The 61,958-nt window shown below is 42.2% G+C and overlaps 4 protein-coding genes and 1 pseudogene across 4 annotated transcripts; 1 reads left to right on the plus strand and 4 right to left on the minus strand.

Moving 5' to 3' along the window:
- Positions 1 to 12,329: 12,329 nt before the first annotated feature.
- LOC139385710 (high affinity immunoglobulin gamma Fc receptor I-like) lies at positions 12,330 to 15,270 on the minus strand. The gene is made up of 5 exons (XM_071130989.1): positions 15,213 to 15,270; positions 15,029 to 15,064; positions 14,058 to 14,348; positions 13,539 to 13,805; positions 12,330 to 13,370 (listed from the first exon to the last, which is right to left on the minus strand). Exons 1-5 carry the CDS (start codon positions 15,235 to 15,237, stop codon positions 13,042 to 13,044), a joined length of 948 nt encoding a protein of 315 aa, XP_070987090.1. The 5' UTR covers positions 15,238 to 15,270; the 3' UTR covers positions 12,330 to 13,041.
- Positions 15,271 to 17,392: 2,122 nt separating this feature from the next.
- On the minus strand, positions 17,393 to 23,669 carry LOC139385685 (rab5 GDP/GTP exchange factor-like). The gene is made up of 9 exons (XM_071130954.1): positions 23,379 to 23,669; positions 22,425 to 22,627; positions 21,925 to 22,100; positions 20,702 to 20,871; positions 20,346 to 20,427; positions 20,032 to 20,164; positions 19,851 to 19,942; positions 19,455 to 19,711; positions 17,393 to 19,308 (listed from the first exon to the last, which is right to left on the minus strand). Exons 2-9 carry the CDS (start codon positions 22,601 to 22,603, stop codon positions 18,919 to 18,921), a joined length of 1,479 nt encoding a protein of 492 aa, XP_070987055.1. The 5' UTR covers positions 22,604 to 22,627; positions 23,379 to 23,669; the 3' UTR covers positions 17,393 to 18,918.
- Positions 23,670 to 29,259: 5,590 nt separating this feature from the next.
- Positions 29,260 to 32,450, plus strand: LOC139385987 (caspase a-like; annotated as a pseudogene).
- A 5,199-nt stretch (positions 32,451 to 37,649) lies between these two features.
- LOC139385977 (olfactory receptor 11A1-like) lies at positions 37,650 to 38,600 on the minus strand. The gene has a single exon (XM_071131295.1). It carries the CDS (start codon positions 38,598 to 38,600, stop codon positions 37,650 to 37,652), a length of 951 nt encoding a protein of 316 aa, XP_070987396.1.
- An 18,561-nt stretch (positions 38,601 to 57,161) lies between these two features.
- On the minus strand, positions 57,162 to 58,109 carry LOC139386100 (olfactory receptor 11A1-like). The gene has a single exon (XM_071131525.1). It carries the CDS (start codon positions 58,107 to 58,109, stop codon positions 57,162 to 57,164), a length of 948 nt encoding a protein of 315 aa, XP_070987626.1.
- Positions 58,110 to 61,958: the final 3,849 nt, after the last annotated feature.

Here is a 61,958-nt window from a genome sequence, read left to right on the forward strand (position 1 = left end):
AGTGCAGCTGTTTTGAGTCAAGTGTATTGATTTGATCTTGCACAGTATGTTTAGTGTGAATATATTTGTGTTCAGTATATTATGTAACAGGAACATATTATTGCCTGCTGACCTACTGTATAATGTAAATGGGGTTGCAGAGTGGTCATGACTGAAAACAAGTCAAAATGACAACAAAAGCCTGGGTGGTACATTCCACTTCCAAGGGACAGCTGTGAGTCCAGGGCATCGAGAGGGCTGTGCCACCCAACCAGTTCCCCCTCAGAGTACAGGAATGAGTGACCAGGGGTTTGATTTACCAAGGAGGACTGTTACTTCTTACCACAGTAGGCTACTAGGCTGGTGTAAAGCCTGGAAGTAGATACCACTGTACGTTTATTTCCCCCTCTCTCTCTCTCTGCCTATGCATCTGTTAATCTTGCTCTTAAATAATGTCACATGTATACTCTGAACCATAGACAATGGGAAGTATTGTGTTCAGCAAAAAAAAACTTGAAAGCCCTGTAAATATGTAGAGAAGTGTTATGACCATTCCTAATACTCCAGAAGGACATATGACAAAGGTAAACAAGAATAAACGACCCAATACAACACACCAACCTGACAATGAAGTTATATAATTCATGTCACTTAAAGGAGATTGTGACATTTAACCCTCATACTACCAACATATTTTATATACATGGACTACCGATCATACAATCATGAAGCAAATATCATAGCAATATCAATTTAAGTCTTATCAAAATATTATAAAACAACCCAAAAAATACAGTTTTCTTTCCCTTAAATAATGTACAGCTTTTTTTCCAAAGTACAGTCCACGTTAGTACTAAAAAGTTGATTTACGATCAGTTGGTAGAATCGTTTTTTTAATTTACTTACCCCACAGGCAGCATTAGCATCGCTGCTAGTGAAACAATGGGAGTGGTATGGCCAATGGTGGGGAGGATGCTTCAAAAAGCATGCCCAAATCCTCAGACACTTCAAACCAAATGTTAAAGCAACCCAAATACCATTACAAGTTGCACATATATTGGAGGATATCTTAGGAGTTCAGGTATTTATATAACATTTTCCGTAAGAATATACACCAATGCAGCACCATGTGTACATTCAGAGGGTGGCTGGTTTCTGCATTACAGTTCAAGTATTCATACCACTGACAAACTTGTATGAGCTGTTTTGACTGCATCTAAGCATACATCTAAGGTCATTTAGATTTTGTACACATTTATACCTAGTTCTAACCAGTTATAAATATAGGCAAGTACATAAGGTGCTCCATCTCAGCTGGTGATCTGTCTATCAGGACAAGATCACTACAACAGGTCCACATTCACCCTCTAAGGAATTCCGTTGTTCTATCGATCGCTACATGCATTGTCTAAATCTGCCATCCTAGAAGTCGTTTGTGTGACTTTCAAAATGAGGGGAGTTGTACAAAACAAATGTATCAGCAATTTGATCGTCTGTAACAAATCTAACCAGTCAGAGTATAAAAGTTGATAACATCAGCATGTAGGCCGGTTCTGGCCCAACCCATCGGTTTCTGGGACCAATCCAACAGTCAGAATGTGTTCCCATTCTAGAAATTGTAGGGGGGAGGCAAATCCAGACTCATTGCGGAGAAAAAATGTCAGTTTGGCCGGAGCAATGTGGATTTGTAGCCAGACAACACCAGTACGTACAGCTCCCGGTGTAGATTCTGAGTGTATCTAAGTTCTGTATCGCAGTTCTATTAAGTATTTATACTATTGGCAGACGTTGTATACCATTGGCAGATTTTTATATGTAAAAAAATAAGGTAATTTTGGTTTTGTACATAGTCACACGATAGATATGTGGTGTAGAAAAGTACAATCTTAGGTGAGTACATTGGGAGCTGTATCTCTACAAATGATCTGTCTATCTGGTCAAAATCACTGATACAGGTCACCCTCCACCCTCTGGTGAATCTGTCTATCTGGTCACTGATACAGATCACCCTCCACCCTCTGGTGAATCTGTCTATCTGGTCACTGATACAGGTCACCCTCCACCCTCTGGTGAATCTGTCTATCTGGTCACTGATACAGGTCACCCTCCACCCTCTGGTGAATCTGTCTATCTGGTCACTGATACAGGTCACCCTCCACCCTCTGGTGAATCTGTCTATCTGGTCACTGATACAGGTCAACCTCTGGTGAATCTGTCTATCTGGTCACTGATACAGGTCACCCTCCACCCTCTGGTGAATCTGTCTATCTGGTCACTGATACAGGTCACCCTCCACCCTCTGGTGAATCTGTCTATCTGGTCACTGATACAGGTCACCCTCCACCCTCTGGTGAATCTGTCTATCTGGTCACTGATACAGGTCACCCTCCACCCTCTGGTGAATCTGTCTATCTGGTCACTGATACAGGTCACCCTCCACCCTCTGGTGAATCTGTCTATCTGGTCACTGATACAGGTCACCCTCCACCCTCTGGTGAATCTGTCTATCTGGTCACTGATATAGGTCACCCTCCACCCTCTGGTGAATCTCTGTCTCCAGAGAAACATAGATTCAAGTAAAGTTCTTATCTATCAAATTACTACAGGCGGAATGATGTGTTTTTGTCTGGGGTTAAAAGTCCCCCCCCCAAAAAAAGTTCCCAAAGGACTTCGATATTGATACAGAAACACTAAACAATGAGTTTGACTCGTTAAGAATTTGTTGACTGACAAAGTCCCAAAAAATTGAAGAATTGAATAAACCAAAATGACCTCAGTCGGTTGTACAAGGGTTAAAAAGGATGAAGGGTGAAGGAAACTGAAAACTCACATTTACGTTTCTGTTTTTAAAGAGGCTGGCTCCGTTGCTTTTCATAGCCTGGAACTGGACACCACCACCTTATTCTTTCCAGGAATAATACATATCTGTTCTCTATGGGGAAAATGAAGACCTGAGTTATGCGAGCGTAAATTGAACATTATTCTATTTTGATGCACTTTTCTCTCTACTCGTAAGCATGTGGGAAATGCCAGTGTCAGAAAGACGTTTGGGGTGGAGATCAAAGAAATGGAGGTGTGGCAGAGGTCAAGTCAAATCAAATCAAATTGTATTTGTCACATGTGCCGAATACAACTAGGGGTCCCGTGTGTCTCCGTTGGTAAAAGCATGGTGCTTACAACGCCAGAGTTGTGGGTTCGACTCCCACGGAGGACCAGTAGGGGGAAAAGCACAAAAATGTTTACACTCACTACTGTAAGTCACTCTGGATCAAAGCATCTGCCAAATGACTCAAATGTAAAAGATGTAGTAGTCACTGTGAAATGCTTGCTTATGAGCCCTTCCTAACAATGCAGAGTAAAAACATGTAATAATAACATGAGAGGGATAAAATAAATATCCAGGAATGGAGCTATATATAGGGAGCACCAGTACCAGATCAATGTGCAGAGGTATTTGAGTTAGATATGTACCCGAAGGCAGGGTAAAGTGACTAAGCATCACAATTAGTAAGAGTAAAATAAAGAATAGTGCAGCAGCAAGTGATGTGTAAAAGTGTGTAATGTGAGTGTGTGTATATAGTCTAGTGAGCGTGTATAGGGTCAGTACAGATAGTTGGGGTAACATGAATTTACTATTTAACAGTCTTATGGCTTGGGCTGTCTCGGAGCCTGTTGGTCCAAGAACCAACGCTCTGGTACAGTTTGCCGGAGGCTAGCAGAGTGAACAGTCTATGGCTTGGGTGGCTGGATTCTTTGGAAATTTTTCGGGGTTTTACTCTAACCCCGGGAGGGAGAGGTTGTTGTTCTGGCACCACACAGTCTCTGACCTCCTCCCTGTAAGGCTGACTCATTGCCATCGGTGATTGGGCCTACCAATGTTGTGTCGTCAGCAAACTTGATGATGGTGTTGGAGTCATGCGTGGCCACACAGTCGTGGGTGAACAGGGAGTACAGGAGGGTTGACTAAGCATACACCCCTGTGGGGCCCCCATCTTGAGGGTCAGTGTGGCGTAGGTGTTGTTGTTAACCCTCACCACCTGGGTCCGGCCCGTTAGGAAGTCCATGATCCAGTTGCAGGGGGAGGGGTTCAGTTCCAGGGTCCCTAGATTGGGGATGGACTATGGTGTTGAACGCTGAGCTGTAGTCTATAAATAGCATTCTCACATATTTATTTCCCCTCTTGTGCAGGTGGGAGAGGGCAGCGTAAAGTACAATTGAGATTGCGTCATCTGTGGCTCTGTTAGGGTGGTATGTCTAGTGTTTCTAGAGTGTCTGGGATGATGGTGTTGATGTGTGTCATGACCAGCCTTTTAAAACATCTACTTCATTTAAAAAAAATAGAATTAACAGCATTCTCCATGCACTGTAATTTATAAATTGATATGATAAGAGCTATTGATAAGAGCTAGGTAAAATAGTAAGTGAACAGAAAAACGAATTGAAAAAAAAACTACCTGATCAAAATTGTATTCCACTTCCCCAGGCAGAGGCCAGTCTTTTCTCTGTCCTGCTCTGAAAGAGCATCATTATTGCAGATGAATTTCAATTAATCATATTGAGTGAAACAATGCACAGGAACCCTATCCTCTCCGCCCCTCCCTTACCTCCAGATTGGGATATGCTTCATTAGTGACAGTAGATTAAATCAGAACTCCCTTATCTAATGATCAAATGTAAATAAAGAGAGCTATCAGTCTTGACGCTGAATCTGTAAACACATCCACAATGGGCCCAATGCTAAGTAACACTGTTTACGTTTGAATCTCTCACCTTTCTTGGCTTGCTTTGTTGTTGCTTCTCACACACACACGCACACGCACGCACGCACGCACGCACGCACGCACGCAACACAACACAACACAACACAACACAACACAACACAACACACGTTTGTTTACTATCCTTGTGGGGACCAAAGAATTAATTCCCATTATAAATCTTATTTCCCCTAAACCTAACCCTTAACCTAACCCTAACCCTAACCTTAACCCCTAACCCCAACCCTAACCTTAAACCTAGCCCTTAAGCCTAAAATGTACTTTTTCCTTGTGGGGACTGGCAAAATGTCCCCACTTGTCTGAATTATCCTTGTTTTGCTATAGTAAAAGCAGAAAAACACACACACCTTGACGGTGTGTGATCCGTCAGTAGGATATTGATCAGGTTTTGAAGGCCTACATTCCTTATGTAACACACAACAACACAGTTGTTAGGGCACCCCGAGAGTCTGTATTTCAGTGTTTCCCAAACACCGTCAAGGTCAAAACCAAAACGTGCATCTCTTGGGGTCCTGAGTTTGGGAAAACCCGCTGTAACTCCACCTATCCATTCACTCATACAGTTTTAGTCAAGTGCAGGGTTGTGGCATTACTAACTTTGCCCCCATGGTAATGAGCAAAGCTTTTGTTTAGTGAGATCTGTGATTGACAAGGAGCAGAGGGAGCCAATTTCATTCACTCACAGAGAGAAAGAAAGACCCATCTAAACATGATACAGATTTACTATCAAAGCCATGGAAATCTTTAATGAGAGTTTGTTCATGGATAAATATTTTACTAGTGAATCTATCTGTTCTCTTGGTTCGGTTTCATCAGATTGGATTTGTTCTGATCCTCTCAGATAGATACACAAAATCACAGACAGCAAAGAAAGCCTAGCACTAAGCACGTGCCATTTGTACTGTTTGTTTTGAGGGTAGTCTGTTTGCTTTACTACCGGGTTGGGTGGAGGAATCATTGAGGTCAGTCATTAGACTGTTGTGCGTGCCGGTGTGTTTGTGTTTGAGAGGAAGAAAGGGTCCTTTTTGGTAGAACAGGTGTACGTCTCCCTTCCACAATGCAAAGATGGAGGTGATCAAGGTGAGCACCTGTTTTTGTGGACAGTTGGACACCCCTCCCTGCTGTCTCCTCATCTCCAGAGACGAGGTGAGCTAGGTAATAGATTGGCCATGGAGTTATAGAATTCCTTCACGCCCTGAGCAAACTCAACCTCACATGATCGCTACTGGATTCAAACTAAAGAGAAAATAAGGAGGCATGGGAGAGTATGACCAATAGTCACCCCCAGAAGGGTTGGTTAGTAAGCTCATAGCCTATAGCCTTACATGACGACACCACACACAGATTAGGCATGTCACCATGTATATGGTTATGCATGTGGAGAGATGGTTAGGGTTTAAACTGCCTCCCCAGTTCCACTTGTCTTTCTGTCATGAACCAACCACATTGTCCTCTACCTATAGATAAAAGACAGCAGAGAAATGAATATGAATCATGGTGTTTCACATTGCAGACCTATCTATGTTATGTGAATATGTGTGCAAGAGTAGCTCAGGACAGATACGCTTTTGGTTCTGTTGTGTGTATCCATGGAACAGGACTTGTGGGGAGGCCTCAGTGATTTATTTGATTAAACAACACTGCCACCTAGTGGTTATGGGATGTTAGGAACAGGGGGAGGGCAGGAGAGAGAGCAGGATTTGAACACACAGGAGCCCAGGGGAGTGGGGTCAGGTCAGGTTTCTAGGTCAGGGTTACCATCAGTAAGTGTGTGGCTTGACATCACTGTGCTCCATTATGGATGATGGTAGAACTGATCGCTCAACCATAACATATGGTTCCCCCTGTCAACCTATGGTTCCACCTGTCAACCTATTCTCAAAGACATACTGCTAATGTGACATAAAAAAGCATAATTTTACAATATATCACTACTGTTTAGAAAAATCTCTGTCCCTCTCTCTCTTTCCCACTCTTTTCAGCCCTCTTCTCATCTGCTCCATTTCTCGTTCTCTCCTTTTCTCAATCAACAGTGACTACTGACCTTCAGACTGACCGGCCTGTCTTTCCCACTCTTTTCAGCCCTCTTCTCATCTGCTCCATTTCTCGTTCTCTCAATCAACAGTGACTACTGACCTTCAGACTGACCGGCCTGTTTTGATGAAAAAGACATCAAACTTTTTTTTGAGAGAGAGAGAGAGAGAGAGAGAGAGAGAGAGGTGGTTTTTAAAAGATTTTCAAATGGTTCTTCGATGGCTTAAAGCCTGTCTTTTCTCCACGGGGTCATAGAGAAGTCCATTTTGGAGCTCTACACCTGATCATAGTCTGGGTTACTCTACCTCTGTGGGACGGGGTCCGACCCGGGGCTAGGGGACAGGTAGAGAACGTAGGTGGGGGGAAACAAGTGGGTGGTACCAGAGCACTTTTACCTTGCACTCACCTTACCATGACCCTCTTTCTCTCTCTTTCTCTTTCTCCCCTGTAACCCCCAGACCCTGTTTTCCCCAACTACCCCCACCTCTTTTGGCCCTTGGCACCTTACTCCCCACAACCCCCTACTCAGGGATCACTCTCCTGGGGTCTCTCTCCACACAGACACCCCTCTGTGTCTCTGGGGAGTCCACCTGGGTCTCTGATACCCTTGCAATGCTTCAGCTTCCATCTCACAAGACAATTAGGCTCTGTGCTTGAGTGAAAAAAGCAAATACTTTTTTATGTTGCCTTCTTCAGTAACGCTCAATGGCAAACCAACAACCAAGATATTTTAAGAAAATAGCGTGTACCTGTTCTAGATTGAAATTTCCATTTCAAGAAAGGTGTGTCAGATAATATGAAGGTATTGCTTGGTCTCACTACATAAGAGGCGTATAATTTATTTGCCAAAACAAGCATCAAAGTCATTAGTTGCTAATTTCAAGGTCTCTAGATTTCACTTGATAAGGCAGGCTGGGCTGTTGAACAATAATATGTCTATGGCCAGGTTAGTGTACCAGGGGATAATCTGAGAGGAAAAGGAACTGGCGTTTTGGTAGAGGGCATCAATCAGATACTAAGACTGACATTTTGCTAATGGTTTACTTCAACTGTCATCTTACTCACTAGGGCTAAAAGCAAATGTTCACCCAGGAGGCAAACAACTATCTAATCTTTTACACATGCACACACACTCACACACCTTCCCGCCTGCACCCCTACATCCTCTATACTGACACTTAGAGATCTTCTTTCCATGAAGAGGGTTAGTTTGTGTAAAGTACCCATGCAAGTCACCCTGCCTCTGTCCCTGCTCCACTGCTTCTGCTTAATTCTTGACTGTATATGTTTTTCTCCATGGTGCTATACTGTGGGAGCGCCTGGGGTCACGGGCAGTGCCAGTGTTAGGTGAGCGGTGCTTGTGTTCCTGTGGTGGCGAGGCTGGTAAACTGACCCGTTCTGTTGTGTGGACTGAATGGAGGAGTGAGACTGAGGGGTGGAACCTCAACGGGCTTGGAAGGAGAGCTAGAGAGGTGGAGGGAGAGCAGGAGGCAGAGCTAATAAGATGATGCTAATAGGAGGATGCTAATAAGAGGATGCTAATAAGATAATGCAAAGAGGAGAGGAGAAAAAATAAGAAACAGGTGATAATTGAATATATGCAAATGGAAGGCACAGTCTTATATATTCAAAGTATAAATTAAGCTCTCCCTCACTACCCCTGGAACCCCCCCCCCTCTCTATTCCTCTCCTTCCATCTCACCTTCACCTCCCCTCTCTATTTCTCACTTTCATTCCCCCTCTTCCTGCAATTTCTTTTGGTGGTCATAGATCCCTCAGGGAGGTTGAGGTCTTTAACTACTGAACCCTGTCCTCTGGTGGTAGTAGTTTCATTTGTATCAGTCACGAGCTGTCCTGTTACCACTGTGACGTTCAGTTTGCTATAACTGATGGAAATAACCATTCTTCTAACAAGAGATAGTTGGTTCCAGTGACTGTGCAGTATGGCTGTGTGTTCACCTGTAGAGAGGGTTAGAGAGATAAGCTGTTTCCTTTGACGGCAGCTCAGGTTTAGTAACTGTTGAGTGAGACAGTGAGATTAGTAGCGCTCTTTAGGCTTAAGCTTTTCGTGGACAATCACCAAGTAGATAGTGATGATACAGATCTTTGTTCTGTGGTAGTTATAGAGGATTTGGGTTAAGCAGAGTGGGGAACCCTAAACAGTATACCTGTAGCTACTGATTTACAACTGTAATCCCTATTACTTCTATACTATTTTACACAAGCTCACAATGATTTGACCAATATGGCCAGGAGAAATGTACCTTCTTGTATTGGAGTTGCGCTGCACTCCCTCCACCTGTAGTAAGACGTGTATGAACCCCACTATGGGGCCACTGGAAGCCTCCCAGCTTGGCTCTAGTCCCCCAGTAAGAGGGGGACTAGAGGGGGTGGCTGCGGGGCAGCAGGGTGGCTGCTGGAGGAATTTCTCCTATATCAGGTGACCCGTTGCCTCTCTCCTCTCGCCCGGGCCCACACCGGGGTAGTGCTTCTCACGGACACTGTATCCAGTGTCACAAAAGCACATTTTACACAACAGGGATACAGAGAGTGTGCCGAGGTGCAGTGGTTCTGCTTGGTCCAGCTCCAGGCTCTGCTAGATTAGCTAGTCGTTGGGTTTCAAACCTCCCCCTGGGCTCACAGCTCTACTCCTCATTGGTGGGGGATGTCCATCATCAAAGCCTTATAGAGATATCACAGAGTTACAGTGTTGCTGCTGCTGCAGCCTCCATGGTACTGTTAGACAGGGGATCAATGATTAGATGGGCCCGTCATAATTAGGCAAGTGTCAAATTTGGATTTATTGCTTTATACTGAGCTCTGTTCAATAAGCGGTTTCTGTTTTGTTTGACCTTTTTGTTTGACCACCCATTTGTGAGGTGATGAGTTGAGTGCCTGTAAGTTCTCAATCAACATCTTTGTGATGAGGTCATGTCTGGCAGTGCTGTGACAGTGGAATATTGAGTGGTTCATATACAATAGACTGGTCTGCAACAGAGAGAGAAACAGAGGGAGGGAGGGAGAGAGAGATGGATGGAAAAGAGAAGGTGTCAAACCCAGTCTTGATAGATGATAAGATGCTTTATATGTTTTTTTTTTAGGATTGTTGTTGTTATGGGGTCTCATAAATGTTCTCCTGCCCTGAGTCGAAAGTACGTTGCTTTGAGCTACTGTCAATATTAATGTGGGATATACACCTAATATAATCAGTTCTGAAATAATGCTTTTTTTACATACCAAAAACCATGCAGTGACAGGGCAAGCTCACTATGTCCTGTGCTATAAAGCTCCAGACCTCTTGGCAGAGGCTGTAGTAAGTAGTATGCTTACATACAGGGATGATACATCAGTGTATGAGAAGTGACAGTTTCTCTATTTCTCCCTCCTTAGATTCTTGTCAAACATCAGGATGCTCTCCTATCACTCTGCCCTCTTGGCAGTGGCAGTGATGCCATTCACAGTGACCAGTGTATCGACGAAGACCACTCAGCGACCAAAGTACCAATACACCAAGAAGCCCATGCCTTACCGCGAGCAGCCCCGGATTACCATGCAGCCCCTAACCACCATCATCCCTAACACACTGAAATCAGTGGATAAATCAGATCCCATGGATCCCTACCCCCTGGTTACCACAGAGACCACAACCTACCCCAGTGATGCCAACCAGGATTACTATACTGAAACCACAGGGCCCCCTGGTGTTGGGCATGATAATTACACCTTGGATTATAACGAGTGCTACTTCAATTTTTGTGAGTGCTGTCTACCAGAGAAGGGCCCTCGAGGGCCAAAAGGGGGCAGAGGACTACCAGGTATTGAAATCACTATAACAACATAGGGACCTTTAACAATACCAGTATACTGTAGTGGTGACCCATGGCTTTTGATATCTTGTTGAAACTACACTGCTCAGAAAAATAAAGGGAACACTTGAACAACACAATGTAACTCCAAGTCAATCACACTTCTGTGAAATCAAACTGTCCACTTAGGAAGCAACACTGATTGACAATCCATTTCACATGCTGCTGTGCAAATGGAATAGACAACAGGTGGAAATTATAGGCAATTAGCAAGACACCCCCAATAAAGGAGTGGTTCTGCAGGTGGGGACCACAGACCACTTCTCAATTCCTATGCTTCCTGGCTGATGTTTTGGTCACTTTTGAATGCTGGCGGTGCTTTTACTCTAGTGGTAGCATGAGACGGAGTCTACAACTCATACAAGTGGCTCAGGTAGTGCAGCTCATCCAGGATGGCACAGTCCAGAGGCTTTCCTGGACTGGCTGGTTCAAATGGAACTACAGGGCCAAAAGGAGACAGAGGAGAACACAAAAGAGAAACAATACATTATTTATTCGAGATATGTACACTTTCCTGGCTGTGTGAGCAAACAGTAGATTTATTGATTATTCAGAGTTGTCTGTTATCTATCTCTCTTTCCCAGGAGTTAAAGGTGACCGTGGATACCGTGTACCGTCTGTTATCTATCTCTCTTTCCCAGGAGTTAAAGGTGACCGTGGATACCGTGTACCGTCTGTTATCTATCTCTCTTTCCCAGGAGTTAAAGGTGACCGTGGATACCGTGTACCGTCTGTTATCTATCTCTCTTTCCCAGGAGTTAAAGGTGACCGTGGATACCGTGTACCGTCTGTTATCTATCTCTCTTTCCCAGGAGTTAAAGGTGACCAAGGATACCGTGGAATGGAAGGAACTCTGGGTATCCCAGGGAAACAAGGAGAGAGCGGTAACCAGCCAAACCCTTTAACACATATAGGCACATACAGGCAAAGAAATCATGAAACTAGGCTACCTGTACCTGTTCCAGCCTCCATAAAGAATGATTAAATCAAACATGTAAAATCAATTAATATCTTCCTCATAAATTCTGTCTGGGCCTAGTTGCTGAGACGGCCCACTTACACTGTGCTCTTGAAGGGGGACAAGGGTAACAAAGGGGAGTGTGGGACATTTGGGGAGAGAGGACTGAAGGGCGATAGAGGGGACCCTAGGCCTTCCTGGGGTGGATGGCATGCAGGGCTCCCCTGGTGTGGCGGGTGACCAGGGGGATCCAGGACCCCCAGGGGCTCAAGGTGAGCCAGGGGTGCGAGGGCTGCCTGGACACCAGGGAGGGAGGGGGATGTTTGGGCCAAAGCGTGACAGAGGCTCCCCCTGAATGAGAGGGGATATCTAATACAATCAACTCTACTGTACATCCACAATACCTAAACAATCTCTACTGGAACTCCTCCATACTCCACCTCATACTACCCATACTTTACCCCACTGACCAGCCCCTCTGGGCTGCTGCTCTACACAGACAACGCATGACAATGGAGCCCACTATGCCACCACAGTACCAGGGACTGTAAAACACCTCTATATGATCTGAATTGCAGCATTCACCCCATCTCTCTTCATACTCCCTCTATAGACCCAACAACATAAGGACATCTTTACAAGACTGTCAATCTGGTAGATTGAAATATCACTGTATTATGAGCTTTTGGACACTTGAAGTAAAATCAATAAGTAAATGTTTGACTTTGACTGGATTTATTTGGATTGAGCTTACAATCAACAGTGCAAATACAATTCATTGTTTCATTCACAACTTAAAAGACATAACATTTTATTAATGAGTAATTAATGAATTCATTTAGATAAGGAATGTTATAAAACACAAGTACATTCTGGAGGCGTATGAATGGGTAAACTAATGCAACTAAATTGGTTCAAAAGGGTCTAATTATGAAACTGATAGTGATAATGTACATTGATCTGGTATTGTTCAAAAGAAGTCCTTCCACACCATTGTCCCATCATCTGAAACAACAACATCACAGGACAGTGTGTTTGGAGAATCACTGGCTGCATCGGGGAAGGTAGGGGGCTTAGAAGGCTAGATAGAGGTGGTGGTCTGGGGAGTTGGAGCTCTGGGCTGCAGAGAGACAACTGGTCCCTGATGTTTCCCTATTAACACAGAGTCAGCATCAGGGCGTCAGTTGGGAATGTCAGGGTATGGCAGTCGCCGTACCCTAGCTCAAGACCAAAAATATAAAAGTAGGCTGCAAAAAAGTAGACCAAAATCCTTCCAATCCCAATTAAAATGCAACGGCTGTTTAGCATGTTGGTTAGCTGGCTTTAGGACCATGCGGAGCATTGTTCAGAGAGAAGCTGTCCCCCCCACCCTGCCATACCCTAGGTTTAACTGAACTGACGCCACTGGTCAGCATTATGACCGATCCTAAAGGGGGACTACTATTCTTTTCTGGTTTCTCATGTGTTCTGAGTGTTCACCTGTCACTCGCCCATAACCTAAGGGCTCGCTGAGCCTCTTCAGGCCCAGAGTAGGAACGCTGGCTTTGCACCAGTACTGGCCTGAGTCCCTCAGTACTGTGATTTTGTCCTGGGAAGAGGCAGGCCCGAGACTCAGCCCGTCCTGGTAGAAGTAGTAGTGGATGTGTGGAACCGGCTGACGAGCGTTCAGTTGAACGTGACACACCAGGAGCATACGGTCTTTATGAATCAGAGGGTCATTGGGCACAATCTCCAACATGGGCTCTGTCAGAACCTCTGCAGGGGAGAATATAGAACATTAATACTGAAAAATATACCTACTGGTATTCAATGACCATATGATAGTGATGATAATGGAATGATGAGGGCAAATCAACTTTGAAATATGATTCCACACCCTCCACAAACTCAAAATTACAAACCACACCAGTCACTCAACCTCACCTATGATGGACACTGGAGCAGCCACTGAGATTACAGAGTTGGTTTCCCTCCGTCCATCCCAGGATGCTCTGCACCAATAGGATCCGTGGTGTTGCAGGGTAAGGTTGGTGACACGCAGCTCTGGGCCACGCTGTATCTGAAGCTCCACCCCGTCTTTGTAGAGTATGACCTCTGTCAGTTTGGGGTTGTTACGGACACGACACGTCAGGGTCATTGTCTCTCCAACCAGCATGGGCAGGGGTGGGGCCTGCAGGATGGCCCACCCACCTGACAAAGAGCAATAAGTGATTTTAGTTAACAGGGTGGCGTAGTCCCTGTCTTGCCTGTTGACAGTTACCCTCTATGGTCAGGTGTTCTACAGGTGTAACTTAGCCTGGTTGTCAGTCTGTTTCTGCTTATTTTGCTATTGTTACACGTTTGGCGTGACAACAAGAAAGGAGTTGGCTAATACAGACTGCTAACAGAAGGACAACCAAACTAGATGTCGTCATGGCTCAATATTGATAGGGGTTCTCTTACCGTCCACCTCTATTTCTATAGGCAGGCTGTGGAGGGTGTGTTGTGTGTTTATCCATGTGGTTCTTAGGCCCTGGCAGTAGTACTTCCCACTCTGCTGTGGCCTGGCCTTCCAGAGGACAAAATATTCAGACTCTTGGAGCTGCTCGCCCCCCCTGAACCACCGGTACCTCCACTCGGCCGACACATTCCCAGGAACACTGCACTTCAGATGCACGCTCTCCCCTGAGAAGATCCAGGGTAACCCCTTGACTAGCTCAGCCACGGCTGTCTGCGGAGCGCTGGTGGGAAGGACTGTGAAGAAATGTTGACAGGTAAGTCTTTCTACCATTTTGAGTAGACTACTACGGCTGCGTTTACACAGGCAGCCCAATTCTAATATCTTTTTCCAATAATTGGTCTTTTGATCAATCACATAAGATCTTTTGATCAATCACATAAGATCTTTTGACCAATCACATAAGATCTTTTGACCAATCACATAAGATCTTTTGACCAATCACATAAGATCTTTTCACATCAGATCTGTTTCAGAACCTGATCTGATTGCTCAAAAGACCAATTAGTGAAACAAATATCAGAATTGGGCTGTCTGTGTAAACGCAGCCTACTAGAGTCAGACTTGAGAACAAAATAAGCATAACTTCTGAGCATAAACAGCAACTTGGTCTTATTTACACGATCACCTAACATTACAAAGGCAACTAATGTTCAGCAGTGTATAACTATTACTCATGAAAATAAACAATTTACATACTGTATTTCATATGATGACATTACACAACACTGGTTTGAAGAGAAGGACTTGAAATCTCAGAGGCCTATGACGGCTGACTACGCAGTTAGCCCAAATATTTTGCCACGAATTGGTATTGCTGACCAATCAGATCAGATCTTTGCCAATAATTGGTAAAAAGATCAGAATTGGTCTGCCTGTGTAAACGCAGCCAGAGAGAAATGTATTTACTAAATACCTTGTAGCTCAGCCAATTGAGGTAGTGTTGAAACAACTGAAACAATAAATAACCATTATTCATTAAAATAACCAACAATAAAATTGGTGATAATTCTGTCAATCAATCAATCAATCAATCAGTGATCATCTATACACATAAATAATGATCTGTAATCTATTTAAGTGGACTGAAAGGAACTCACCAAGGAGGCTGAGTAAGAGCTTCATGTTGAGTGTTCTGTTTGTGCTTCTGATGGGGATAACTACAGTACAATCTTTATATATTGTTAGGGGAAATGAGACTAGTTTTCTGTTTCGATTGCAAAAAATACGATGTGAAAGAAACATTGTCTTCCCTTTATTGCATAAGGCTCTTCCTGGCATCTTCAATAACTTTAGGGAAGTTCCTTTTTAGGAATGAGGGAATTACCAAAGCCCTGGGAGGCAACCTCATGCGTGCTGTTTTTTTTAAACATCTAGCTACGGTAAGCACTTGTGAAATGTTCAAATAATGCTACAGCTTCAAAATACAAGAAAACAACGATTTAAAAAGGGCTCTGGCAGAAGGTGACCCTTGCACCAAAACAAGTTTGATTTCATAATTCATGAGCAATAAGTTTGCCAGCCCAGCAAGTATATAAATGTGAAGCTGTGTCACAGTACTCAGATCAATATAAAGTATACACAAAACATTAGGAACACTTTCCTAATATTGAGTTGCATCCCCTTTTGTCCTCAGAACAGCCTAAATTTGTCAGGGCATGTATTCTATAAGGTGTTTGAAGCGTTCCACAGGGATTCTGGCCCATATTGACTCCAATGCTTCCCACAGTTGTGTCAAGTCTGGATGTCCTATGGATGTCGGACCATTCTTAATACATACGGGAAACTGTTGAGCGTGAAAAACCCAGTTCAAAAGCACTTAAATATTTTGTTTTGCCCATTCATGGCACTCATACACAATCCATGTCTCAAGGCTTCAAAATACTTATTTGACCTGTCTCCTCCCCTTCATCTACACTGATTGAAGTGGATTCAACATCAATAAGGGATCATAGCTTTCACCTGGTCCTTCTATGTCATGGAAAGAGCAGGTGTTCTTAATGTTTTGTACACTCAGTGTACATTGCAAACACACCTTTGCTTGCTCAACTTTTTGTTCTACTTACCCTAGATAGTCATGTTACAGTGGTGACAAAGCCCTGTAGACACAGAACAGCTTTTGAGTTGTTTCATTCATCAACACAACAAACCCATGGACACTATAAAACAACACTGTCTCAATAAGTTACATTTAAATACAAGACAATGTTTAGCTACTCCATACAAAAACAAAACTATGGTTGTACAGATATTTTTTTACATTGCTTTTTCAAAAATACCTGATCATTGATTGTGTGCTATCCAATGCCTAGTTATTTCAGTTAGTGCTTAAATTGGATTGAATGGGATTTTAGCTTCCAGGTTTTGGCGAGCATTTGTATCTGATAGTTACAAATGTGATCAAATTAAACATGATAAAATGTTTTAAAAAAAGATAAAATGTATGTAAATGTCTGTTGCATCAAAGACACTACTCTTCCAACGCAATGCCTACTGTTCCTTCATATATCCATCTAACCCTGAATGAATGGTTACTACATGGAGCTGAGATCAACATTGTTATGGCTATTCTGTTTGGCAACATTTACCCACAAAACATTTGTACAAATAAAATACACCACTGTAAATTAAAGCACTTACCAAAAGTACTTCACTTAGATAAAACCATACTAAATATGACGACTGAGAAACGGAAGACTTTCTTCTGACGAAGCAGCTGTTCAGCAGTCAAACAAGAGTGTAGGGACTTTTAGTATCTTCTAAACTCTGAACTGAAAATCATTTATTTCTTATATATATATATATAATAATACATTTAAAAAATGAACTATAATATCAATTTAGCCATTTGAATAGTCTAAACATCCTTATCCCCTCTCAGAAGACTGTAGTCTGAATGCCTCAAACAAACCTGGAAAATGTTGAAACAAATAATACAATTACTCATGTAACTATTCTCTACGCAAGACTATTGTATAGGATTTAGAATGACTGCTAATGTAAACTTTACAAGAATTGTGTCTTTATTGCATCCAATAATTAATATCCACACAATAAAAAAATAAAAATCACTTCTCTAAACTGAGTGCATGACTGAACAGGTTTGGCATTTATTATATACAGTGGGGCAAAAAGTATTTAGTCAGCCACCAATTGAGCAATTTTGTGATTTTCATCATAGGTACACTTCAACTATGACAGACAAAATTAGAAAAAACTAAAGCCAGAAAATCACATTGTAGGATTTTTAATGAATTTATTTGCAAATTATGGTGGAAAATAAGTATTTGGTCAATAACAAAAGTGTCTCAATACTTTGTTATATACCCTTTTTTGGCAATGACAGAGGTCAAACGTTTTCTGTAAGTCTTCACAAGGTTTTCACACACTGTTGCTGGTATTTTGGCCCATTCCTCCATGCAGATCTCCTCTAGAGCTGTGATGTTTTGGGGCTGTTGCTGGGCAACACGGACTTTCAACTCCCTACAAAGATTTTCTATGGGGTTGAGATCTGGAGACTGGCTAGGCCACTCCAGGACCTTGAAATGCTTCTTACGAAGCCACTCCTTCGTTGCCCGGGCGGTGTGTTTGGGATCATTGTCATGCTGAAAGACCCAGCCACGTTTCATCTTCAATGCCCTTGCTGATGGAAGGAGGTTTTCACTCAAAATCTCACGATACATGGCCCCATTCATTATTTCCTTTACACGGATCAGTCGTCCTGGTCCCTTTGCAAAAAACCATCCCCAAAGCATGATGTTTCCACCCCCATGCTTCACAGTAGGTATTGTGTTCTTTGGATGCAACTCAGCATTCTTTGTCCTCCAAACATGAAGTTGAGTTTTACCAAAAAGTGATATTTTGGTTTCATCTGACCATATGACATTCTCCCAATCTTCTTCTGGATCATCCAAATGCTCTCTAGCAAGTCTCAGTCTTCCCAGCCTGGTGCAGGTCTACAATTTTGTTTCTGGTGTCCTTTGACAGCTCTTTGGTCTTGGCCATAGTGGAGTTTGGAGTGTGACTGTTTGAGGTTGTAAACAGGTGTCTTTTATACTGATAACAAGTTCAAACAGGTGCCATTAATACAGGTAATGAGTGGAGGACAGAGGAGCCTCTTAAAGAAGAAGTTACAGGTCTGTGAGAGCCAGAAATCTTGCTTGTTTGTAGGTGACCAAATACTTATTTTCCACCATAATTTGCAAATAAATTCATAAAAAATCCTACAATGTGATTTTCTGGATGTTTTTTCTTCTCATTTTGTCTGTCATAGTTGAAGTGTACCTATGATGACAATTACAGGCCTCTCTCATCTTTTTAAGTAGGAGAACTTGCACAATTGGTGGCTGACTAAATACTTTTTTGCTCCACTGTATATATACACACATATTTATAGACATATTCAGGGGAAATTTGGTTGTGGTTACATACACATGATCCTAACAGATGCCACTCACCAGGGCTTCTGTACTCAGACTTGGAACCCAACAGTCTTAAAAGGCTTCCGTTCCTTATCTCCTTTCCTTCATGACCATCGATGAAGGCAATATGCCTGCAACCTATCTGGTACTCTTACTAATCAGTGCTGAAGACCGACCAAGAAAGTGGTCTATTTAAGAGTACTGGGGTACAGGCGACTGCAAGCATCTATTTTAAGGATGCATACAATGGGGAGGGTTGGAGTTATACTTCTTGGATCCATTACAGGGAACCTATATGTGCATTAGAACAGGAGCCACTTTCCAGGGTGGAGAGAGAGAGAGAGAGTAACAAGTCCAGAGGGTCAGGGTACTGGGGTGTTGGGGGTCAGCCGGCAAACAACTGCGGCTGGAGAGGAGGAGGCAGGAGGTCGTTCTCCACGTTGTCAGCGTCTATGGCAGAAGAGGCGGGGGGGTGCATTTCCAGGGGGAACCTCTCCAACACATCCTGCACTTTGTGCTCCACCCCATCCCTCCAGTCGATGAGGTCACTCTCCAGGCGGCGAGCTCCCTCCATGACGCGTTCCTGCCTCACGCCCAGCCCCGTCAGCAGGTCCAGACGCTCGTTCATCTCGCTGAAAGCAGCACTGCCTGGGGGGGAGGGGGCAGCCTGGGGCCGCTGGGGGGACGCCTGGCCTGACATGTGGAGCTCAAACACCTCAGCGCTCAGGTTCAGAGACTGGCCATCCAGCTTCTCTATGAAGGCCACCGCACAGCACTGCAGAGGGACAGAGAGAGAGGAGAGAAAGAGGGGGGTTAGGGGAATCACAAATTATATTCTTAATATGTGTACAGTGTATGTGTATTTGACTTTGTTTGGTACAGCTTGTCTGTCTGTTTGCTTTGCGTACACAGCCCTCTCACCAGGTTGGTAAAGTAGTATCCGTCCTCTCCGCTCATGAGGCGGCTAGGGTTACAGAAGCGGGTGATGTACTGAATGTTGGACTGCAGTCGTGGAGGGTTGGCCTTCAGGATGATGTAGATGAGGGTGGGCAGGAAGTCATCAGCAGATGCTGCCTCCTTCTTGGTGGTCTTGATGGCATTGAATATGTGCTTACTGCAGCGCGTGATGCAGGTCAGCTTGTCCCTGGGCACACGCTTCGAGTCCATCTCTATCACGTCTACAGGAAGTCAGGGTGGAACAGAGTGGTAGTTAATGTGCTATGATGACATTATATATTACATGCATGTTCAGTCAGTGTTTGGGTCTCGTTGTAAAAAAAAAAACTAAAAACAAATGAATACAGGCTAAAGTCTGACCTGTGATGGCTTTGACCACATTATCAGACACCTCAGGAATCTCCTCATCCACAGGGACACACAGCATCTCAATGGTGACCCAATGCAAGGCCCTGCAACCCACACACACACTTTAGTGAACAGATGCATACAGCAGCTTCAATGCTCATACTCAGTATCATATCAGTTTCATTGTCTTTACCTGATTCTCTTCTGAACAGCCAGGTCTTTCTTCTCATCGTCTGTGGTCTCAGGACAAAAGACCTCATCGTAGAGACGTGTCATCATGTACCTCTCTACCTCGTCCATCACAATCTCCACGCGTTCTGACGACCCTGGGGTCAACACGGACACAGGCGGGAAAACAGCAAATGTGAGTCATTCAAGGCCTACCTATAGATAGCTCTCAGAAAGGATCAGAGTGTGTTCATTCTCACCTGCAACTTTATCATCAAGCCCCTGTTTCAAGATATCCTTAATGATCTGGTATTAGAGGTAAGAAAAGGAGAGGTGTACCTTTGTAGTGTGTTTGCAGGCGGTCTGACAGGTTCTGGTAGAAGTCCTGAACACACTCAGACAGCTCATCAGCACCCAGGTCCTGTGGAACAAGAGCACTATTAGCTTGAAGGGATTGTCGTATATTGTCCTTCATTTCAAGTTTAAGGGCGAGTTCACGCTGAGTTCACGCTGATGTTACTCCAGAGCATTGAGTGAATAAATGTTTTATTTTTGGCATCCTTCTGTTCTACGATGAGGAAGTGAAATGGTCAAAACCCAAGCCGCAGGGGTGAATGAATAGAGGTAACACCCATGGGACTCATCAGGCTCTCCACATTCAGAAGCCACTGGTGCTATTGTAGTGTACTACTCACCCTCTTGCAGGCCATGCTCTCTGTGAAGGCCCGGCACTGTTTGAAGATCTCCCTGCCAGGTTTCAGTGTCTTGAGGAAGTCGATGAACTCTCGTGTGGTGCGGTCCGTCTCTAAGGGCTTGCGGCTCACTGAGGGGCTGGGGGTCGACTGGGCCTCGCCAGGGACAGAGTCTAGTAGGGTGGAGGACACAGATAATGAAGGGAATGATATGTCTGTGTGTATGTACAATATTCCTTAGGTGGTAGATATAAAAGACTGACTTTCAGCCAGCCTTTTGATAGGAAGCGGAGAAAATAAGGGTGGGTCTTTATTCATCTCATACTTTACCAGCACAGCTTGCGGAGTTGTGATTTCACAAAACATCCTTCTGCAATCTGATTTTAGCTAGTTCCTTTTTTCTACGCTTCAAATGCATGGTTCCACATGAAAGCAGTTGCCATACCAAGCAGTGATGCAGCCAGTCAAGATGCTCTCGATGCTGCAGCTATAGAACTTTTTGAGGATCCGAGGGCCCATGACAAATCTTTTCAATCCCCTAAGGGGCACCCGTGTTGTGGGTCAGTGTGGCGGATGTGTTGTTGCCTACCCTCAACATCTGGGGGCGGCCCGTCAGGATGTCCAGGATCCAGTTGCAGAGGGAGGTGTTTAGCTTAGTAATGAGCTTCAAGGGCACTACGGTGTTGAATGCTGAGCTGTAGTCAATGAACAGCATTCTCACCTAAGTGTTCCTTTTGTCACAGTGGGAAAGGGCAGTGTGGAGTGCAATAGAGATTGTGTCATCTGTGGATCTGTTGGGGCGGTATACAAATTGGAGTGTGTCCAGGGTGTCTGGAATGATGGTGTTGATGTGAGCCATAACCAGCCTTTCAAAGCATTTCATGGCTACAGATGTGAGTGCTACGGGGCGATAGTCATTTAGACAGGTAAACTTCGTGTTCGTGGGTACAGAGACTATGGTGGTCTGCATGAAATATATAGGTATTACAGACTGGGTCAGGGAAAGGTCGAACATCTAGGGAACTGTAGCTGGATGCCCCATGTGACCTTCTTCACAGTGACGGGGGTTGGGGAGCAGAGTTCTGAAAGAAGGGGGGAAAGAGGAACTGTGCTCCAACATTATGCAGAGAAGGGATGCAGTGGTGGTTTGGATCTGCTCATCCCTCCAGTAATGGTAGAGAAAACACTATAAACTGTAAACCCTATCTCATAGACATGGATCCTACCTTTCTTGGGTGGTGTCTTTGCTGAGGGAGTGAAAAACTTAGTCACTGTGTTGACTTTCCGTGACTTCTCCTTAGTTTTCCTCTCTTCAAATTTGCTGAAGGGTGCGATGGCAGGCTGGGACTGGGCTACCCCCTGGTGGTTGTTAGCGTATGCTGCCTCCTCCTCCATCTGTAACCTGGGACACAGAACAGACATTGTTGTTACTACCACATGATCAATACTGAAGACAGACAGACAGTGGTCCCTAAATAAAACGACAGATAAGGAAAGAATGTCAGAGATTAAAAAGGCAAGAATCATTTAAACTAATGACAGACAGCAACATGACACTGTTCCATTTGCCTCAATGTTTTGTCTTCGACTCCACCCCTCAATTTTAGCGGGGCATTCAGTGTTTGCCGCCGGGCTCCTCGATTTCAAATCGAGTGCTACCTCGGCCAACCCGGGCAGCAGCTGGGGGACGATGCATAACAAGCTTGATCAAACAGACAACACACACCTCTCTGCCAGAGCATGGTCCTCCTGGATCTGTTTGTGTCTGGTTTGTTGGTACTCCTCCCGCCAGCACTTGGAGCAGAGGCCCTGCCAGGCCACATTGCCATAGAAACCACATCCCTTCGTACACAACAGCTCTGACTGGTCCACATGGATCCCACGACGTTCCGGCCCATGGCTCATCCCTCACGGCTAGCAAGGATACTGCTGGGAATGACAATAAAAATACAAGACTGTGAATGATGGCATGGTAGAATGATCAAGCAGTCAGAAGTAGCCTAAAGCAAACTTGATGGCTATTACTTATTTATCAGGACTTGACACAGTTGAATGCCTACACACTATGGTCCACATTCAGGTTGAGGTATTTGATAAAAAATTATGTTTAGAAGTAGCTAGCATAATGACACATTTCAATTCAAACACTGAAGGAAATCTCAGTGAAATCCAGTGTATATCAAAATATGATTTCATACCACGGCAGTGCTTACAACTTTACCACCCAAAGTGGAAATCTGACACATCAATCTGCCCATTTCTGGTGAATATGACTACTGACTCATATTGGTAATGCATGATAAGAAAAACAACACAGGAGGAATTTAATGGATGACCACAAACAATGGTAAAAATGTTTATGGCCTTCTGACTGTAACAAGTCCCAATAGTGAAGCTACACTTGAATTTGTTTGAAGCCACATCACAATGTTAGCTAGCTAGCCATCCGGATTTATTAACACGCTAGCTAGCTAATACCAAATATTTTGTATAACTAACCTACTACTGTGTACTGTATAGCTGCAAGCAATACACTGAGCTCAGTTCAGCTCTAACTAGCTGATGACATTAGCTAACGTTAGCTAGGCTTCTTCTGGTAGCTAAATGTAAACAGTAAACCTTTAAACTTAGCTAAAAAAATAAAAATAAAACATAATTTTGTATTCTACAATGTACCCACCTGACCACTGGGTCCTGACCAGAGATAAATTGAACTAAGTAGGGTTTGGCTCACACTACTAGAAGCTAACGTTTGCAGTTGAAGCGCTGGCTAGCGTGACAGTAATTCCTCGAGGACTCAACAAAGTTGACAAGCAATGCAACAATATCGTTAGCTGGCTAACAACATTCTGCGACTCCTTAGCTTTTAAGAAAGATTATTGAGTGTGGATAGTTCGTTTTTTATGTAGCCATTGGCAATATCTGCTACCCACTCCTCTGAACCGAGGTAAAATCAGATTCAGGTTGGATATTCGACAGATATTCGCCTGTAGTTTTCCTTACTTCCAAAAACAGGGGTTAGGGACCGTCAACATAGTGACAAATCAACATTTTCAAATGTCAATAGCTCCTAAAACTTTCAAAACTGGTTGTAGCTAACCCGATGGCATAGACACACATTGCGCACACTTGTTTTTGTCGATTTACATCTCGCACTATTTTCAGTTCTTTATTTACATTTTTGAATTTCAATAGCTCTTTGGTTATATGACCTACTGACTTCAAAGAAGGTTCAGAATGTCCACTGACTACCCTTCTATATTGCACATCCTTTAGTTTGTACATTTTCATTAATTTGGTCAACTTTAGAATTTTAATAGGTCCTTGGTCATGTGACCTACTGACAAAGAAGGTTCAGAATGTCCACTCAATGGGCCTACACATTGCACACCCTTTAGTTTGTCCATTTTCATCTCACACATTTTCCCATTACTTTTTCAAACTTTCAAATGTCAATAGCTCCTTGGTCATGGGACCTACTGACTTCAAACAAGGTTCAGAATGTCCACTCTGTGGGCCTACACATTGCACACCCTTCAGTTTGTCCATTTTCATTGCACTCAATTTTACATACATTTTCCCAATGTTTCTCATTTCAATAGGTCTTTAGTCATGTCACCCACTGGACTAAAACAAGGTTCAGAATGTCCACAGACTACCCTTGTATATTGCACACCCTTTAGTTTGTAAATTTTTATCTCCACGATTATTTTTTATTTTTTTTTACTTTATAATTTCAATAGTTCCTTGGTAATGTGACCTACTGACCTCAAACTACATTCATAGTTGAAGTCCGTCGGACTGGCGGAGACGGGCACTGCGAGGCATCCAGTGTGGTAACCCGACGAAGCTGGCCGGAGCCCCGGGGAGAGTTCTCTTGTCTTTGTGAAGGGCAGGGCGCCCTGGAATGGTTTTGCCCTGAGAGAGGGGCCCAAGCCCTGGAAAGCGTTGCGATTTTGGCGGTGTCCGGTGAGCTCTCCCTGGCCCTTGAAAATCTGGGGGAGAGGGTGTGAATCTCACGCCGGGCTGTACCCATATCCGCAGCAGGTCTCCAAGGTGAACAGCCTCTGGCATGTTATAACAATGTAGGTAAGGGTTGGCAGAAATATCCGTAACTTCGGGATAAGGATTGGCTCAAAGGACTGGGTCTGTCGGGCTGGGGTGCGAAGCGGGGCTCGAGGCCGGCTGGGGGAGCAGTCGCTCCGCAGCCCTCCTCTCGCCACCATTGGAAGTTTGTTGTGCGGCCCATCTCGTGGTCTCTCGTGCGTGGTCTCGCAAGGGTCTGCGTGCGGGGGTTTGTCGGGGTGGTGTCCGTTGGCGGGCCGAAGGCGGACCGGTTGGGGGTTGGGTCTGGCGGTTGGTGGTGGCAACTCTGGATGTGTGCCAGGTCCTTCTCGTGGATCTCCCCAGCTACAGCGCTCGCCAGCCCTACACATTGTAAGTTGGGTGGTCTCCTCTACGCCCACTAGACTTGAGGTGGAGACTAAACCCATTGGTCCTGCAGTGATAGGGCATTGCATGGATCTGGCTCATGCCCTACGAAGTATCTCCAGCTTGTCTGGAGGGTAAATTGATTTGATTTGCTGCAGAACCATAAAACGGACGGAAGAAGCCTAGGTTCCCTCTGGGCACGGATCACTGAATGTCAACTTGATGAAATTCAAAGGAGCGTACCCACCTGTCGCGGTCACACTCAAATCACCCGTGGGGTGACTGTGACCCCTCATGTCAAAGTGAGGAATATCGATGAAGCGCTGGTAAAGGTGGCTTCCTATGGCTCTGTCCCGGAGGGCTGACTGGGAAAGCAAATGATTGAAAGGGGATGATCATTTTCTGTTGCTTCTTCCGAAACCCGGTCGATGGTGCCGCTAGATACTGCGATGGATAGTGAAACCACAGCCAAGGGAACGGGCTTGACGGAATCAGCGGGTAAAGAAGACCCTGTTGAGTTTGACTGTAGTTCAAATCAAATCAAATCAAATTTTATTTGTCACATACACATGGTTAGCAGAGACACAAGTGTAAGGGGATAAAGAATATGTACATAAAGATATATGAATGAGTGATGGTACAGAGCGGCATAGGCAAGATACAGTAGATGGTATTGAGTGCAGTATATACATATGAGATGAGTATGTAAACAAAGTGTCATAGTTAAAGTGGCTAGTGATACATGTATTACATAAAGATGCAGTAGATGATATAAGGTACAGTATATACATATACATATGAGATGAATAATGTAGGGTATGTAAACATTATATTAGGTAGCATTGTTTAAAGTGGCTAGTGATATATTTTACATCATTTCCCATCAATTCCCATTATTAAAGTGGCTGGAGTTGAGTCAGTGTGTTGGCAGCAGCCACTCAATGTTAGTGGTGGCTGTTTAACAGTCTGATGGCCTTGAGATAGAAGCTGTTTTCCAATCTCTCGGTCCCAGCTTTGATGCACCTGTACTGACCTCGCCTTCTGGATGATAGCGTGGTGAACAGGCAGTGGCTCGGGTGGTTGTTGTCCTTGATGATCTTTATGGCCTTCCTGTGACATCGGGTGGTGTAGGTGTCCTGGAGGGCAGGTAGTTTGCCCCCGGTGATGCGTTGTGCAGACCTCACTACCCTCTGGAGAGCCTTACGGTTGTGGGCGGAGCAGTTGCCGTACAGCCCGACAGGATGCTCTCGATTGTGCATCTGTAGAAGTTTGTGAGTGCTTTTGGTGACAAGCCGAATTTCTTCAGCCTCCTGAGGTTGAAGAGGCGCTGCTGCGCCTTCTTCACGATGCTGTCTGTGTGGGTGGACCAATTCAGTTTGTCTGTGATGTGTACGCCGAGGAACTTAAAACTTACTACCCTCTCCACTACTGTTCCATCGATGTGGATAGGGGGGTGTTCCCTCTGCTGTTTCCTGAAGTCCACAATCAGTTTGGCACTGTGAAGAGACATGAGAGGTGTAGAATAAGAGGGAGACCTTGGCCGGCAGTGAAATAACACTACTTTTTCACAGTGCCACTACTTTTTCACTTTCCCGGTGAGGCGGGGAGGCCAGCCCCGGGTGCTCGCGCTGGGTGCCACCCGCTCCGGGGAAATTTGGCAGGTGGGGAGTTAGACTGTGGCGGTACACCTGTCAAACGGTAATGCAGGTGTCCTAAGGCGAGCTAAGGGAGGACAGAAACTTCCGTGGAGCAGAATGGCAGGTGGGGAGTTAGACTGTGGCGGTACACCTGTCAAACGGTAATGCATGTGTCCTAAGGCGAGCTAAGGGAGGACAGAAACTTCCGTGGAGCAGAATGGCAAAAGCTGCTTTATCTTGATCTTGATCTTTCAGTATGAATACAGACCGTGAAAGTGGGGCCTCACGATCCCTCTGAATTTTTTGCTTTTAAGCAGGAGGTGTCAGAAAAGTTACCACAGGTATAACTGGCTTGTGGTGGCCAAGCACTCATAACGACGTTGCCTTTTGATCCTTCGATGTCGGCTCTTCCTATCATTGTGAGGCAGAATTTACCAAGCGTTGGATTGTTCACCCACTAATAGGGAACTGGGTTTAGACCATCGTGAGACCGGTTAGTTTTACCCTACTGATGATGTGTTGTTGCAATAGTAATCCTGCTCAGTAAGAGAGGAACTGCAGGTTCAGATATTTTATGTATTTGATAGGATGAGGAGCCAATGATACGAAGCTACCATCTGTGGGATTATGACTGAACCCCTCTAAGTCAGAATCCCCCCTAAACTTAAGGATACCGTAGCACCGCGGATCTTCGGTTGGCTCGGGAAAGCCTGCCTCTTTTGGCAGGTGAGTAGAGCCGTTTGTGACAGGGTTGGGGTGCGGCTGGATGAGCTTCCTCCCCTCTCCTAATGCACAGCCACATGTTTACGGGGAAGCTGGTGCTAAATCACTCGTAGAAAACCTGATTCTGGGTCAGGGTTTCGTACGTAGCAGAGCAGCTCACTCACTGCAATCTATTGAAAGTCAGCCCTCGATCCAAGCTTTTATCGGGGACGGAAGGCGTCTTCCTCCACCATCCTCCTTCTTTTCTTATGGGTTACCAGGTGCATGCAGAAGGGCCAGGGGCCAAACACAGAGTGTGAGAGAGCCATGGCAGGCGGGTAGAAGGCATACGACATTGACATTGGGCTCTGGATAGGTGGGGGGCTAGGTGGTGATCGCCCATCCGTCCGGGCCCGTCCTCTGCTGGGACTGTGAGTCAGGTTGGGACTCACTGTGGAAGTAAAAAGGTCACCAGATGCACGAGGAGGCCTCCCTTAATTAAGGAGGGGGGCACTCAGAGTCCGAGCAGGGACGGCCAGACTCATTGGCTGGGGGCAGCACTCAGGCTGTGGAGGTTGGGGACTTAGTCTCTGAACGGATAAAAGTGGGCGGGTCACCAGGTGCACAGAGCTTGTTTCAGGTTACTAGGTGCACAAGGACGCCTCCATCAAAGTGTGGGGCACTCCGAGTCCAAGCAGGGGCTTGGGGTAGCACTCAGGCCATAGAGTTTGGAGTGGGGACTTAGTCTGTGAGCAGAAAAAAGCGGGTGGGTCACCAGGAGCACAGAGCCTGTTTCGGGTTACCAGGTGCACGTGGTCCCTGACAGCAGGACTTTAGAAATTTTTAGTAATTCCAGTGAGTAAGCTATACTCTAAGGCCAAGGGAGGGGGGTGTTGATCAGGTAGGGAGAGTAGGTGTGGAGGCCTGGAGGTCTGTAGTTCCAGGGAGAGGCAGGCAGGCGGGCAGGGAGTGTAGGCCTAGAGGCCAGGAGTCAGAGGTCACATGACATGGGAGCAATTGAAATTTGATCATGTCAAAAATGTATGTAAAATTAAGTGAGATGAAAATTGACAAACTAAAGGGTGTGCAATGTGTAGGCCCACTGAGTGTACATTCTGAACCTTCTTTGTCAGTAGGTCACATGACCAAGGAGCTATTGACATTTTAAATGTAGAAAAATTTGAATGTAAAAGTTTGTACTTTGTTCACGCTCCCTAACTAATTCAACTAGGAATACAAAAATGCTGCTCACATTTCATCATGTTTATTAGCTTTTCAAAGTGAATTAATGACCAAATCGTGAAAAACAATCGTGCAATGTTGCGCGCAATTTTTCCAACATCATGACACTAATTTGGAGTCTGTAGCTCAAGTGGTTTGAAAGCTATTGAGGTTTGAAAGCGCGAACTTCAGTCGAATATCCACTTGAAACTAGTTAGACCTCGACTTCTCTGACAGACAAGTTTGTTTACCTAGCGTCACCCTTCTTCCTCGTTATCCAACAGCGCTCTCTTGAGACCATTTTGAGACCTGACGTTAGGGGTGGGTGGGCCAAGAGCCCGGAGTGGCAGAATTAACGGGTTCAGTTGTAGTGTAATCCCAATTGGATGCCATTTAGCATTTACCGTTTGAGCATAGCTTTAAAGTAGGGAGGGCAGCTCCCCTTATCGCTCCATAGTTATGCATTTAACTAGCTGCAATGTATCATTTTCGTTTGCACAGACATTTACAAGTGAATGAAATGTAAACGAAAGCCCATTCAATATATGATGTGACAGTTATAAGTTAGCTATGTACATTGTAAGTACAAATATACTTTTCCTAATTGTATATCTTGTGAATCAGAAAAATACAACATATTTTTCAATGCATATCACGTAAATGTAAATCATGTAAATCTATGCACCAAACCTGCCAATCAGGTTACTGTATAAAAGATATGGGAAGTTGCTAAGACTTTTTATGACGTTAAAACTCCAGTAGCCCAGGCCGAAAAGTATTTGGTAGACAACAGGTAGTGCAAGAAAACGCATAGGCATATCTTTATCCTATCCGAAATAGCTGGCAGAAAGAAAAGCATTGCTTCATCCACTTCATCTAAGGAATGGCAGGGAAATCATTGTAATGTAAACATTATCGGCTGTTTGGCTTATGTAAAAAAGTTTAAACAAACATGGTATTTATTTGAACTACTCTGACAAATATAAATATAAAGAATATTGCAATGTTTTTGTTGTAATTTTGGGAAATTGTTTTGCATTTCTACGGCATGCATACTTTCACTTTCGCTATAGCTTTCGAACGCAATACCAACCTGCACGACGCACGGTCTATCTCCTTTTTTTCTATCGGGAACATAATGTGTGTGTGTGCATGTGTGATAATTTGTTTATCTTTCTCTCTTTGTGTGTGTGTGTGTGTGATAATTTGTTTATCTTTCTCTCTTTGTGTGTGTGTGTACCTTAGCCCTCGGTGTCCTTTAGGGCTATGTGTGTCTGTCTGTATTACATTTATGATATACCCATTGATTCTTGAAGAATATAACTTATAGATAGATGACTCATGAGTTTAGTTCAATTGTCCTACCCATCAAAATATAAACTTGGTTTATTAATTTGTGTGTTAACAATGTTATTTGTTAACAAACACTGTATAGCCTCAAAACATGGTTAAAACTATAATGTTGATATCATGGATGGTCAGTCTTTGCATCCATAGCTTTGTCCATGAGTTTGAGAGTGGTTACATTTCACCAGCCCTATCCCTCAGCTGTTTACCAAATCAGTGGCGGGGTGTAACCTTGTTATAGTTCGAGCTGCAGATGGCCACTTTAAAGGATGAATAGGAGTGTATAATACATTGTATGCACAATTACAAAGCAGATGCATAAGACTTAGACATCGCTCCAACAATGATTAAATTGTAGCTCTGATTAATTCCTATTTACTTTCACCAGACAAGGTGCTCTCCAATGCACGCATTACATTCATAGACAGTGTGACAAAGCCAGTGATCAAGCAGCTCCTGGACGACCTTTTGGAAGACCGGGTGCTGAACGATGAAGAAACAGACTCAGTGAAGGAGGAGAACAGCACTAAGACAAAGCAGGCACGATGCCTCATCAATATGGTGCAGAAGAAAGGGAGGAAAGCCAGTGAGAAGATGATTGCCCGAGTTCAGGAGAGAGATCCTGGACTTTATGACAAATTGGGTCTGGACCCCAGGCAGCCGGCCAAGATGAGTGAGTGAAACTGATGCACCATTCAGTGAGGTCTGTCACAATCCCAAACTTTTCTTAGACCTGATAAGAGTTTTTTTTTTTACTTTGCAGATACTGTAAATTAAATGTAACATGCTGCGTTTTCCCTGCAGCACCATCATCGCCCCAGTTGTCACAGCAGGAGGTGTGCCAAGTGTCCTCTGTCCTCATCCCCAGCACCAGTGACTTTTTGAGGTTTGAGCTCCACTTGGTTGTCAAAGGATAGATCAGTGTACAAGTATCGGTTTTCTGAGTGCCCCAAAAGAATTAGCATCTGAGTTTATAGTTATTTTATTAGACCAATGAGCTTGCTAATGAACCCCTGGGGTTACCCGTGGCACAGTTTAGGATACACAGTCATTTGAGTTACAATACATTTAAAAAATATATATTTAAAAAATAAGTATTGGCGTGAAAGTCCTACAGTGTAAACAAACTATCAAAGTTTCAATTTGTAATTTCACAAACTGCAATAACTGTGTAACAATTATTATTACAGAGTGGTTTTAGGACGACTTGTAAATTGGGACCAATTTTCCCACATATTTTGATTGAGTTGAATTGTTGCTAGGCTGTATTTCTGTTAAATAACCTTTGCACCTGTCATTGCTTCGCTCGAAGCAAGTCAGAAGCGTCTGGCCCTGCTCATAAACAACGTGGAGTTTGATGATAAGAGCATGCTGAGACGAGGTGCAGTGAAGGACGAGGAGAACATAGAGAGGCTTCTCAGGGATCTGGGATATGATGTGGTGAAACATAGAAACCTGTCTGGACAGGTACACAGGGGGAGGAAACATCTCCCCTGCCTCCAGAAGAATGTCTACATGTTTCCTTAGTCTATGGTTTGTCTCCCCTATGACTGACTCAGTGTGCTCTTGCAGGAGATGGACGAGGCTGTGAAAGCATTCTCTAAACGTGAGGAGCACTTATTGTCGGACAGCGTCTTCGTGGTGATGATGTCTCACGGGGAGCTGGGAGCCATCATGGGTGTCCACTACAAGGAAGGGGACCCTAAACCTGATGTCATATTAAAGAGGATTTGCCTGTTATTTCAGGCAATGACGGGTTTGTTTGGGTCAGTGACGCGGTGCCTGGGCCCAGCCATGACCTGGAGTTAGAGAGTGACTCAATCAAGAGGGAACACAACGAAAAGGACTTCATCTCCCTCCTGTCCTGTACACCAGGTTAGTGGGTCATATTAACACATTCTCGGGCATTATATTGTTTGTAAATCACTGTGAGTAAACCCTCATTACATTCCCTGCCCTTTCAGATACTAAGTCCTACAGAGATCCAAAGATGGTCACCTTTTTTATCCAACACATCATGGAGACATTCAACACCTATGCCTGTGATGATCATATAGAAGAATTATTCAGGAAGGCAAGTATCTGGAAACAGAACAGTTGACAATGTTCTTTCCTCATTGCGCTGTATGGAATAATTGATCACCTTTGATTTACTTTGAGCCACAATAACATGTTGGTATTTTCTTCCATACAGGTCATGGTTCGCTTTGAAGATTTTCACATGGGAAAAGGCAGACAGATGCCAACCAAAGACCGAGCCACTCTAACAAAGCACTTCTACCTCTTCCCAGGCCTCTGAGTAGTTGTGATGGTTGATACATTGTACTGTAATCACAATGGAGGAATAAGGGAGGAACATTGTTTCAGTTTTTCTGTATGAAACCATACATCACAATAAAGTGTTTGGTGTCAAACATTATGTTTTAATTTATACTTATAATTAACCTTTTAACACATTACTTTATCATCAACAAATTCTGTATTATTAGCAAATTAAAATATTATCCTTTAGAGCTAGGTAGTCTTTTGTTCCAGCCCTGCTCTAACACACCTGATTCAGCTAATCAAAGTCAAGATCAGCAGCTAATTAGTAGAATCAGGTGTGTTAGAGCAGGGCTGAAACAAAAGTCTATAGGGTAGGCTACCCAGTAGCTTTCCAGGAGGAAGATTGGCCATTCCTGTTTTAACATTTGGAAGATAAGCAAAATAAGTCTGGGTGACAAAAGCACTGTGTGCCAAATTAAAAGATCTCACAGCACTCAAAAACATTTAGATGGGATATGCCTTTGGCTACAAATGAAAAGTAGGTTAATTTTGCCTATCCACTATTGTTAGACAGTGAGCAAGCTTGCCTATGGATTGGTGCTACTATTATTTCGGGAAGGAGATGTAGATTTTTTATACCATAGATGATGTTTAAACCTATGACTTATCTCCATCATAAAATGTTTTTTCAATGACTAGCAGGTCTATTCAAGCTGAGTTGCTACTCCTGTGTGCTACTTGGTATGAATGAAACTACAGTAGGCTGGTATGGTTACCAGTGGCCAATTTGGCATAACTGCTCGGCACCCAGGCTCTGGAATGAAGGTTATATATATTTTTTTTTAATTATACTGAACAGAAATACAAACGCAATTAATAAAGTGTTGGTCCCATTTTTCATGAGATGAAATAAAAGATCCCAGAAATTTTCCATACGCCCAAAAAGCATATTTCTCTCAAATTTTGTGCACAAATTTGTTTATATCCCTGTTAATGAGCATTTTTTTCAAGATAATCCATCCACTTGACAGGTATGGCGTATCAAGAAGCTGAGGAGGAGTATTTCTGTCTGTAATAAAGCCCTTTTGTGGGGGAAAACTCATTCTGATTGGCTGGGTCTGACTTCCCAGGAGTGGTGTGCATTAATGGATGCCAAGGGAAGCCGGGCTTCCCCCAAAAGATTGACCAAGAAAAAGACTAATAGTTTATCTTTCTCTGTGTTTCAGAATTTTCCTTAAATTCACAAGAGGCTGAATGTATCTCACCGGAGAAAGCATCTGAGCGAGCGAAACAGCGCCCCTCTGTCTCTCTATGTGTAGTGTAATAACGGAGCTGTGAGTCGGGAAGCAGGTGCAGGTGAAACGTTTACTAAAACAACAAAACCAGGAACGAGACAAATCCATATGGCGAAACGCCGGTAACTGGTGAGAAAACATGAGTGACATAAAGGGGAAGAAATAATGAAGGTAAAGTCCAGGTGTGAATCATAATGACTAACAGGTGCGCGTAATGATGAGTGCCAGGTGTGCGTAATGATGAATCCCAGGACCGATGGTTAGTATTCTGGCGACGTCGTACACCGGAGGGGAGGAGCAGGAGAAGATGTGACAGTACCTCCCCTCTGATGCGCGGCTCCAGCCGCAGGAAGACACCGTCCAGAGGGACGACCCCAAGGATGAGGAGCGGGTCGGTCCGGGTGGCAAAGGTGGAAATCACAGATGATGTTGGTGTCCAGAATGTCCTCCACCGTAACCCAACACCGCTCCTCTGGGCCATACCCCTCCAAGTCCACCAGATACTGGAGCCGACCCCCATGACGTCGAGATTTCAGTATGGATCTGACAGCGTATGCCGGACCCCCTCAACCTCACTGAGCTCGAGCTGTTTTGCAAGGAGGAATGGGAAAAAAATTCAGTCTCTCGATGTGCAAAACTGATAGAGACATACCCCAAGCGACTTACAGCTGTAATCACAGCAAAAGGTGGCGCTACAAAGTATTAACTTAAGGGGGCTGAATAATTTTGCACGCCCAATTTTTCAGTTTTTGATTTGTTTAAAAAGTTTGAAATATCCAATAAATGTCGTTCCACTTCATGATTGTGTCCCACTTGTTGTTGATTCTTCACAAAAAAATACAGTTTTATATCTTTATGTTTGAAGCCTGAAATGTGGCAAACGGTCGCAAAGTTCAAGGGGGCCGAATACTTTCGCAAGGCACTGTAGCAACAGACTGTGTTAGTGGCCTATGATCCTGTTATAACAATGTATGTGTGTGGACTCTGGCCTGGCACTCTACACTGTAGAAGAAGTATGCAACATCACCAATGGGCTGGACAGGCAACAATAGCAGATATCTTATTTATGTGCACCATGTACAATTAAAACATGGTTCAGTGAAACCAATCGAAAGCCTCTGACAAAGGGACAGTTTCCTGACCCCAGATTAAGTATAGTCCTGATACCACTGACAGGTATCTGGGTATTGTTGAGGGGCTACCTTGTTAGCTTCAGTCTGAATGAGATGCAACACAACAGTCTGAGGAGAGGTCATTGTTGGAAGCCTGGCCCCAGATATGTTTGTACTATCATTCCAACTCCTTGTCATGTATGGAATGACAAGGAGTGTAATGTTAGCACAAGCAATCTGGTACCCAGGCTACGTAGTTAGTCCTCTGTAGTTTTTCCTGGACATGTGATCTAACCAGGGAAAACAGAGGAGCCTTAGTCCCAGCTGTAGTGTAAAACCTAGGCCCAGAACTTTTCCTGCTCAGGTAAAAGTGAGGACCCTTATTGTCACTCTGGGCTTCCTTAGGCAGGAGAGAATATAGTAGACGGTTGCTGTCAAACAGTGATCGATGGGTTTTCTGTGTCCTTTGGTTTTTGGTGTGCTCTTGTTGACCACTTAATGACATCCACTCCGGATGTTCACACAATATTTAGTGTGTCCGCTTGTAACCTGACACCACCCCATGTAACCAAGCCCCACACACACCCACCCAAGGGGAAAGACAGAGGGAGAGAAAGATTTATTTAATTGAAGGTCAATTAAATGTTCTTTCAAAAGTTTTATTTTCTACAAAACCTTTAGTACAGACATTTAAACAATTATTCAAGTTTACTATGCAAGTTTATTAAAGTTTACTAATATTAAACTCTGATACCAATGTTTATTACTAAACCTCTATATAGATCATACATGTTATTATTACACAATACTACACATTACTACCCAATACATGTTTATATTTCTTTTTTGGAAAGTGTTTTATCTTCCTTCCTTGTATAATATTTTCATGAGCATGGTCCTTGTCTCCTTGTAACCTCCCACAAGTTTTCTGTGGTTTATCTCTCGAGGTTTCTTCTCGCTCATGGTGTTCACAGGACAAAGCTAACACCATGCCCAAACCAGACACGCGTGTGCATCCGCGTGCGCCATTGTGCGCAAATTGATTTTGTTACCCCACACCAAACGTGATCATGACAAGCAGGTTGAAATATCAAAACAAACTCTGAACCAATTATATTAATTTGGGGATGGGTCGAAAAGCATTAAACATTTATGGCAATTTGGCTAGCTTGCAGTTGCTAGCTAATTTGTCCTATTTAGATAGCTATCTTGCTGTTGCTAGCTAATTTGTCCTGAGATATACATATTGAGTTGCTATTTTATCTGAAATGCTCAAGGTCCTCTAATCCAACAATTAATCTACACATAAAACGGTCAACTGAATTGTTTCTAGCCATCTCTCCTCCTTCCAGGCTTTTTCTTCTTTGGACATTATATGGCAATTTGCTACTAACTTTCATAAAGTGTATTACCACAACCAACATCCGTTCATCTTTCAATCACCCACGTGGGTATAACCAACGAGGAGATGCCACATGGGCTTATGCTTCTAAAAGCCGATGAGGAGATGGGAGAGGCAGGACTTTCAGCACGTTCTGCGCCACTAATAGAAGCAACTTCTATTTTAGTGCCTGGCAATGCAGACGCTCGTTGGCGCGCGCGAGCAGTGTGGGTGTAATGATTGAATAACTAGTATGTGTACATTTATTTTGCAACGCTCACGCACATGATAGAAGCGGTGTGGTCAGCATGTAAGATTTACTTATACTCAGGTAGACCTAACCAGAAATGACTTTTTCCTGTTCATTCTATAATGGGTCACAAGCTCAGTACACAGCAGTTCCACAAGCTCACTACACAGCAGTTCCACAAGCTTACTATAAAACTTCCCAAATGTTTGAACTGTTCAAAAGTTAAAACTCAGGCCTCCCCGGAAAATACTTTTGACATATTTGACTTCAAACACATTTCTTTAAGTTCAACAAGGTCACTACACATCAATCACCAGGCCATTACTTTAGACTTCAACATGTGTTTTACTTCAAAGAAACAGGTGCACTATCAAGTTACATAATGACACACTAAATATCGTGACCACGGAGAGGATGTCATTAAGAGATCAACGAGAGGACAATCAAAGGACAGCAACCGTCTACTATATTCTCTCAAGTACACTTTCAGGTCCTACCCTTCCAGAGGGGATGACAGAAGGTGTCCCCCCCAAGTTGCACCCTATTCCCTTTATCAGGGGTATTATATACTTATACTTTACGGTCTTATTATTGGCGTCTGCTTTCCCCATGGTAAAGTGTGGATGGAGTACATTAACCAATGTGTTTTATACATACATCCTCATGAGCCTTATTGGATTATTACATTCTGTAGGTCAAACATCTCACAGTGACCCTGGAAAAACAAGATGCCTTATCTCAATAAAGGTATCTGGTCCAGAAAGAATATAGTTTGTTTTCATGCTGAAGTATTTACCTAGATTTCTCTCCCAAAATGTACCCACTGAGCCCATTTTACATTAGTGATAGACCTAATGGTGGGCTATAAGGTGGGCTTACCTTTTACACATTTACATCAATTTATCCACTGTTGTTGATTGATCCAGACAGTTTTGCATATCTAGATTTATTTGGCTACGTTTACACAGGCAGTCTAATTCTGATCATTTCTCCAATAATTTGTCTTTTGACCAACCAGATCAGATCATATGCCAATAACAAAGATCAGAATTGAGCTTGCTATGTAAAAGCAGCCTTACATACTTACATTTAAGTAAGGAATTCAAAGTCATGAACTTCTTCTGTTTATTTTTTTTTATATGACATTATTTCATAAATTAGCAAATGTTATACACATCTGATTTGCCATCCTCTGCCTAATTCATTATAGCGACTAGCCTATCAGTAAACAAAACTATCAGTAACAAAACACAAGTCAACATCACAAAAATCTAATAATCAGTACGGAAAACGTCACACTAATGTCTAGCTTATGTTTTAGGGTACAGACCTACAGGTAGTATGTATTTACAAGCCTGTCTGATTTTAGCCATCCTAACTCCATACACAATAGGATTTAAAAGTGGCTGGCACATGAGATAGTACACTGATAAAAAAGTGTGAAGTACAGTTGGAACATTTCTCATAGGGCTATCAAATCTACTTTGGAGCAGAGTTAAGAAACAGCCGAAAGAGAAGTTGAGCAGCGAGGCCAGATGAGGAGAACAGGTGCTGAAAGCTTTCTGTCTGGTCTCGATTGAAGATTTCAAACAAATGGTCAGAATCTTAATATAAGACAACACAATAGTAATTAAAGGGACAGTGACAGACAAAACAATACCACAGAGTCCATAGATGTTATTAACTGTCGTGTCTGAAGTTGAACAGGCAAGTTTAACTAGCAGGTAGTTGTCACAATACACTTTGTCTATGACGTTTCCACACAATTGCAAACGAATAGTTAAAGACAGTTGTATGCTGAATTTTGCAAAAGAGTACAACCATATTACACAAATTAAAATACACACCTTGCTGGGTGTCATGATGACGTTATACTGTAGTGGATAACATATAGCAAGGTACCTGTCGTAGGACATGACTGCTAAATTGCTGAATTCAATAGATCCATATGTGTACAAGACAAATATCTGTATGTAACAGCACACAGTGGAAACTGTATGGTCATCTGAAACCAAATGAGTCATGAGAGCCGGAAACAAACCAGTGGTACCATACAAGTCATTTACAAACAAACTGCACAGAAACAGATACATGGGTTCATGAAGGCTCCTCTCCATACATATAACCACAATAAGCACTGTGTTCGCAAAAACTATGGAGACGTATAGGACAGTTAATATAATGAAATACAAGTACTTTAAGTGTCCAATGTCACTATATCCAGCTAGGATAAATGACGTGAGTTGTGTTGAGTTCATCATTTTCCCAATAGTATAGAAGTATTTGTAGATATATTTAGTTCACAAGTGAAGGAAAACACTGTCTATCAGGTGAAATTATTAATCTCTTATTGATTCAACATTTCTTCATTCTTAGAATTGCCATCAATTATTTGCATTATTGCCACAGTGTTACTATTCAAAGTGATTACCCCCATAGGCATCACCATGGAAAAACATTGTTACCTGTGGCTGTGATGGACACGGAGTAGAACATAAAGCAAACATCATTCATCCCTACTGTAGTTCAATAACATTCATATTTTGAATAACAAACGCAATTGACACAGTTACAGTTTACCGGTCTTTGCTTTACTGTTACACTTACAAACACTGCAGTCATAGTGTGTGAATCAAACAGGATGCTAGTCATACAGAGCTGTGGTGTGGTAATGCTCCTCATCATAAGTCACATACATCTTACCATTAGAGGGTTCAATCCCTGTCCACCTTCCTCACTGATTCTCCCACTTGCCTGTGTCCTCCTCTAATTTCCTTACTGTCTGAATGAAGAGTCAAAACATCAATAAAAATATGTACATATATCTTTAAAACAGGATTTAAGTCTAGATCACCTTGTATCTTTCTCCAGACTGCTGTGATATAGACATATGCCTACAAATGTATGTTCTGTGTCAGTGGACTATTCCACACTAAAGTACTGTCACATCCCTGACCTTTTATACCTTTTAAAGGAAGAAAAAAAACAGTATACAGCAGTGTGTTTACTTGAACTCGAATGACACAAATAATTGAATTGTCATGGTGTGACTCTCAGTGTCCCATGGGTGGTTAGGTCAGTGCAGTGCCGGCTCAGCCAATAAGAATAATAAGTAGCCTGCAAGATTTTCTCTCCGCTGCCAAATCCCGCTTAGGTCATCCAAAAGGCTAGAGCTGGCCCTGGACCAGGGAGTGTTGCATGGTTCATCCCAATTTTCATTTGATCTGGAGCAGTTACATCGATATTAGAGAGAGAGAGTGTGTGTTTTAGTGATGCGCGGGTTGACTCATTAGCTTCAGTCCCTGCGGTTATATCCGCGAGGCAGACGGATTTAAAATTAGGAAATAGAAAACAATAGCCTACCTTAAAATATCAAAACATTTATAATTCCTGTGCAATTGGCTGTTAACTAACATGCTATTTGACATTCACAATTAACTTTGTGGTTGAAAATATTTTCTCAAAGCCATACTGCCCCCACAAGACAAAGTTACACTTTAAACTTGATGAACTTGGTAACTATGCATGGCAGGTGAGCATTTTACATATGGAATGAAGTCTTTGTTCAAGGATCTTGCCATTCAAGGTTAGATCCCCCAGGGGAGGCTGAATACAGGTGAATTACTACAAAATGTGTAACTTAAACAAGAAACTCAATGCAGACAACTGGCAAACTTTATCTTCCACTTTTATGTGATACTCTTGTTGCAAAACAAACATTGTTGCAAAACAGATGTAGCTACCCATGGCATTGAAATAGAATAGTTAAAACTAGTTTGAGGTGTCTGTTAACAAATGTTGCATATGGAGCCAGATAGCTGCCAAAACATTGAACGTACATATCGTTAGGATCGTAAAAAAATCCACATGTAAATTGTTAAACTCGTAAGAAAAGCCATGCGTGAAACATGAAACGTAAACGTGAAATTTAATCTGTGAACATACAAACACATATAATGAAAGTATATTTATAGTAATTTAATTTGAATTTGGCACTCTGCAATTTCACCGGATGTTGGCCAGGTGGGACGGTAGCGTCCCACACCCCCTAGAGAGGTTAAACATAGCCTAAGTTTGGCATAAACCTATTCCCACACTTTAAAATAAGTCTGTTGCAGTGGTCTTAGTTAGTCATCCCATAGGATATTCTCTTCATCACGTCACTGCTGCCCAGTTGAAGAACTTGTGATCTCCATGCAGCACCACAGTGCCATGCGCCTTCGGAAAATAACCCCTCAGCCTCAGAAGAAGCAATGCCCTCTTGAAGCATGTGGGAACATCAGACGGGGATAGGGATTGACTGAATATGTCCATAAACACACCAGCCAGCTGGTCTGCGCATGCTCTGAGGACGTGGCTAGGGATCACGTCTGGGCCGGAAGCCTTGCGAGGGTTAACACGTTTAAATGTTTTACTCACGTTGGCCGCGTTGAAGGAGAGCCCGAAGGTTTTGGTAGTGGCACTGTATTGTCCTCAAAGCGAGCAAAGGAGTTGTTTAATTTGCCTGGGAGCAAGACGCCGGTGTCTGCGACGGGGCTGGTTTTATTTTTGTAATCCGTGATTGACTGTAGACCCTGCCACATACGTCTCGTGTCTGAGCCGTTGAATTGCGACTCTACCTTGTCTCTATACTGACACTTCGCTTGTTTGATTGCCTTGTGGAGGGAATAGCTACGCTCTTTGTATTTGGTCATGTTTCCAGTCACCTTGCCGTGACTGATTATAAGCAGTGGCTCGCGCTTTCAGTTTTGCGCTGCCATCAATCCAAGGTTTCTGGTTGGGGAAGGTTTTAATAGTCACCGTGGGTACAACATCACCGATGCACTTGCTAATTAACTCGCTCACCGAATCAGCATATACTGTACATCAATTTGGTTGTCTGAGGCTATCTGGAACATATTCCAGTCCACGTGATCGAAGCAATCTTGAATCTGATTGGTCGGACCAGCATTGAACAGACCAGAGCACGGGTGGTTCCTGTTTTAGTTTCTGTCTATAGGCTGGGAGCAACAAAATGGAGACGTGGTCAGATTTGTCGAAAGGAGGGCTAGGGAGGGCTTTGTATGCGTCGCGGAAGTTAGAGTAGCAATGATCCAGAATGCTGCCAGCCCAGGTTGCACATTCGATATGCTGATAAAATTTAGGGAGCCTTGATTTCAGATTAGCTTTGTTAAAATCCCCAGCTACAATAAATGCAGCCTCAGGATATGTGGTTTCCAGTTTACATAGAGTCCAATGAAGTTCTTTCAGGTGTCTGCTTGGGGGGCACATACACGGCTGTGATTATAATCAAAGAGAATTCTCTTGGAAGATAATCAAGTCGGCATTTGATTGTAAGGAATTCTAGGTCAGGAGAGAAAAAGGACTTGAGTTCCTGTATGTTGTTATGATCACACCATGACTAGTTGTTGCAGGAATTAAATTACTCTGTTTTAATACCCAATTAAAATCAAACACTCTGTCAATTCATAAGGATAGTCTTAAAGTCAAACAGCAGCCTTTATTTACGAGAGTACTGCTCCTTACACATTTTACCACAGGTTATAAACTGAAAATGACGTCAGCGTTTTCTAAATGTTCCGTTTCTTCTTGACACTGGTAGAAAGGCTCTATAGTTCTCAAGCCTTCCCACCTCGCCTAGAGCCAAGGTCAGCCTGTGTAGATAAGCATTCTAGCCAGTCTGGCGATATAGTTCATTCATTTCTGCCAAGGAAATGACAGTCATTGTTCTAATTCTTGATTATATTTGCACACATTATGTTCAGTACTAAGATTAAAAAGAAAATTCATACACATACAGTAACATAATAGTATTCTGATTAGTACATATACAGTAACATAATAGTATTCTGATTAGTCAGTCCTGATTGAAATGTATACATAATTAGTCATCATTGATAACAATTCCCTTAACATATCCACCCTTTGATTAAATATTATACATCCAATCACACGTAGTTATATTGTAATATTAAAAAGCCTATTTCTATTTTTATTAGAAATATTTATTGTTATCAAAACATCACCTAAACATAACCCACTACTTGCATTCGCACTGACTGTTTCTCAGGCCTACATCAGAATCATAATTCTTCTTATCAGGATTTTCGTTACAATCTTCATAAAACAACAGTTTAATATTGAAACAAGATACAACCTAACCTCCCTAAATATCAAAAATGGTCTCATCAAATATAAATTCCCCGCAAATGAAGGATCCAGATTCGTTCACTTGTTCTGTAGACATGCATTCAGCACTCCACGGGTCAGAACCTGGAATCGGCTGGCACCTCACCATCTATTGTCATCGATTTCTCCAGAGTCCTGGAAATAAGGCCTCGTACACAGGGAATTAGACAACAGCCCCATAAAACTAAAACAGTCACACAGGTGAATGTAGTCCATAATACAGTGATCATAATATTTTTCCATTTTCCAAACGTACTATCAAACCAATTAGTCAGATAAGTATCCACCCCAGAGTTTTCTGCCAAACCGTGAGCCAGGGTGGTCAAACCAGCTGAGGCTTCGGTCACTGATTCTTCCGGAGCTGTGTTATTTGGGATGTAAGCACAAACATGGTCCCAAAAATCACGCATACTCCTCCCTTTTCAGCCAATAACATATCTAATGCAATTCTATTCTGCCAAGCCATCAGGCTGGTTGCTTCAGTCTGTTCTGCAAAACCTTTAATAGCATCTCTGGTATAATTGGTAAAGCGCTGTTGATTATACTAAATATAATTAATCCAGTCCACGTTCTTATTGAGAGTAGACCACCCGGAAATGCTTAACTCTAATCCTGCTAGGATCTGATTTCTTGCTTTGAACTCATCTGGCACCCCCCGTGGAACCCCAATGTTATCAATGTATACTTTGTCATCAAAAGACCCAGATGGAGTAGCTCTTTTCTCCCATTTGGCTAAACTTCATGTCTTGGTGTTGAATGAGTGTGAAAGGCAGTCCCAAATGTACAAGGGAGCATAATCCTGTTCAATCTGCCGGTAAAACCTCGCCCTGACATCAATTCCCAAGAGTACTGTACTGGGCCAAACGGTAATAATCTCCTCCGGTCACTGTAAAGGGAGGAACCTGTGGACATAAATAGTGCAAATCAATGCAACTGTCATTATCTGGCATTCCTGCTTTCGTGAACAGCTTTACCATACTGGCCTAACCTCCTCTACCCGGAACCATACTAGGGTGTTGACCAAAAACGGGTCATATCCATCATACCACAACCCTAGATCCTCCTTCATTACTGTTTAAAGGGTAAGGCGTATCTTTATGCAATACATCCCTCTCTCTGGATTACAGTCAAAAACTCTCACCTTCACTATACTCCACCTCCTTCCATACTGGGTGAGTGGATTCATATAGCCCTCTCTCTCCATATGAGCTATGACCTGTGTCCACGATCAATATGGGGACCTGCACCGATATATACCATAATGGCTCAGAGTCCTAGACTGCCATGTAGTTAGAGACCCCATTTGGTCTACATAAAACTCCATTGAGAGATCCTTCCCAACCTCTACTCTAACTTCCTGTCTACCCAGATCTAGGGATCTCTTATGCTTGTTTTGGAACAAAATCCTCATTGTCTAAACCATGGGTCAAATTACCACTCTCCGCATACTCAAGTAGGAATATGGCACCCACGATAAGACAGCTCAGACGAACAGCGCCCATGTGAAGCCCCACCCTCTCCCCGAGAACACATCACTAGCAAGAGCCAGACACACCTTCACTTCTATGAACAAAAACAGGGGTGAAAAGACAGGAAGGATTTTCTTCATTCGAGAGATGGCCCCCGGAATTCTGTTAATTATAGTTCTCCTCTCGAACACAGTTTATTGTTCGACAGTGTCATTGTGTCTTACCCTCCCGCCGTGTGATATGAATCCGGGTAGCTCTTTCAGCTAGCTGTCACCAGGCGTCCTTGGTATGGTCCCCCCAACAAGCCTCTGGGACTGGATTGAGTGACTTCACCTGTAGTTCACCTGTAATGCATAAAATCCTGGACATACAGGCTTGGTTAACAAACAGTTTCTCATATGTTTTATCTGATTATATCTTTAACTTCTATGCCTATTTGTTAGCTAAACATTTTTTATTATTAGTTTATTATCCAATAGGCCACTAATTTACCCATCCCCCTTTTGATACCTGGTTCTGCCTAAATAATGACTTAGGTAGGATTAGTAAATTATCCTTATATTCTGACATTATCATGTATGTCCAATTCTCCCTTGGGCATCCATTCATATCAATCCTGTATCAATTCTCTGTCAAGTGTCTTATCTAGTTTAAGAAGTATCTGTGCTATTTATATATGTTCTTAAATATATATATTTACCAATTTAAACAGTAATTCCTTTCTTTCCTATCTCTCAAATGCCACTAAGCGTCTCACTGTTTGACTATCTAAAATCATTGATTTTAGAAAAAACATGTCTATAAGTGGCAATCTCTAAAGTCCTTACATTTCCTTAATCAATCTATCTTAATCCTTACAAAAATCCTAAATCATCACAGATGTCATATATTCCTGTCAAATGTAATATTATTTAAATAAAAACCTCCTAATAGTCAAACAAAGCCAAAATGAATGCTAACCATATTCAAAATCCTTCCTACACTTACAAGCTCTTTCCTTCAGAGATCCTCAGTATTCTATCTGACAATAACATGAATTTAATATATGTTGCATAGTGTGGAATACCTTATCTACAGTAGTTTATCACCCCTATGAACTGAAACTTATTTTTCTATGTAATTTCCTGCCCTATTGGCTTAACTCCTGTCCAAACCTCAAAGGACCATGTTTTATCTCCCCCTATTTATTCTCAATGATAAATAGGATTATTTTCTGTTGTAATACCAAATCAATAATAGCCAATTCAAAAACTTCACAGCTAATATTGTAAAACAGAATCCTGAAACACTTTCTCATCAGTGATTCAAACCATAATTCTAAACCCCAAACTAAAACTCCATTATAATTAATTTACCTTAAAACTAGTAACCCAAATGACCACAAATTCATTATACAAATGGCTCTCCCCTGAGGCTGATCAGACCCCAAAAGATAGCCATGATAAGGTCAATAGGTCATACCACCCTTTTATAGTCATGCTCCATACTACATTAGACATATTAAAGAACCCTTTATTCTTAAAATCCCCAAAAAATTCACTTGTGTAATTAAAACTCAGAAAATAAAAACTCATAAAGTTCCATATGTGAGCGTGCCTCTTTAAAATACCTTTGCACTAAAACAAATAGTCCTAACAAATGTTTTATGTGTATATATTTGCAAACCTTAATTAATAAACAAATTAATAAAGTTCCAGGTCTTTTTCAATTTGGTCGTTTATTCCCTCAATCTCACCCACTCTCCCCAAGATTATAATCCCAGGAAACATCTAAAAGTGAGACACCTAAACATCAATTTTCCCAGAAGAACACAAAACGCCTAACTAGCATTCACTATGCTACTTCGATTCAGAAACTCAAAAGTGAACTATAAACTAAAGCTAATGATAATTCCCCTTTACCTCAAATCATTAATCATAAATTTTAAACAACGTCAATGTATATGTTTACTTAAATGAACATGCTACCCTTAGATACAATTAACCAGATAACATTATTATCCAATGTATGACTTTTTCCCTCTGCTGCAAATGTTGTACATTTCTCTGTGTAAGAAATCCGTAATTTAATCCCAGATATTTAATAAAAATGTAAACGCATTCTCCCATGGCTCCTTCAATTTACATATTTTAGATAACTTCCATCCATCCCGGAATAAGGAATCCTACTTAAACACACCAGAATACAATGATTAATTAAATTAAATCAAACCCTAAAATTGACCATAACCAGTAACCAATTAAACAAAACACTTTTATCAGCAAACAATTTTCTCCGTTACCCCCAGTCACAACATAATTTCCGTGGCGACAAAAGTGCCTTGTGAGTGATGTCATCAACAAGCGCTCAGCCTAGAGCCGATCCACAACGACTTTCAATGAACAGTAAATAATTGGGTTCGATAAACCAAATCTAATTTATCACATCTGTTGAATCCTGAATTAGAATTTACAACATCAATCAACATCTCTCATCTCTCAATTCGCTAAATTTATACGAACATTTCGATGGGCATAAATCGTAATTGTCTCTTCGTTATTATTTAGAATTCATTTTGATTTAAGTAACTGTCTCGTCTTTGACTTAATTAATTACGACTCTATTCCCAATACATTATTCACTTGTCTAATTAAAACTCCTAATATTCGACATGTGAGTGTACCCCTTTAAAATATCTTGTCTCTGGGAACAGGGAAATCCCCTTAACCCAAACGTTTACTACAACAACGGAACCTAATAATTATGATAATCCCTTCACATCATTCATTTTAAATCCCTCAACGTTTCATGTAACTCATTCAGTCTATCTCCAAATTGTCGTCCCAAAATATTTTATACACTGCCATACACTCAAACCACTGTGATAAACGTGCACTGTCCCTTTAAGATAAGACATTTACTTGTTCCCCGTAATGAAAACAGATAATGTTTTAAGAATACTAATTTTAGAATATTATTAACTATTAATATTACAAACTTTTTAATATTAACTTCTTGTTCGAATTCACTGGCGTTACCTAACCAAAAATCAATACTCGGAAAAACAATCACAACTTTTTACGATTCAACTATTCTTACCTATTTTATAGTCCAAAGTAGTGCACTATATAGGGAATAGGACTCTCGTCTAAAGTAGTGCACTATATAGCCCAATTGAATGCCTAGCAATTCTGTTGCTAGCTGTAGCATCTTTTCGGACTAAAAATTATTTAGAACTTTTAGCCACTTTTGAAAAGTAACTCTAAGCTATAATGCACGCATTTTCCCTCTAAATGCCACAACCCATTTTCTCTGTTTAAATTTGAGGAACGATGTTGTCAACGTAAAACGACGCCGCAAAGTCAGCCTGCCTCTGTAAAATGTATATTCCCTATTCAGATTGAGTTATGCTTTAAATTCTATCAACAAAGTAAAACCAACCAAACTTCTCAACTTTCTATACCCTAACATTTAAACGTACCATGTTCTGTGCTAAATTTATCGTATGTCAGTCGATTCACAAAAAAATATATCATCCTGGTGGCACAAAACTGTATCGTATCTCTCCGTTATTCCCTACATTTAACCCGGTTTAGGTGACTTTCTCTTCTATAATACATTTATTTAAATACGACTCCCATCTCAATAAATTATTCTAGCAGATCATTTTGGGCAAAATAGCGTATTACATCGAAATTGTCTCGCCATTATTTTTAATGACTTATTTTTTCAATTCAATCTAAACAACATATTAACCGTTCAGTTCATATCTTATACAAACACTAGCGACCTTATTTTTAAGGCAAAGCATACAAATAGATGAATTACAATCTAAAATCAATTTTAGTCTATCGGTTTCAAAGCTGAAATACGAACCTTGGTGTCCCGCTATTAAAATGATTGAGTTTCCCCGCCAATAACTATATTATTATAATTGTCTGTAGTCGCAAACTTCGACACCGAGAATTCCCAGAAAATCGTCCTAATTTAAAAACCTTCCTGACTATTTTAGTAATAACAGCTTCACTTGTGCTTTGGCAAAGTGGGTGTGGTTATATCCTTCCTGTTTGGCCCTGTCCGGGGGTGTCCTCGGATGGGGCCACAGTGTCTCCTGACCCCTCCTGTCTCAGCCTCCAGTATTTATGCTGCAGTAGTTTATGTGTCGTGGGGCTAGGGTCAGTTTGTTATATCTGGAGTACTTCTCCTGTCCTATTCGGTGTCCTGTGTGAATTTAAGTGTGCTCTCTCTAATTCTCTCTTTCTCTCTTTCTTTCTCTCTCTCGGAGGACCTGAGCCCTAGGACCATGCCTCAGGACTACCTGACATGATGACTCCTTGCTGTCCCCAGTCCACCTGGCCGTGCTGCTGCTCCAGTTTCAACTGTTCTGCCTTATTATTATTGGACCATGCTGGTCATTTATGAACATTTGAACATTTTGGCCATGTTCTGTTATAATCTCCACCCGGCACAGCCAGAAGAGGACTGGCCACCCCACATAGCCTGGTTCCTCTCTAGGTTTCTTCCTAGGTTTTGGCCTTTCTAGGGAGTTTTTCCTAGCCACCGTGCTTCTACACCTGCATTGCTTGCTGTTTGGGGTTTGAGGCTGGGTGTCTGTACAGCACTTTGAGATATCAGCTGATGTACGAAGCGCTATATAAATAAATTTGATTTTATTTTTGATTTGATTCTATTCAGGTTCTTTGTCTGAGTCAGATTTTGGACGCCTCCCTTCCATTCTCTTTGTTCTTCTATAACGGTAATTTCCCGTTAGTTCCGGGACCTCCTTGGATTTCTATTTGTGTTTTCTCCTTTATGGAAATCTTATCAATAGCTTTGACTGTTGAATCAGATATTAGGTCTTACCTATACAACTATAAGCCCAGGGGTTGTAAATCCCTAGTTAATATCTTATTTTCCGGTTGTGTCAGAGGGCTTTTAAAGAACGCTAATAATCGTTATTTCACGCCGCTATTTCTTAGGCTTCCCTCTCGCATGGAACCTCTTGTCTATAGATTTGGCATTTATCCCATTCCTTTAGATTTTGTTTCCCTCTCCTCCTTATTTGGATTTTTCAGTACTATTTGTTGAATCGGAACGATGATCAATACTAGCACAATTCAAATGACCATTCCAGTTATCTTGTCCGCATAGCATTCCCTTCCTGTCTCCCCACGCCTAGTATTTGTACAAGATCACCGTCCTATCCCCCAGCACCTATTTAATATCCCGTCTTAATCTCAGGCGAATATGCCTCTCATGATTAAATTTAGTTTATTTACGGTAGTGCACATTACCACAGGTTATTTTCGAACCTGCCCAGTGTATATCGGTTATACAAAACCCAGTGTATGTTGGTCATACAGAACCCTGTGGGAATAGCAAAGCTCCCATTTTTGATTAATTCTACAATTTTTAGAACATCAATCAATGAACTCAAATCCCCCCAGAATCGAGAATATAGGCTACTAACCTTGCCGCCGACTGGGAAAAGCATTGTTTGTTGGATCTAGTCACCGTCCCTGTCGGTCTGGGGTGTATACCGGCCTGTTCTTTAACCTCAATTCAGAGGCCAGGTCTTAAATAACGGGACCAGACCCGCTCGTGCACGATTTTTCCGGCGTACGACCTCCAGATGGCAGAGACGGGTATTTTAGATCCCGGTTCGAAGGACCAATTGTTGCAGGAATTAAATTCCTCTGTTTTAATACCCAATTAAAATCAAACACTCTGTCAATTCATAAGGATATGTATCACCCTTATTAGTATAAAAATGGACAGAGCCCAGTCTTAAAGTCAAACAGCAGCCTTTAACCTCTTACGTCGACCCGACACGCAAGCGTCTCATCTAGCCACCTGGAAATGCACATGCGCTACGCTAAATGCGAATAGCACTCGTTAAAACTCAAACGTTCATTAAAACACACATGCAGGGTATTGAATTAAAGCTACACTCGTTGTGAATCTAGCCAACAAGTCAGATTTTTAAAATGCTTTTCGGCGAAAGCATGAGAAGCTATTATCTGATAGCATGCAACACCCCAAAATGCCTGAAGGCGACGTAAACAAAATAATTAGCGTAGCCGGCACTACACAAATAGCAGAAATAAAATATAAAACATTCATTACCTTTGACGAGCTTCTTTCTTGGCACTCCTATATGCCCCATAAACATCACTATTGGGTCTTTTTTTCGATTAAATTGGTCCATATATACCCAAAATAACCATCTATGGAAACTGTGTAATTCAGAAAAAACATCGTTTCAAAACGCTGCGTCATTTTTTTAAATTAAAAAAGTCCACGATAAACTTTCACAAAACACTTCGAAATACTTTTGTAATCCAACTTTAGGTATTAGTAAACGTTAATAATCTATCAAAATGATCACGGGGCGATGTGTATTCAATAGCTCCACGTCTTGAAATCATGGTCGAAAATTTCTCCTCCAAAACATCCTGTCGGAGACCGGAAGGAATGGGCTCCCTCTCACTCGTTTCACCAAGAAACAAATCCGAGGCAAATGACAAGACTGGCGACATCGTGTGGAAGCTGTAGGACTTGCAATCTCAGCCCCATTTAATTTGGTGTCCTTTAAACAATACATGCAAGTGGCGCATTGATATTTTTTCCAGTTTTCAGTGATCAGTTTTTCTTGCGCTTTTCGATGAAACACACGCTCTGTTATAGTCACAGCCGTGATTTAACCAGTTTTAGAAACGTGAGAGTATTTTCTATCCACACATACTAATCATATGCATATACTATATTCCTGGCATGAGTAGCAGGACGCTGAAATGTTGCGCGATTTTTAACAGAATGTTCGAAAAAGTAGGGGGTAGACTGAATGAATCCCGAGAGTACTGCTCCTTACACATTTTACCACAGGTTATAAACTGAAAATGACATCAGCGTTTTCTAAATGTTCCATTTCTTCTTGACACTGGTAGAAAGGCTCTATAGTTCTCAAGCCTTCCCACCTCGCCTAGAGCCAAGGTCAGCCTGTGTAGATAAGCATTCTAGCCAATCTGGCGATATAGTTAATTCATTTCTGCCAAGGAAAAGACAGTCATTGTTCTAATTCTTGATTATATTTACACACATTATATTCAGAACTAGGATTAAAAAGAAAATTCATACATATACAGTAACATAACAGTATTCTGATTAGTACATATACAGTGACATAATAGTATTCTGATTTGTCAGTCCTGATTGAAATGTATACATAATTAGTCATTATTGATAACAATTCCCTTAACACTAGTTAATCATATGGCATACAACTCGTCCTTCTTCTTACCAGAGAGATGTTTGTTTCTGTCGGCTTGATACGCGAAGAAACCGGGTCGCTGTACTGACTCTGATAACATATCCCGAGTGAGGCATGTTTCCGTGAAACAGAGAATGTTACAATCTCTGATGTCTCTCTGGAAGGCAACCCTTGCTCAAATTTCGTCTACCTTGTTGTCAAGAGACTGGACATTGGCGAGAAGTATACTCGGGAGTAGTGAGCGATGTGCCCATCTACAGAGCCTGACCAGAAAACCGCTCCATCTGCCCCTTCTGCGGCACCGTTCTTTTGGGTCGCCTACTTGGATCTGATCCATTGTCCTAGGTGGTGGTCCAAACAGAGGATCCGCTTCGGGAAAGTCGTATTCCTGGTTGTAATGTTGGCAAGTTGATGTTGCTCTTATATCCAATAGTTCTTCCTGGCTGTATGTAATAAGACTTAAGATTTCCTGGGGTAACAATGTAAGAAATAATACAAAATACTGCATAGTTTCCTATGAACGCGAAGAGAGGCGACCATCTCTGTCTGCGCCATCTTCAATAGGGCTGCTGTCGGCGCCATCTTCAGATCGGGCTGCTGTTCTCATACCAGACTGAATTGAATAAAAATATCTAATAGGGTCCCAAAATATTGGGACTTTACATTTAAGAGGTTAAGAATCAATGGGTATATATTATTAATTTATAAGTGAAAAAAATGGATGTCATTTGTTAGTGGCCTATGATCCTGTTAAAACAATGTATGTGTGGGGACTCTGGCCTTTCACTAAAATGTAGAAGTAGTATGTGAATTCACCAATAGGCTGGGCAGGCAACAATATCAGCAGAGGTGGGACCAAGTCATTGTTTTACAAGTCACAAGTAAGTCTCAAGTCTTAGCACTGAAGTCCCAAGTCAAGTTCCAAGTCAAGACAGGCAAATCCGAGTCAAGTCTCAAGTCAAGACCGTCAAGTATCAAGTCACGTCTCAAGTCAAGTCTCAAGTCCTAAACTTTGAGTTTCGAGTCCTAAACAAGTCATAATGTGCTCTTCACCAAATGTAATACAATTTCATATTTTTAACTTCTTGATTCTACTTGAGACGCATATGTCTCAAGTAGGCACCTGGAAATGCAAATGCGCTACGCTAAATGCTAAATGTACTCGTTAAAACTCAAACCTTGATCAAAATTCACAAGCAGGGTATTGAATTAAAGCTACACTCGTTGTGAACCTAGCCAACAAGTCAGATTTTTAAAATGCTTTTCGGCGAAAGCATGAGAAGGTATTATCTGATAGCATGCACCACCTCAAAATGCCTGAATGCGACATAAACAAAGACTCTGCTTATCCGACGCAGCACAAAACGCAGAAATAAAATATAAAACATTCATTACCTTTGACGAGCTTCTTTCTTGGCACTCCTATATGCCCCATAAACATCACTATTGGGTCTTTTTTTCGTTTAAATCGGTCCATATATACCCAAAATAGCTTTCTATGGAAGCTGTGTCATTCAGAAAAAAACATTGTTTTTAAACGCTGCGTCATTTTTTAAAATTAAAAAAGTCGACGATAAACTTTCACAAAACACTTCGAAATCCTTTTGTAATCCAACTTTAGGTATTAGTAAACGTTTATAATCTATCAAAATGATTACAGGGCGATGTATATTCAATAGCTCCTCGTCTGCAAATCAATGGCTGCCATAGTCCACATTTACAGCGTCCTGGTGGAGACTGGAAGAAACGGAAGCCAGATAGTTGGATTTTCCAACAAAAAATTCAATTGAAAATGACGACAATGGCGACATCGTGTGGAATTTGTATGAATTGCATGCAGGACGATATTAAATTTTGTCCTCTTTTAATTAACAACCCATGAAAGTGACTTATGGAAATTATTTTTAGCTTTCAGAGAGCAGTTTTTCTTGCGTTTTTCAATGAAACACACGATCTGTTATAGTCACAGCCGTGATTTAACCAGTTTTAGAAACTTCAGAGTGTTTTCTATCCACACATACTAATCATATGCATATACTATATTCCTGGCATGAGTAGCAGGACGCTGAAAAGTTGCGCGATTTTTAACAGAATGTTCGAAAAAGGAGGGGGTAGAAGTAGAAGAGTAATAGTTAGTATATTACATTTACACAAATCATGAATGCTTTTAAAAATATCTATATATTTCTTACTTTCCAAATAAACATTATATTTCCATGGAAATACATGGATAGCCATGAGAAAGACCCCCCCAATAGAGATCGAGGCGCAATCGGGCGCAATCGGGCGATGTAGGCCTGTACACAATCGGCCAACCTTACACACACACACACACACACACACACACACACACACACACACACACACACACACACACACACACGCACACACACACACACACACACACTCTCTCTCTACAGTAGGCTAACGTATGTCAATGGTAGTAACATCAGGCAGGATTTAGGCTACCAACTGCCTAGCCAGCTGTAGCTCAATCTTGAGTGCAATGATCACGTTCCCGCACTGACTGACTATATGGAGGCTCATTGATTTAACGTTACGTTAGCCTACATGATACACTAGTAAAGTAATAAAATATATAGCTGTCGGCTATATTAGCCACGAATTACCGTTCTTCGTGCAGCTTCAAATGTCGAACAAAGTTGGAAATTGCTGCGCCTCCGTCTGTAATTTTCTTCCCGCATGTTTTGCAAGTTGCAATCTGTTTTTTGTTGATACAGCATCGTCTTTTTATCCAGAAATAATAATTTTGCGTATCATCTTTCCAAAGGTTCCATCTGAATTCACCCGCCGACGTTCCTCTGCACTACCACGCACAACTTTTTCTCAGCTGGCACAATTTGATTGGCTGCTGTCCAATTGCAACTATAATCCGTAAAATGAAGAGTTGATGCCCTGCACATTTTTTTTCATAGTATAATTTTTTATATTTGGGCTTGGGGAGGGTATCAAGTCAGGTCGAGTCATAAGGCTCAAGTCCAAGTCAAGTCACGAGTCATTGGTGTTAAAGTCAAAATCGAGTTGCAAGTCATCATATTTGTGACTTGATTCTGACTTGAGTCCAAATCATGTGACTCGAGTCCACACCTCTGAATATCAGATCTCTTATTTATGTGCACCATGTACAATGAAGACACAGTTTAGTGGGGTGGCAGGTAGCATAGTGGTTAGAGCATTAACAGTAACAGCAACAGAAAGGATGCTGGATCAAATCCCCGAGCTGACAAGGTAAAAATCTATCCTTCTGAACAAGGCAGTTAACCCACTGTTACCCGGTAGGCTGTCATTTTAAGTAAGAATTTGTAACTTCTTGGAACTCTGGGGGCGCTATTTCATTATTGGATAAAAAAACGTTCCCGTTTTAAGCGCGATATTTTGTCACGAAAAGATGCTCGACTATGCATATAATTGACAGCTTTGGAAAGAAAACACTCTGACGTTTCCAAATCTGCAAAGATATTGTCTGTGAGTGCCACAGAACTGATACTACAGGCGAAACCAAGATGAAATTTCAAACAGGAAGTGCACCCAGATTTTGAAGGCGCTGTGTTTCAATGAGTCCTTATATGGCTGTGTATGGGTCACGAATGAGCTTAGACTTCCTGTCGTTTCCCCATAGTGTCGACAGCATTGTGACGTATTTGTAGGCATATCATTGGAAGATTGACCATTTTACACTACATATACCAACCAGGTGGTCGCTTGGTGTCCTCCGTCGCAATTATTGCGTAATCTCCAGCTGCATGTATTTTTCTGTTTGCTTCCGAGGAGAAACCCAACTGCCACAAATGATTTATCCTCGAATAGATTTGTGAAAACACCTTGAGGATTTATTCTAAACAACGTTTGCCATGTTTCTGTCGATATTATGGAGTTAATTTGGAAAAAAGTTCAGAGTTGTAATGACTGAATTTTCGGGTTTTTTTCTTTTTCCAAACGTTTTCCAAACGTGATGAACAAAACGGAGCGATTTCTCCTACACAAATAATCTTTTTGGAAAAAATGAACATTTGCTATCTAACTGAGAGTCTCCTCATTTAAAACATCCGAAGTTCTTCAAAGGTAAATTATTTTATTTGAATGCTTTTCTTGTTTTTGTGAAAATGTTGCCTGCTGAATGCTAGGCTTAATGCTATGCTAGCTATCAATACTCTTACACAAATGCTTGTGTAGCTATGGTTGAAAAGCATATTTAGAAAATCTGAGATGACAGTGTTGTTAACAAAAGGCTAAGCTTGTGAGTGAGTATATTTCTTTCATTTCATTTGCGATTTTCATGAATAGTTAACGTTGCGTTATGGTAATGAGCTTGAGGCTATGATTACGCTCCCGGATACGGGTTTGCGCGACTCAAGAAGTTCTGACTTGCCTAGTTAAATAAATGTTCAATAAAAAAAAAAAAGTTCAACTAATTGAAGCCTCTGAAAAAAGGAATGGTTTCCCAGACCCAGATTAAGTATAGTCCTGGACCAACCACTGGCAGGTATTGTTGACAGGCTACCTTGTTAGCTTCAGTCTGAATGAGGGTGTAACATAACAGTCTGAGGAGAGGTCATTGTTGGCAGCCTGGCCATTGTTGGCAGCCTGGCCCCGATCTGTTTGTGCTATCGTTCCAACTCCTTGTCATGTATGGAATGACAAGGAGCTGAATGTTAGCACAAACAGACTAGGACCCAGGCTATGTAGTTAGGGCTCTGTTGTTTTTCCTGACCATATGATCTAACCAGGGAAAACAGAGAATAACTCAGGACGCCATGTCCTAGCTATAGTCTAAAACCTAGGCCCAGAGCTTTTTCTGTTCAGGTAAAATTAAGGGCCCTTATTTTCTCTCTGGGCTTCCTTAGGCCTACAGTACACTTCCCCCCCCCCAAAATGGCATCCTATTCCCTATATCAGGGCTATTAAACTCTTACCCTACGAAGTCTGGGTCCTGCTGCTTTTCTTTTCTGTTCTACAGGACCTGATAATTAGTCCCTGATTAGAGGGGAACAATGAAAAAAGCAGTGGAAGTGGCTCCGGGGTCCAGAGTTGAATAGGGTACCATTTGGGATACAGTCAAGACCAGCCGTGCCTCTACAGGAGCCCTTCAGGTCTCCACAGGTTACTAGCTGCATTAATTGGTTCCCAGGGAACGAGGTGATAGAGTGGACTAATGACATGGTACCTAATTACTCAATAAACATGTTTCTTACAGTCTTATTATTGGCTTCTGCTTTCCCCGTGGTAAAGTGTGGATGGAGTACATTAACCAACGTGTCTTATTGGATTGTTACATTCTGTAGGTCAAACATATCTCACAGTGACCCCGGAAAAACAAGATACCTTTTATCTCAGTAAAGGTATCTGGTCCAGACAGAATATAGTTTGTTTTCATACTAAAGTATTTCCCAAGATTTCTCTCTAAAAATGTCAAACAATCATGTACCCACTGGGCCCATTTTCCATTAGTGATGGACCTAATGGTGGGCTATAAGGTGGGCTTACCTTTTACACATTTACATAAATGTATTGTTGATTGATATCTTGCATATCTTGATTTATTTATGTTTACACAAAGATTTTTATGTGTTTACACAGGTGGTCTAATTCTGATAATTTGCCAATAACTTGTCTTTTGACCAACCAGATCAGATATTTTGCCAATAATAAAGATCAGAATTGGACTTGCTTTGTGAATGCAGCCTTAGAAACTTCAATTTAAGAGAGAAATTCAAAGTCATGAACTTCTCCTGTTTATATTTGATTTATATGACAATATTTCATAAATTAGCAAATGTTTTACATTTACCATCCTCACCCCCATTAATTTTTGTGACTAGCCTAAGTAACAAAACACAAGTCAACATCACAAATATCGAACAATCAGGACGGAAAAGGTCACACTAATGTCTAGCTTATGTTTTAGGGTACAGACCTAAGGGTAGTATGTTTTTACAAGCCTGTCTGATTTTAGCCATCCTAACTCCATACACAATAGGATTTAAAAGTGGCTGGCACATGAGATAGTACACTGATAAAAAAGTGTGAAGTACAGTTGGAACATTTCTCATAGGGCTATCAAATCTACTTTGGAGCAGAGTTAAGAAACAGCCGAAAGAGAAGTTGAGCAGCGAGGCCAGATGAGGAGAACAGGTGCTGAAAGCTTTCTGTCTGGTCTCGATGGAAGATTTCAAACAAATGGTCAGAATCTTAATATAAGAGAACACAATAGTAATTAAAGGGACAGCGACAGTCAAAACAATACCACAGAGTCCAGAGATGTTATTAACTGTCGTGTCTGAAGTTGAACAGGCAAGTTTAACTACCAGGTAGTTGTCACAATACACTTTGTCCATGAGGTTTCCACACAATCGCAAACGAATGGTTAAAGACAGTTGTATGGTGAATTTTACAAAAGAGTACAACCATATTACACAAATTAAAATACACACCTTGCTGGGTGTCATGATGACGTTATACTGTAGTGGATAACATATAGCAAGGTACCTGTCGTAGGACATGACTGCTAAATTGATGAATTCAGTAGATCCATATGTGTACAAGACAAATATCTGTATGTAACAGCACACAGTGGAAACTGTATGGTCATCTGAAACCAAATGAGTCATGAGAGCCGGAAACAAACCAGTGGTACCATACAAGTCATTTACAAACAAACTGCACAGAAACAGATACATGGGTTCATGAAGGCTCCTCTCCATACATATAACCACAATAAGCACTGTGTTCGCAAAAACTATGGAGACGTATAAGACAGTTATTATAATGAAATACAAGTACTTTAAGTGTCCAATGTCACTATATCCAGCTAGGATAAATGACGTGAATTGTGTTGAGTTCATAATTTTCCCAATAGTACCTATAGATGTATTTGGAGATATAGTTAGTTCACAAGACAAGTACAACAGTGTCTATCAGGTGACACAATCTATCTCTTATTGACACCTCATAATTGCTTCATTCTTATAATTACCACTGATTATCAAGACTCATTGCATCATTGCCACAGCATTACTCTTCAAAGGTATTCCATGGAAAAACATTGTTACCTGTGGTTGTAATGGACATTGAGTAGAACATACGGCAAACGTCATTCACCGTGTAAATTCAATAATATTCATATTTTGAATAACAAATACAATTGACACACTCTCAGCTTACAATTTTTTGCTTTACTGTTAAACTTGCATACGCTCCAACTATATTGTGAGAATGAAACAGGATGCTAGTCTTGCAGAGCTGTGGTGCGGTAATTCTCCCTGGCATAAGTCACATATAACTCACCAGAGACCAGGGTTCAATCCCTGTGCCCACCTTTCTCACTGATTCTCCCTCTTGCCTGACTCCTCCTCTAACTTCCTTACTGTCTGAATGAAGAGTCAAAACATCAATAAAAATACGTACATATATCTTTAAAACAGAATTTAAGTCTAGATCACCTGGTATCTTTCTCCAGACTGCCGTTGTGTGGACATAGATCTACTGTATGTTCTGTGTCAGTGGACTATTCCACACTAAAGTACTGTCAACATCCCTGACCTTTTATACCCTTTAAAGGAAGAAAAAAACAGTATACAGCAGTGTGTTTACTTGAATTCCAATGACACAAATAATTAAATTGTTATGGTGTGACTTTCAGTGTCCCATGGGTGGTTAGGTCAGTGCAGTGGCTGCTCAGCCGATAAGAAAAATAAGTAGCCTGCAAGATTTTCTCTCCGCTGCCAAATCCCACTTAGGGACCCCAAAAGGCAAGAGCCGGCCCTGGACCAGGTTGTGTTGCAAGGTCCATCCTCATATTCATTTAATCTGGATCAGTTAAATTGATAATAGAGTGTGTGTGAGTGTATGTGTGTGTGTGTGTTAGTGATGTGCGGGTTGACTCATTCCCTGTGGTTATATCAGTGGGACAGGCGGGTTTAAAGTGAGGAAATAGAAAACAATAGCCTACCTTAAAACATTAAAACATGTATAATTCCTGTGCAATTTATATCTATCTATAGGTGACATTGAGGTTTTTCATTCCTTATTTTAGGCTATATCCCATGTATGTAAGCCTAAGCTTTAGGGCCAAACATTAGGCATACCAAATAGCCTACATGCCAATCACCAAATGCTTTTGGGAACGGGCAGAGAAAGTAAAGCGAACAGAAAGAGAAGTGAGGGCCAGAAAATTAATGTTTGGGAAATATTTGGTGAAGTGGTAAAAGAGGATTTTAGCAGTGTTAGTTAGCTATGTTATGTGTAAGGATTGTGAGGTGATATACAAATTTGACAGTCACAAATCAAATCAAATTGTATTTGTCACATACACATGGTTAGCAGATGTTTATGCGAGTGTAGCGAAATGCTTGTGCTTCTAGTTCCGACAATGCAGTAATAACCAACGAGTAATCTAACTAACAATTCCAAAACTACTACCTTATACACACAAGTGTAAAGGGATAAGGAATATGTACATAAAGATATGTGAATGAGTGATGGTACAGAACGGCATAGGCAAGATGCAGTAGATGGTATCGAGTACAGTAAATACATATGAGATGAGTATGTAAACAAAGTGGCATAGTTTAAAGTGGCTAGTGATACATGTATTACATAAAGATGCAGTAGATGAGATAGAGTACAGTATATACATATGAGATGAATAATGTAGGGTATGTAAACATTATATTAAGTAGCATTGTTTAAAGTGGCTAGTGATATATTTTACATCAATTTCCATTATTAAAGTGGCTGGAGTTGAGTCAGTATGTTGGCAGCAGCCACTCAATGTTAGTGGTGGCTGTTTAACAGTCTGATGGCCTTGAGATAGAAGCTGTTTTTCAGTCTCTCGGTCCCAGCTTTGATGCACCTGTACTGAACTCACCTTCTGGATGATAGCGGGGTGAACAGGCAGTGGCTCGGGTGGTTGTTGTCCTTGATGATCTTTATGGCCTTCCTGTGACATCGGGTGGTGTAGGTGTCCTTGAGGGCAGGTAATTTGCCCCCGGTGATGCGTTGTGCGGACCTCACTACCCTCTGGAGAGCCTTACGGTTGTGGGCGGAGCAGTTGCCGTACCAGGCGGTGATACAGCCCGACAGGATGCTCTCGATTGTGCATCTGTAGAAGATTGTGAGTGCTTTTGGTGACAAGCCGAATTTCTTCAGCCTCCTGAGGTTGAAGAGGCGCTGCTGCGCCTTCTTCACGATGCTGTCTGTGTGGGTGGACCAATTCAGTTTGTCTGTGATCTGTACGCCGAGGAACTTAAAACTTACTACCCTCTCCACTGCTGTTCCATCGATGTGGATAGGGGGGTGTTCCCTCTGCTGTTTCCTGAAGTCCACAATCATCTCCTTCGTTTTGTTGACGTTGAGTGTGAGGTTATTTTCCTGACACCACACTCCAAGGGCCCTCACCGCCTCCCTGTAGGCCGTCTCGTCGTTGTTGGTAATCAAGCCTACCACTGTTGTGTCGTCCGCAAACTTGATGATTGAGTTGGAGGCGTGCGTGGCCACGCAGTCGTGGGTGAACAGGGAGTACAGGAGAGGGCTCAGAACGCACCCTTGTGGGGCCCCAGTGTTGAGGATCAGCAGGGTGGAGATGTTGTTACCTACCCTCACCACCTGGGGGCGGCCCGTCAGGAAGTCCAGTACCCAGTTGCACAGGGCGGGGTCGAGACCCAGGGTCTCGAGCTTGATGACGAGTTTGGAGGGTACTATGGTGTTAAATACCGAGCTGTATTCGATGAACAGCATTCTCACATAGGTATTCCTTTTGTCCAGATGGGTTAGGGCAGTGTGCAGTGTGGTTGAGATTGCATCGTCTTTGGACCTATTGGGGCGGTAAGCAAATTGGAGTGGGTCTAGGGTGTCAGGTAGGGTGGAGGTGATATGGTCCTTGACTAGTCTCTCAAAGCACTTCATGATGACGAAAGTGAGTGCTACGGTAGTCGTTTAGCTCAGTTACCTTAGCTTTCTTGGGAACAGGAACAATGGTGGCCCTCTTGAAGCGTGTGGGAACAGCAGACTGGGATAGGGATTGATTGAATATGTCCGTAAACACACCAGCCAGCTGGTCTGCGCATGCTCTGAGGGCGCGGCTGGGGATGCCGTCTGGGCCTGCAGCCTTGCGAGGGTTAACACGTTTAAATGTTTTACTCACCTTGGCTGCAGTGAAGGAGAGTCCACATGTTTTGGTAGCGGGCCGTGTCAGTGGCACTGTATTGTCCTCAAAGCGGGCAAAAAAGTTATTTAGTCTGCCTGGGAGCAAGGCATCCTGGTCCGTGACTGGGCTGGTTTTCTTTTTGTAATCCGTGATTGACTGTAGACCCTGCCACATACCTCTTGTGTCTGAGCCGTTGAATTGCGATTCTACTTTGTCTCTATATTGACGCTTTGCTTGTTTGATTGCCTTGCGGAGGGAATAGCTACACTGTTTGTATTCGGTCATGTTTCCGGTCACCTTGCCCTGATTAATAGCAGTGGTTCGCGCTTTCAGTTTCACGCGAATGCTGCCATCAATCCACGGTTTCTGGTTTGGGAATGTTTTAATCGTTGCTATGGGAACGATATCTTCAACGCACGTTCTAATGAACTCGCTCACCGAATCAGCGTATTCGTGAATGTTGTTGTCTGACGCAATACGAAACATATCCCAGTCCACGTGATGGAAGCAGTCTTGGAGTGTGGAATCAGATTGGTCGGACCAGCGT

The sequence above is a fragment of the Oncorhynchus clarkii genome, chromosome 27 (assembly GCF_045791955.1).
Source record: "Oncorhynchus clarkii lewisi isolate Uvic-CL-2024 chromosome 27, UVic_Ocla_1.0, whole genome shotgun sequence".
Taxonomy (NCBI): domain Eukaryota; kingdom Metazoa; phylum Chordata; class Actinopteri; order Salmoniformes; family Salmonidae; genus Oncorhynchus; species Oncorhynchus clarkii.

Excerpts from the sequence above, each read along its gene's own strand:
- LOC139385710 (XM_071130989.1), bottom strand. The coding sequence starts at position 15,237 with ATGAAGCTCTTACTCAGCCTCCTTG. Across the intron at positions 15,065-15,212 it reads GCTCTTACTCAGCCTCCTTG|TTGTTTCAACACTACCTCAA; the intron begins GTGAGTTCCTTT and ends TTATTGTTTCAG. Across the intron at positions 13,371-13,538 it reads TGCTCCAGTGTCCATCATAG|AGGTTCTGACAGAGCCCATG; the intron begins GTGAGGTTGAGT and ends TCTCCCCTGCAG.
- LOC139385685 (XM_071130954.1), bottom strand. The coding sequence starts at position 22,603 with ATGAGCCATGGGCCGGAACGTCGTGGGATCCATGTGGACCAGTCAGAG. Across the intron at positions 20,165-20,345 it reads CCTGCAAACACACTACAAAG|GGTCGTCAGAACGCGTGGAG; the intron begins GTACACCTCTCC and ends TGTTGACCCCAG. Across the intron at positions 19,712-19,850 it reads TGTGGTCAAAGCCATCACAG|ACGTGATAGAGATGGACTCG; the intron begins GTCAGACTTTAG and ends GACTTCCTGTAG.
- LOC139385977 (XM_071131295.1), bottom strand. The coding sequence starts at position 38,600 with ATGATGAACTCAACACAACTCACGTCATTTATCCTAGCTGGATATAGT.
- LOC139386100 (XM_071131525.1), bottom strand. The coding sequence starts at position 58,109 with ATGAACTCAACACAATTCACGTCATTTATCCTAGCTGGATATAGTGAC.